The following is a 72,089-nucleotide window of genomic DNA, read 5'->3' on the forward strand; positions in this document are numbered from 1 at the left end:
ACTATGTGTATAAAGTTACCATAATAAGGAGATATAAGCCCCAATTCTGTGGCTTGAATACAGGTAACTTAATCATTTGAGAATTTTGAGGTTACCTAAAATATAACCAACAACTTGGCAGCTATCGAAACAGGATCTATGTGATACTCATATGCTTTCTGCTTTGCATATTTGTCACAGAGGAGTGATACACTTATAAGAGAGAAGCAGCACTACATTTTATTGAGATCAATGGTAAATAAGACAGTGGTTTAACAAGATTCGCTGGCAAGGTTCACTCATTTATTTACTTCTGCTGAGTCACAAGATTCAGAGTGGACCCCCTTCCTTTCCAAACTCCTTCTCAGGGGAGTCTAACTGTGGCTGGATCCAACCTTAGTCCCATATACGATCAACAGTTTATGTGTAAAGGATTATGTGCACAATCAGTCATAGAAGCAATTTAGCAAATTTTTCAGTATCAGCACATAGTCAGCACATTACCAAGCATCTGTTGCAGGTTGATTGATCTCTCAAGCTCAAGGAGTAACCTAGAGAGGAGTCCCTACTCAAGAGGAGGTCCTTGATGCAGCTCCCTGCTATGCAGGAGAGCTCGATGGGCTCAACAGGGCTTCTATTATGGGGCAAGATAATTGACTCATGGTCATATTTGCTTACCAGTCATATTTTAGTTGGCATATACTCAGTCAACTCCTGGCTCTTGCACTATTCCCTGTCTCTTACATTTTGATGCAATCATCATGACCACCATTGGTGCTTATCACCTCAGAAACTGTGAGGGACAGCAGGGTGGAGAACAGAGCGGAACAAGGGGAGGATAAGAAGGAAAGTTAAATCTTGAGCAAAGTTAAATGTGAAATGGTCAGGTTGGGGTGTGATGGGGAGTATCATCTAAAAAAGGCTGCCCAAATATTTAGGGCAGTCGCACAGAAAGCTATCAGTTCTGCCCTCTAATGAAAGACTCAAAGTCATAGTCTGTATCCTGGGACATATTTTCCTACCTGCAAGGCTATCTGTAAATGAATTTGCTCTTTACTTGAAATTATACTTCTAATCAAGGAAAATATTCAGTATTCATTGTGGGAGCATATCTAAGTAACGGAGGCTTCCCGATAGAAGACCGATACGATGAGCCAGACTAAGACCAAGGTGAAAAGATCGTGGGAAAGTCACCAGCTGGAAGAACACAGAAGTAGGAGAGGAAGAACCTGTAAAAAAGCTTATCAGTGCAGGATAGAGGACTGTGTGCGGGCCAATCATGTAAACGTGTGCCCCAATATCTACAGCCAACCTAGTACGGTAGAAGATGCATGGACAGTAGTATGCTACCAATCGCAATGTAAGCGTACGCGTGGCTAGATGACTTAACAGAAATGTGGTAGATAAATAGAGTGCTGTAACGTGAATAAAGTGATTTCTGTTAGACTGAAGCCTTCAGGAGTTGTGTCTGGCCTCCTGCAATTCATGGAGTCCAATGGAGAGAGAACCAAATCTCTAGCTTGGAATAAGGCTTAACTAATTTTTGTTTGCTTGATAAAACATTACTACAAAACTTTTAAATAACTAAATCCGACACCTGCTGTCAATTTCCACAAAGATATTTTCTATTCAGAGCAACTTTCTCTTTCATGTATATTTGAGCAAGTTCCCTTTGCTATATTGAACCATTACATGTGAGAATTGGAAGTTTTCAAGAGGACCCAATATAACAATGATGGCAATTCTGTAATTTGTGCAGGTATGACTTCACCAGATCATAAACATTATGCAGATTAGTTTACGTAATAGTTTGATTAAACATTGTCGCAGAAGATTCTGCAAAGGTGTTTTTTCATTAAAAGAAAAATGTTTTATACAAACACAAGCCCTGATGGAAATCCTGCAACAATCTGTTGATTTTAGTTCCTGAAACGGGCAGGTCATTCTTCTCAAGCAAGAGACAATTGCAGATGCTGAAGTCATGTCAGTGCTTTTTTAGACTGGGATTTGTAGATTAAAATATATCAAATGTAGTCAATCATAACCAGACTCAATACTTGACCATATTTTATTTCATGCTGTCATTTGTGTCTAAGGAAGGTGCTGCAGGTTCTCATTCGGTGATCTTTTACACCCATCCTTCATAGGTTGTAAAATAAAATGATACATGAAGAATATCAGAGATTTTTGCCCATAGCAACAATAATTTAAAATGATTTTCTATTCAGTTTTCACTTTGAAACAAATTTATTGAGTAAGAAAACAGAGTAATAACACAAGTGGCAGTTTCTACTCCTTCAACTTAGGGAAAATAACCGCATCAGCATGTCTTCCTGTTACTTTCTTTATTAGTTTTTCACAACCTTACTTAGCATAAACATCTTTAAGATTTAATTCATAGGAATAAATGCAAACATAAAACTGTTTCTAAACTGAAATACATTACCTATGGTTTGCACTGCTGTTCAGACTTATAAATGTTAAATATTATTTATCCTGAGAAATAATAAGCACTAGAGGAAATGGAAAATATTTGAATCAAGGTGAACTTGTCACATTCAGCCATAACGTAAATTTAAAGCACTTTCTTGTGACTTTAAATTTCTGTATTATGACCTGGTATTTCAAGATGACACAAACTATGAACACTCAGCAAGCTATTTTAATTTACTATCTTAAGTCCATTTGTTGTATACTACATCAGAAGGCTTTGTAAATGTGTTTCTCTGATAAAAATGTTTAATGCAATGAGAGTGTATTTCCAGCTTGCATAACAGACCTCATAATCCTTCTTAAGCCAAATTAGGCTAGAGTACCTAAAGTGCTGCCTCTGGATATGCCCCAAAACACTTCAATTGCTAAGCTGCCGGGGCAAAGCTATTAACAAGCTTTTACGTTTGAAGTGCAAATTAAGTGGAATCTTAGAGCCTCTGCCCAAAGTAGTGTCAACCTTCAGCCTCCTGCAAAAGATAAAATACTTGACAAACCTAACTTTTATTTAGAAATGTTAATTCATCCCAAAGTTCTGATGTTGGACAAGGCTAGACATACCCATTGGATGTGTTGTGTAAGTGGTCTACTATCTTACTTTAAAGGCTACTTATAGATTAAAAAAAAAAAAAAAACTATTACCATATAATTTAAGCTTCTTGTTCCTGAGATTCTTCATACATTTAATCACAGGATCATAAAAATAGGACTGGTTAGCATTACAGGAGGTCAGCAATTTTATGTAGCATCAACTCTAATTAAACCATTCTTGACGGAAATTTTCTAAAGCTGTATTTAAAAACCTTCAGTTATGTAAATTTAACAGCTATGCAGGCAATATGTCATTTGCTCTTAATCTTGCTCCAAAGTATGGGTCCTTGGATCGTCTTCACTACATACATGCCAGCAGAGCATCCTGGGATCCCTTCCTGGAACAGAATTCACTTAGGAGGATGACTAGATCTCCCCCTAACAAGGCCTGAGTTACAATGTTTCAGAAATCAGATTGATTCAGAAACCTTTCCATGAGTTACACTGGATCATGTTAAGACTCCCTGTCTTAGCCCAGGCTGGCCCTCCATCATGATGAGTGTTTTCAGGATATGCCTTTTTCTACACAACATTCAACTTTGGAACTTTGGCACCTTGCCATAAAAGCATAAATATTTTAAATGCAAGGCAACCTAAAGAAGATTATCTTGCACTCACTAGGAAGAATTATAACTAAGCATAACTAAGCATATATACTTATTATAAGTGTATATATACATATATATTGTAAGTATATATACTTTTAAATGTTTCAGGCCTAAGGGAAGCTCCAGAGGAGTGACAGACGTTTGTTTTAGTGTGCCTCATGCTACTGATGGAGAAAGGAGAGAATAGATTTATAACTACAAGGTCCTTCCTATTTCTATTCTACAAGGACGTTACATGACAGCTTGTCAGAAAGGGATTTCAGTGCTACCTTAAATAGTGCCACAATAACAATAAAAATAATAAATAATAAATAAAAATAAAAATGAATATTCAGAATGGCCTGCACTAAGGCCCTTGGTCGAATCTCTCATAGTCATACAATGAGCAAGGATGAGCAAGTATCCTGTATGTAGCATGCTTGGTGGACCTGTGGGTGAGTGAGTATAGAAACCTCAGAGGTACAGAGACAAGCTGTATTCCAAGCAGCAGGTCATGTGGAGAAAGATAGACTGCTCTAGAGTGTTGAGAGAAATGCATATACCATATAAGGTCTACTGGGCATGGAAACAGGGACTGTTCCCCGGAAGCATATAAATGTAATAGTATACATGTAGTCAATCCATTTCAAACCTTTATTATTCTATTTTTTTTTCATATCTAAGTCCAGCATTCATTCCCAACCAGTGTTTTGTCTTCTTTGTGGAAACTTACAATGTATATGAAAATTGTTAACATCTTTTTTCTTTGGACTTTTTTTCTTTTCTCTGAGCTCCAGTTCATCCCAATTCTATCTACTCAGTTAAGAGTTGTGACACAACCATTTTAACATTTGAGAGACAACACTGAAATACAGATTTTGAAAAAAGTGATTCAGAGTTAGCACAGGCTGCCCAGAGAGGCTGTAGAGTCTCCTTCTCTGGACATCTTCCAAACCCGCCTGGATGCCGCCCTGTGCCCTGTGCTCTGGGTGTCCCCACTGGAGCAGGGGGGTTGGACTAGATGATCTCTAGAGGTCCCTTCCAAACCTAAGCATTCTGTGATTCTGTGAAAGTTCAATATGGGGTCTTTGCAGCATGAATATTCACCCTGTTTAACTTTCAGTTTACTCCCAGGCTGTCTTCTCAGAGAAACTGCTAGTTCTCTCCATCCCTCCTGGATGCAATTCTGTTGGATAGTCCATATCAGAGGCTGTGTGCAAAGGGGATCTGAAACAACATTATACCATAGTGACCTCTCCCTACCCCAAATAATCCTATGTTCTTACCTTAGAAAACTGTGCACCCTCCAAATGTTCATACGCTCTCATGTCACATCACAAGAAACATTAACACATACCTTGAATTTCATGATGTAAACATTATTCGAGTTAACTGAAACACATCCTTCACACTGTTTGAGATGCTTTGTACTAGGAAGAGCCATCAAACCCGCATATGCAAAGCAATAATTATGTCCTAGAGATACTGAGACACTACACAGAACAAATACAGTACCAAAATACTTAATGCTGCACTTATGTAGTCCTTCTACTCTGGAGTGGCTCCCTGGAAACATGTGGACATGAGTTGTTCAACACTGGATTTGGGAGCAAGAGACTGCTCCCTAGACCATCAACAGCACAGATGAAGCTAGCAGAACTGGGATGTCTGCTTATACCACTCTACAGACTAATTGCTTTTCAGTCATAGGTCACAAACAATGCAAGTTTGCTCATAACAAAGCAATTGAATAATAGTGATGGTTTTATTTGTGTGTGCATGAAGTACTTTTTCCCATGATGGTTATCATGCAAAATGTCCCTGGAGATACAATTAAAGTCAGTTATAATTTTCAGTTCTAACCTTGAAGGAACACTCTTTGAAATGAATGGTGAGCTCTCCTATGTCCCCGGGCTTTGTTCGGGTCTATCTTACCCTGTTCCATCAGAAAATGGAAAGGGGAGTGGGGGTAGTGGGGGGAGGAACTCAATGGTTCTCTGCCTTTACATCAAAAAAGTGAAACAGTTACCAATTTAACTAAGCAACAGGTCAAAACAGGTTGCATGAGACCAGTACATGCCCCTCTTTAACAGAACTTCATGGATTTTGGAGGAGGAGAACACTGCTAATCCACCAGAAGTACGCATTGTAACAAAATTCATAATATTTAATGTTCATTCTCCAAAGCAATTTCATTGATCTACTAGGAAGGGAGATGGACAAAACGAGGTCACGCACCACAATAATTGACATCACACAAAGCCGTTCATATTAAAAAGGCTTTCTTCCGTGTTTAACTAATGGTTCATTCTGAAAATAAGAACAATTAAAAAAAAAGCCATCTCTGTAAGTAATAACTAGTAAACAGATGGTCAGAAAAGATAACAGTATCTTTCTGAAGAATCATGATGTCTTTAACAGTGATTTTTTTCTGTGTAAAAAGGTCACATACAGAATCACAGAATGATTAAGGTTGGAAGTGACCTCTAGAGGTCATCCAGTCCAACCCCCCTGTATAAGCAAAAGGTGTCCCTGCATAGGTGTGCATAAGCAGGGACACCTGGAGCATATATCAAGGTCAAGATCGACATACTTTTTAAGCAAAGTATAGAAAGAACTGTTTACAGTAGTTAAAATGTTTGTACTGTATTTGTTGCTTGTGCTCCGTATCATAAATCTGAAGACAATCTATTCAAACCATGTACTGCTCTGTATTTTTTTTCACAAGTATCACTCAGTACTGTACAAACATTCTGTGCTTTATGGTGGGCAAGCCTGTTTCATTTTTATACTGCCTACTGTATCATAATCCTGTTTCCATAATTTCATTTTCCAAGATTTTGACCTCTCTAGGTTTAGATAAAGAAATGTCACAATAAATTAAAAGTCACGGTCTGCTGTAGGTCAGCGAAAGAGATGAATGGACTTCTTGAAGGGAAACTAAGAGGTATAAAATGACAACAATAATCTATAAAGTTTTGCCCTAGGGAAAACTTTAGTTCTTTAGTATCAGAATGAATTTGTTCTACACAGCTGTGATTCTTAGAAATTTGCAAATAAAGTCTCATGATCAAAATTCTTACACCTGTCAAACCTTGTTTTCTGGTAGTCCATCAACCTCACTAGCAATAAGTAGATGCATAAGCATTATTCACTATGGAAAGGTTAGGAAGTGGATTTTATTAACATAAATGTAAATCAGAGAAAATTTCACTGCTTCAGGACCAGGGCTGCAAAATAAGCTGGACACTAAACTTCTTTGCACATGTAAATCAGAAGTGGCAGATAGCTCCAGACACATATTAGATGCCTGCATTGTAGGATCTTTGAATCTTGTAGTAGTGGGTGGATATAGTCAGAATGTATCTGGGCAGGCTAGAGGTATTCAGCTGAAGAGCTCTCTAGCCTCCATTTAATAGCAGTCAGAAACTGATTAAAATATTAAGCACACTATTGTTTTTTTAAAGAAAAGATGCAAAGGTGCATACAATATTCTCTTCAGTGATCACTGGATTATACAATATGTCCCATTTCTTCAGGAGTCTTATATTCTTCTATTGTTGCCAATACTCACATTACATATTCTTTAGGACAACTTAAACATTTTAGCAAACAAATCTTTCTTTCTTCTCCTGCTAACTATTTGGAAAATAACCAGACAGAAATAAACATATTTATCCCTTAGTCTATCTATCTCAGACATCCACTAGTAAGCTACTTATTTATCTTCAAAAAATAAAATAAGGCAAAACATCTACCAGTCTCTGCTCCAAGGGTGGATAGCCTGTAAGCACCATTCATCTTAATTGTCTAGCTTGTGCATGCTTTGTCTAACATTTTCCCATTTAACTAATGTGGTTTCATTACAGCTCTTGAATAGGTGCTGGAAGGGTTGGTGCTAAGCACTCTTTAGCCTCCGTGTGACGAATTAGCACAGGAGTCTAGGGAATTTCCTTTTCATGATGCATCACATCTATTATTACTCCTAGTATCTGTAACATGGGAGGGAAAAGTTGGAAAACATAAAAGAACATCTCAGAATATCTGAAACAAAGTTCCACTATTAAAAAGGTAGCTCTTGATTAGAATAAGACTGTAAGGAATGAATGCCATGAAAGGTGAGGATTTCAGTAACTGAACCTCTCTGACATTAAACTGCACTCACAAAATTTGGCCATCTGTGTTTTTCTAGTAAATAATAGCTACTTTAGGAAAAGATGCAACATATTATTGTACAAAATAAGAACAGTAAAGGTGTCAGATTCAAGATTTGGCTTTTTGTAACAGATGAGAGGAACAAAATGTGAGACTGTTACAGAAAAGGCAGATGGCCTCAAACAAATGTGCAGGATGCACATTTAGGATGCAATTTAGATTAACTGGATCTCTACATAGAGTCTTTTCCAGATGCCCAACAGCCTCCAGTAACAACCCACTGGGCCAAAAATAGGATCTGGGCCCTCTGACTAATCCACCTCTCACATTGTGCCTGTGTAAGCCTTTCACATATCCATTTGGCTTATGGCTCTGTGAAAAAAAAAATAGACTTTGCATCATTCCTTCTGTATTTCCAAAAATGGATTAGACAGCAAGTCTAAACCATTTCCAGGGAAGTTCCTAGATTTAGGTATGTAACAACAAGCTACACAGGAACCTGGCACAGGCACTAACATGACTTCACGGAGGAGCAGAGATGGGTGGTTGGGAGTTTAGAAAAATTAGGAATATGTTACACCCTTCACTTTATACTCTGAACTACATACAGCATTTCAGTACATTCCTTCCAAATGCATATTTATTGTTATTACTTGAAGCAAAACAGAGTTTGTTGGTCTGCTTACTGTGTCAAATACACACATGATTTATATTTGCATATATGTTCTTGATTTTTTTTTTGGCCTTTCATTCTGTTTCCAATGATCAGCCAACAGGCTGAATGCTCGGTATTTTTTCTGATAATTTCAAGGAAATAATTGTTTTCTGGTGGTTTTGTTTGTTTGTTTGTTTCAAACATTTTGGTAAACATAATTCAAATAATGTAATTATACTTGAAGTATTGTTAAATTTCTTTATAAAATGATATGAAGAAGCTCCTTTTCTCATTCTTCTTAAGGAAGTAGATCTACCTTGCTGGTACAGTAATTAATTACTTCTCATGGTAGATATAAGGATAAGATGCAAGTATGCTGCATGACTGTTGGTGCCAGACAAATAAGTAACTCTCATTTGCACCATCGGAAATAATAATTTAAAAAATCCTTGCATATACGGTGTAGAAGTCTGTCCATATCTAGCAATGCTAGCAGCTTTCTGTTCAAATGGTCATTTTAAAATCTGAGAAATCAAATGTTTTTTCGGAGTGATTTGTGATGAACTTTCCAACATCTCGAGAGGAACATCTCGAGACCTGTAAAAATTGGTTTGAGTTTGGCTAAAAGTTCTAAAATATCTGTTGTTTATAATGGCTATTTGCCTAGGCAACCAAGAGATAACAAAAGTAATGACTTATCAACATGTGATCTGCATCATATCTCCTTATGCATAAATTTAATGGAAATTTTTATTTAGAAAAATTTTAATTTTTCCTACTGCTACCAAAATGAACCTGAATATAAAATTATTGTTAAAATAGAGGAATATATGGAATATTTTCTGGGATGAGAAAAATAGAAAGAAGTGATAACAATTTCAAAAACATAGTGTCATTTTGGATGAATTGTCAAGATATTTATCACATATGTAATATATCCGTGTGGTAATGTTCACCTTCTCACTAGTTAAGTAAATAGTATGTAAAATAATTGAACTATCAATAGTCCTGAGCAAAAGAGAAGCATTCAGTCCCGAGCAAAAGACAAGTATCCAGGCATATTTATATGTGAATGATACAATAGGAGGAAAACATCTGTGCTGTTGTGTTGATGCCTGTCTCAAAGTTGTGATGGTGATGATGTATCATTGTATAAAAGCCACATTATATCATTTTTGTCTGTAGCCTACTACCTTTTATGAAAGGATATCAATGTCTTAAAAATTTAATGATATTCTTATAAATCAACAGGAAGTACTAGTCTCTAAATTAAACCTATTGTGTTCTGTGCAGAAGAGAGAGAAAAATTAAATATAGTGTGGACAAGTTCTTCAATCATAAGATTATTCTTTAGTGAACAGATGCATGTAATTCTGGGTGCATGCACAAATAAAACATTCTTGAAAACTGTTCTATTAAATATAAAATATCTTGAGCTTCTTGGGTTAAAATAAGTAGCCAAATGTATTGAAGAGCAACACCCAATGAGAATCGGTGTTAAGTGCTTTCATTTGCCATTGGTTTACCTCTCCCTCCCTAATTTTTATTATATATAATTCTTAATATAATGGAAATATTTTTGTATAATGGTAAGATTTGCAACTATTAAAGGCATCCGATTTAATGCAAAGTAATGGTTTGAATTGAAGATGCAATGCAATACAGTTTAAGCCCAAAGGTATTCATTTTTTGAAAAGAATGGATACTAGTTCTTTTTGCTTTCTTATTACAGAACTAGAATATATAATTGTGAACTCTAGATAGTTCATTATGACTCCATTTAATGCCTGTCAAAATGCACTGTCAGTTATGGATGAAATTTCAGTTGTAGGCTAGCACAAAGTTCCTATTAAAATCCATGCCAATTATTACTGCCTTGTGTTTCATTCTACTTCATATTTAAATGATTATGAGAGTGCTTGAATAGGGTCTGCATAGGTGATTTTTAATCCCTAACCATCATAATGTACTTTACAGTCCAATTCACTAGACATCCAATCACCTTTTTGTTCAGGAGGAAAGAGATTTTAATAATCCAAAACATTTCAGCCTCATACCCTCTACATTATTATTCAGTCAGGTACAGACAAAAGAAGAGAACATTCTGCTAACAAACCATATTCTTGTTCTCACTAGTGGTATGCTGCTATGGTAAAAAGAAAGCTTTCCCTGAGTGCATGAGAGTGCTATACATTTCTTTTAAGACTTATCAAGTTTTATGATATCCTAATCCTTATGTAGATGTCATTTAAGTATAGTTATTCTGTGTACAGATTTCTGTTCTTACTTGTCTATCACAGAAGTGCTTTCTGAAAATATTAGGGACCATTCATTAAACTCTAATTCAAAGCACTTCTAAAACACACCTATGCTAAATACTTTAATTAAGATTGTCCATTTTTATGAAGAACAAGTTAAAGCAGAAGATTAAGGCCTCTCCTTTAGCATCTTGATTCATTGTATATACAGTTCTTGAAGAACTAGAAAAAAAGAGCCAATACCAGATCCCATCTGAACATGAGGTTAACAGGTAGGAGAATTGCTGGAATAATATTGGAATTTAATGAAAGGTCCAAGAGAGCACAACTTTAGAAAGAATGTCTTGAGAGGTTGGTTGTTTATTATTAATTTCCCTTTCTATCAAGACAGATTTCAAATAACCACAATTGTCTCTGCATGCTAGGGACATACTGAGGAATTTGGAGGACAGGGAGTTTATTAAAGATCCTAATAGTAAATTGAACATTTCTAAGTAACTACATATGTTTATAAGGATACCTGAACTCCATTTGCTTGCACCAAGTTATGATGCTTGAGTTTTATTTAAAAGAATATTCCAAAATTTAGAAGGATGATCAGGGGCCTGGAACATCTGCCCTATGAGGAGAGGCTGAGGGAGCTGGGCCTGTTCAGCCTGGAGAAGAGAAGATTGAGAGGAGACCTGTTCAGTGTATATAAGTACCTCAAGGGAGGCAGTGAGGAGGATGGTGCTGGCCTCTCTTCACTGGTGGCTACCGACAGAACTAGAGGAAATGGCCACAAACTGAAGCACCAAAAGTTCCACAGGAACTTAAGGAAAAATTTTTTAACAGTGAAGGTGACAGAGCACTGGAACAGGCTGCCCAGAGAGGTTGTGGAGTCTCCTTCTCTGGAGATCTTCAAAACCCGCTTGGATGCAGTCCTGTGCCACGTGCTCTAGGTGACCCTGCGTGTGCAGGGGGGTTGGACTAGATGATCTCTAGAGGTCCCTTCCAACCTTAAGCATTCAGTGAAAATGGTTCCCTAAAATGGTTCCCTACAGTTTTAAAGGATTATGTTCTGGTTACCAGACCACTTTTCTGTACTTTGCTCACTGTGACTCAGACAATAAAGGAGAACATGCTGTCTTATGATTTAAGCAGCACTTAGCCTCCATGCCCAGCAACAGTGCATTCCTGTGTGTTAGAAGTCAGGCAGAGGGGGCAGGAAACCTGCGTGGATGAGCAGGGAGCTTGTGGCAATGCTCAGGCAGAAAAAGGCGGTATGCAGAGTGTGGAAAAAAGGACAGCCCCCCTGCTAGAAATAGAGGAACGTAGTCAGGGAATGCAGAGATGTGACAAGGAAAGCTAAGGCACGTTTGGAACGCAATCTGGCAAGAGATGTTAAATAAAACAAGAAAAACTTCTTCAATATATTAACAGCAAAAGGAAGATCAGGGAAAACGTGGGTCCGCTGGTGAATGGGGTGGGTACCCTGGTTGTGAATAACACAGGAAAAGCAGAGTTGCTGAAAGCCTTCTTTGCTTCGATGTTTACCAAGGGTAGCCCTTTAGAGTCCCAGGCCCTAGGGACAAGAGAAGAAGCCTGGAGAGAGGAAGACTTGCCCTGGGTAGAGGAAGATGGGGTCAGAGAGCACCTAAGTAAACTCGATACCCACAAATCCATGGGCCCTGATGGGATGCAATCCAGAGTGCTACATGAGCTGGTGGATGTCATAGCTAAGCCGCTCTCCATCATCTTTGAAAGATCCTGGAGAACGGGGGAGGTGCTGGAGTACTGGAAGAAAGCTAATGTCACGCCAGTCTTCAAAAAAGGCAAGAAGGAGGACCCAGGCAACTACAGGCCAGTCAGCCTCACCTCCGTCCCTGGAAAAGTGATGGAACAGCTCATACTGGTTGTTGTCTCCAGGCACATGGAGGACAAGAAGGTGCTCAAGAGTAGTTAGCATGGATTCACCAAGGGGAAATCTTGCTTGACTAACCTGATAGCCTTCTATGATGAAATGACCAACTGGATAGATAAGGGGAGAGCAGTGGATGTCATCTATCTGGATTTCACCAAGGCTTTTGACACCGTCCCTCACAACATCCTCCTGGGCAAGCTCCAGAAGTGTGGGATAGATGAGTGCACAGTGAGGTGGATTAGGAATTGGCTGGATGGCAGAGCTCAGAGAGTTGTAATCAGCAGTGCAGAGTCTAGTTGGAGGCCTGTGGTTAGCAGTGTCCCCCAGGAGTCTGTCTTTGGCCCAGTCCTGTTCAATTTATTCATCAGTGACCTGAATGAAGGCACAGAGTGCTCCCTCAACAAGTTTGCTGATGATGATACCAAACTGGGAGGAGTAACTGATACCCCAGAGGGCTGCGCTGCCATCCAGAGGGACCTGGACAGACTGCAAAACTGGGCAGTGAGAAATCGCATGAAATTCAACAAAGACAAGTGCAAGGTCCTGCACCTGGGCAGAAATAAACCCAGACACCAGTGCAGGCTGGGGACTGACCTTCTGGAGAGCAGCTCTGCATAGAAAGACCTGGGTGTCATGGTGGATGACAAGTTGACTGTGAGGCAGCAGTGTGTCCTCATGGCCAAGAAGGCCAATGGGATCCTGGGGTGCATTAAGAAGAGCATCTCCAGTAGGTCCTGTCCCTCTAGTCAGCCCTGCTGAGGCCACATCTGGAGTATTGTGTCCAGTTCTGGGCTCCCCAATACAAGAGGGATGTGGAGCTGCTGGAGAGAGTCCAGCACGGGGCTACAAGGATGATCAGGGGCCTGGAACATCTTCCCTATGAGGAGAGGCTGAGGGAGCTGGGTCTGTTCAGCCTGGAAAGAGAAGATTGAGAGGAGACCTGTTCAGTGTATATAAGTACCTCAAGGGAGGCAGTGAGGAGCTGACCTCTTTTCAGTGGTGGCCACTGAAAAAAATAGAGGAAACGGCCACAAACGAAAGTACCAAAATTTCCACAGGAAATTAAGGAAAAATTTCTTAACAGTGAGGGTGACAGAGCACTGGAACAGGTTGCCGACAGAGATTGTGGAGTCTCCTTCTCTGGAGATCTTCAAAACCTGCTTGGACACAGTCCTGTGCCACGTGCTCTAGGTGACCCTGCTGGAGTAGGGGGGTTGGACTAGATGACCTCTAGAGGTCCCTTCCAATCCTACGCATTCTATGATTCTGTGATCATTCATTATGAAAGCAAATTCTCTGTTTTTTCTCTTGCCCAAAGTACGATAGGATTGCAAAAATAGGCATCTTGTCTATAGGCAAATAGGGCATGGGAGGAGATAAGAATTGAGGACATTCATTTAGAGGACAATTTCCATTCACGCAGGAATTTGTGTTTTTTCACTGTATATGCTCCAAGGTTTTTGCCTGAAACTGGAGATGAAAATGTCTGATGAGCTGTAGCAAATTACATACAAGTTTTCTGACATGGGCAATTGCCCAGTAGGTTCTAAACAAAAAGCTCACTTCCAGATGGAGCTACGTGCTCATTTTCAGTTGTTAGCTAAGGTGTCTTTCACAATGAGGAAGGCACATGTAAGTCCAATTTTCTCTCATACATCCAAACTTTGACTTAGACAAAAGTTTCTAAAGTCTTCCAGTATCATTTCTGTATCATTAGATTACTGTACAGGCTGTCACATGTGGGTGGCTGTCAACAAGCCATACTTCATTACATTATGCCTCAGATTCACAGTGAAACATTATGAGTCATTAAGTGATCAGAGTCATTTGTGCAGAACTGCAGCTTCTACACTTTTTCATCTCACTATTTTTGTACACAGAATGTGTTTCCATATTTGTTGTGCATATATATAAATACTAATCACTCTAATCCAGTGTGAATATATTAATATAGATTAATACAGAATTTGTAATTATGAGAAGCTTCACTCTGTGAAAATGAGGTGATATAAATATTTCTACCTTGTTTTGAACGTATAGTAGAAGGTAGAGGGTTTTTTTTTTTCTTTTTGACATGATTACCCGAATATCTTGCTTTACAGCTTATGCTAATGAATATAGCATGAATCAGCCACTTACTTAATTTGAGGACTGCTTAGTCTTCAAAATGTCCTACCTTCTAGCAGGTACCTGATGCTTTCCAGTAAAAGTCAGTGAAGCCAATGAAAGTTCTGGAGCTCAACACTTCACACAGCTCTCTGCAGAACTGACTTAAGAGAGAACATGCCCTGGAGAATTCACACTAAAATTACTCTGGTTCAAATACTGTTAGTCACAGCACTCCACAGAAAAGTAACAGATCCTTTTCGTCAAAACAGTCTCCCCCCACACACACGTGTGCTCATATATGTGTATATGTTATTTATGAATCTTTAACAAAGCCGATGCTTATAGAACTGCTAAAATGTTGTTTTAGTAAGGTCGGTACTTGGAAAATAAATGTGTGTTCATATCATTTGTTGAAAAGGTGCCAATGAAAACAAATCTTGGTATCAGATCATGAAATGCATCGATACAGCGTGTAATCCATTTATCTAAATGAAAAGAACTAAAAATCACTATGCTGTTATCTTAATTGTTCAGTATCAAGCCTTTCAGCATTTGGAAGCTGGCCAGAAAATTATCCATCAAATAAAAACAAGAGCTAGTTTGCCCTCAAAGTACAAAGAGGATTCAACATTGCTATAACCTGACTTGAATATTTAAGTTCTCTATAAATAAAGTCTGTTCTATATCATTTGCTCTCTAGAAACAAAATGGTGAATTCCACAACCCTTTCAGCATCACTGTTTACTTCTTAAATTTCAAAACAGACTGAAAAACAGAGTCCTGGACCCCAAAATGGGTTTCTCTATGCTGTCTTTCTGGGAAGGTTAGAATCAAAACCAGAGTTGGACAAAGGCAAAAGGATTCTCAATCTGAATAGCAGTAGATGCTTTATCTGAGAGAGGGCAGCACTTAAGTGCAGGGTGCAGTATTGAAATCCTGCTTCAAAACACAGCCCACATAGCTATCTTTGAAGTCTAGACAAAATCCTTTTTATACATAAAGGTGATTGTTCTCATGAGACGGTTTTATGGTTGCATTATGGATGGAAATGGAAAGAGGATCTGTTCTCAGGATATTAGGACCCAACCTTCCAATAGTGTGCAAGGGGTTTGCAATGCAAGTGTGGGGTCTGAACATAAACAACTGAAATTTATATTGTCATACTAGGCTCTTAATATATTTTGCAGTATTTTATTTTTATCTGCCTCTATCATCACTTAGTGTAACACTGGCAAAAAGCCTTCATCAAAATTGAGGAAAACTGTTTTATGCACAAGAAACTTAATCCAAAACAATCTGTCCTTGCCACTTATTCTGCCATCCTTATTTCTGATCATAGAGAAGTAATATAATCCACAAAGAGAAGTAATATAAACCCACAATAGTAATGATTATGCTTAAGCTTTATAGGGACAATTCCATATTCTATAAATGTTCTTTATTTTGCAAACAGCCCCACTGATTTTCCTTTGCACTAGAAAAAGACATTTTCCACCACTTACATGCCCAATCTTAAGTTTATCTAAATCAATGTAGTTCCACCAAAATCTGTGGATTTACAGCAGCTTGAGACCTGTGATCTCTTCTTTAGAAAAAAAAAATGCTAATCATTGTACTTATTTGAAATCAATGAGACTATTTGCAGAGCAAACTACTTTTCAAGGTGAGCTGTGTGGTATTAACATCTGATCCATACTCCTAAAACACTCTTTAATAATAAAGGTAATATTTGTATTCCAAGCATCCTATAGATCTTCATCTCAAATATCCACGCTATCGCTTTCCTGTGATAGATGGATTGTAGTAGAATCTGTGTAGTGTCACTTGAGGATGCAATTTAAAAAAATATATAGCTTAGAGGAAAAAAAAGTCTAATTTTGTGTTCATTTGCACAGAATTCCAGGGCAGCAATCAGTCAGTGAACCTATCACTTGCTTAGCTTCAGGCAGAAATACAATAAGTTGAATAATGTTTCATACAAAAACAAAACCTAAACCTCCTTACTAGACAGTCCTCTGACATAGAGATATTAAAATAGTGCTATAACATATTATTAAGACATTACATGGTTTATTTAATACTTTCTCTTTTTTATGAGCTTTTAAGATGCAGGGACAAACACATATGCAACTAAATTATTTTTGTAATACATTTTTAAAATCCTATTGTTTTATTCCATTGTCCATTTTGATGTGGTTCATGGTAGGCAGCACATTAACCTTGGTAACCAAATACAGTTATGCAACCATTTGGTCTGTCTCTAAGCCAGAGTGTTTTCTGAGGCTACTGTTTATTATTCAGTTCTCTTCTTTATCTGGAGGATTCTGCAGTTCAGATGCAATAGAAGACCATCTAAACACTTCCAGTCCATTTTGATGCAAACCAGGAAACAGATTAAATTAATTCACATTCAGCAATGGCTTTTTAAATTGATACAGCTGATTCTGTGAGAACATGCCTGATATCTATTAAAGTGAAAAGTTTGTTGAATTAAGCACCAGTCATGGAGGAAGGGATGGAAGGCACACTATCCTGAAGCCTGAAAACCTATGATATATTGCCTTCTAGTATCAATTAATACAGTTTATTATCCCTCAAGGTCAATACTTCAATTTAAACTTCATTAATTATAATTTCACCTTAGCAAAAGTCATTATCTAATTATTATTTAATTGTGTATGGCTGTTATTAAGCTTAATAACACTATTGAGGACAGAGTTAATGTAGAAGGTGCTGAGCAAAGTTGAATTTAATTGTTTCTTTTAATGCACATTGTTTTAAGAAATTATGATAACAATAACTAGCAAATGGATGGTAAAATGGTGAGGTAGGATAGGCCTGGAGGAAATTAAGAAAGGCTCTACAGCAGATCCATTTGGGACAAGCCATGCATTAAAACATTTGTATTTTGTACTGCAGCACATAGGTACCAATTCAAAATATGATGTAGGAAAAATCTTGAATATCCGCATAAGAGTCAGTAAAGAGTGACTCAATAGAAGGCTGAATGACAAATGAAGACAGCTGCCATCTCATCTGTACTCCATCTTACATATTTTGTCTAACAATAGAGTATCTCCACCATTTGTGGTGAATACTGGAGTCTTCAGGTTGCACTGCAGACTGCTTACTTCTCTGAATTCAGCTGAAGGAGCATTTAAGTACAATTCACTAGAAGAGAGAAGGCAAATAATATTAGCTGATTTGAGTGTGGTGCAATGTGTTCAGAGCTAAAAGACTCTCCCACTAGGTAGTGTTCCTTGCACTGGATTGGTTCGTGTCCTTCCATGTCATCTCTGTTCCATGACTGCCACTGCCTCGTCCAAACTGAATAGCTGCTACTTCTTCTGCTAGACGGAGAGCTAATCAACTTACAGAATATGATATTATGTTTATATCACTGTGATTAGAGAGATAGAAAATGCCCATTCAGCGATATTACCAGCTTTCCATATATGGTCTTTTATGTAGATTTTTTTTTTCTACACCTGGCTGTATCTGCCAAGGTTAAACTGGAGTAAAAAAGCCAAGGAGAAAGAGACTCTTTTCAGAGGGCTGGACGGTCAGAGTTCTAATTTGTAATTCTCTTTTTCAGACTGTCAAAGACTCTTACTGCAACTGGAAAGTTTAATTACTACAGTTTCAAGTCATCACACTGCACAGAGGATGAATAGTGCAGGGCTATTAAATAAGGGATAGTTGCTAGAACTATATTTAAAGTAGTACAACAACAGAACTACTGTTCTTTGGGTTGATAACTTCATGTTTCGACTGAATTTTTGCCATCATTCAGAATAAAATGCCCTTCTATCTGTTCCTTGTATTTAGTAGTTCTTAAAATAGTTCTATAGTTCACAGATTTTGCTAGTGGCAATTTTGCTGATGTCTGTAGTTTTATAATTCATAAATGAAATTGGATATTTCTCTGTTACTTTGATTATATAGAGCTGGCAAATAATAGCAAAAACTTTAAATTTATTCGTATATAGAGAAGAATTTCAGAAGGCTAGGAGAAACGTCTTCCTGAAATGTCTGTATGAACATTTTGAGTGCTCAAGTAAAACAAACACATGTACTCATAAAAAGAAATGTATTTCACTTGAAATATGCATCAGAAAGGCTGGTGCTTTGTAGGAATCATCAAGTCAGAACAACAACAACGCAGAAAAGTTATGTACTATTTAAACCAAACACAGGAAATTCTAACAACTATGAACTTAATGAATATGATCTAGGAACTTATAAAGAAATTTTCTATTTATAAATCAGTTACAGAAATCAAATAATATTTATTTCCCTGTCACTTGACTCCCATAAATGGCACAGTAAATATTTAAACTCTTTTCTGTAATATTTCCTTGTTCCATGTCCTTTATTCAAGGGACTCACTTGGGATTATCTATCCATAGGATACAGCACTCTCCGCTCTCTTTTTATTTTATTCCCCAGAAATCTAGTGCTTAAATTAGACACTGGTCATCTGTTTGTAGGAGAACCCCTATTCAATAAGACTGTTGCCAGATACCGTATAAGATAGGCACTTTTTCCACAGAGCAGATATGCATATATATATGTATATATAAACACATTCAGTTCAGTGAAGCAGAATTTCATGATTAAGTTTAATATAATGCTCTTTACATAACATTCTTTCAAGCATTTTCCTAATTCTTGACCTTTTTTTTTTAACATAGTATTCCCACTGTAATTGAGTGTCACTGGATGATGAAATAACTAGGGAATAGTGCTATAGCTGTATAAGCTATATAATATAAGTGTATAAGCTGTATAATATAAGGGAAATAGTACTAATAATGCCTAGAGATTGTGAAATCTATCAACATTTATTGCCAAAATTATTTTTCCTAGCACCTTATATATGAAGAAAATGTTTAAAAATGTACTAAATCAAAGTCAGCTGAAACTGTACTTTTTAAAAAGTTCTCAAACATCATTTATGATACTGGGCATTTCTTCAAATAGATTTTATTTTAGAAAATGCTTAATTCTTTTTCTGGGAATCTCTAGGATCTCTATCTTCTAGGAACTCTATGGGAAACACAAATTTTATTCTCATGTCTCTCTTCACTGCTTCTTAATACCATTATATTCCTCAGTCTTCATAGACTGCTGTTGAATAATGACATGATCTGTATTTAATGAATATCACTATGAACTCTACTTAGCATAGGACTGCATTTCTAGAATTAATGCAGCACTAACATGGTGGAGGAAGTATTTTCAGAAAAAAAGTACTTAATCATATCACAAATTCAATACTCAGTTCAGTGATGGAAAGAAAGTTAAGTTCTTCCTAAATGTAATAACTGTGTCTCAATGTCTCCTAATTGTGATTTCGTGATTCATGGTGCTAATTATACTCTAACATAGCTTTTCCTTAAATGCTGATACCTAAAGTGGCTGCTAAGGGCTTTTTTTTTTTTTTCCTGTTCTGATTTTTTTTCCCTACAAATAACATTTTGAAGATTTATGATTAGGTTTATTTAGCTCTGTCCAAAAATTATTATAATTCAATGGCTAACTTTATTTCTAATGTAATAACTCAAAGCATAATCTCCCATATAAACCTGAACATAGCATAAATATATGGAAATCTGATTATTTACTTCACTACTTACACCATAGTATTTTGCCAAGTGAATGTCTCAAGTAGTCAACTAAATTTTGTTTAGGGCTAGCTGCACAAGGAGATTACTATATTGGAACTATAATCAGGAACGTGTATATAGGTTTTGTTCCAGTTTAAAGAAACCCATGACCAGTAGGAATCCATAATCCTCTTGTTAATGACTCAAGGCATAAGACAAGTCAAGGGACAGACTGAGAGTTTATTGGGCATTTAATTAAATTCAGTATTCTGAATCAATGGGGAGTATACATCATGGAAAAAATAAATTTCTGCCTGGTCATGTAGCTAGTTTGGCACTTCCATAGAAGTCTAATAGGATGGAGTTACCTTAAATAGAGACCAAAAGTTTTGAAGGGTTTTAAAGAGTCTGTTTGTTTACTTATTTTAGACTCAGATGGATGATATTTGCATTATGCTTACTATCTCATGTTGTCTAACTGCTACTAAATTTTATTCTTCCCATGGTGAGAGCATGGGAATCATTTAATGGTTTGTCACGAGTAGCAAGCAAAAAAGAAGGCACAAGAGAGTAAGCTGCCTTCCAAAAGCATGGTATCAGCTTTAGAAGGATTCAAAATAAAACTAAGTAACTGAAATAAAATTGCTGCACCTGCTTTTATTTAGTTTTGAGAAATACCAGGAGAAGCTGGACCATTTAAGGTTCTTCTGTAATTTATCACATTTTCTTAGCAGCATAATAAGGCATTAACTGAAACGATAAACTTGTAAAATCTGCTGTTTATTTTTAAAAACTGTCAAGTAAATAACTAAAAATGGGAAAAGTTTTCAGAGGCAGAGTTAACTATAGAGTAGGGAATTTTCCAGAATGCTTTGCATTTTCAGATGTTCTCAGACTATCATCCCTTGCAAGGCATCTCTTGTCCCAGTAATACATACTCTCCTGAAGTCAGTAGTACTTTGTGATCTAATTTTTGTGATCAGACTGGAAAGGGGGCTTTAGAATTCAGTTTTCATGGCATTCTACAACATTCACATTGTCCACAAAGTATACGGACAAAATAGATTCAGCTGACTTTTACAAAGTTCCTGCAGTATCACTGAAGGCTAACAGTTTCTGATCCTCATTCAGTTAAAAACAGGAGAAAGTTAAAACAATTGATTGAGACCAGGTAGCAGAAGAACCATAGAGACTGTAGAATGAATTGTCCAAAATGAAGAGTAGTTCTAATAGTAAGTCTGGTTTTCTCTGAGCAAAATTGATCTCTGGTATGCTGAAAGAGTTATCTGAGTTTAAAAAAGTATCTAACATAGTCTGTCTTAGAAGGCAGTGGAGGAGAAAAGATACTGAAGATGACCTCAGCCACCCTTTTAAATTGTTACAATATAGGGAGCCATGAGTCAGTACATCCCTCTTTTAGATACTTCAGTTAAATGCCAAAAGAGAATGAGGCGTGGTCAATGTTCACTGGTCAGAAAAGGCCAATGTTTTCATCTCTCAGGAGTCTTCATCTCTCAGGAGCATGATGTCACTGAAGGATAAGTAAGATTTGAAACTATTAGACTTGAACTCAAAGGATCCACACAGCTAAATAAGAGTTAGGAAATTGCAGCTGATTTTGGTCATCCGCATTGCATACCTGCAAACTTACTCCCTGGTGTGGTAGGTGCACTGTTACTCCCCGCTCTTCTCTCCCTCCCCCTTTCTCTCTCTTTCTCTGTCTCTGAGGGTCATGGGATGAGCAGAGTAGTTGGTGCTTCCTAACCTCCTAATTTGTTGGAAAATGTCTCAAGAACTTTAAGAGATCAATGGACAGCTTTGTAGTTGTACAATAGTTCTGATTGTAATTTGTGTAAGCACTTTGACTGTGTTGTGTGAACATAAAAATAGTGTGCCAATAAATTATACTGTGGATTAGAACCAAATCTGCTTGCCTAATTCACACCCATAAACATGTAGAGATAAAGGAGACATAAATTGTTGACCAGGGCTAGGATTAGGATCAGATCTATACACAGAGTCCTCTCAGGAGATTATAATTATATATTAAAGAGATTATAATCAGGAGATTAAAACCAGGAGATTATAATATATATTAAAGAGATTATAATCTCCTCAGGAGGAGTGCTTAAAAGCAAGTGGCTCTGATCTGAACCTTGTGATTCAACAGGGCATTCCTAGAATACCTTCATCCCCTAGTAGCAAGTTCCCATGTAGAACAAGTAGATAGTTCCCATGACACCTGATTCTGTTTTTGTCTGTTCCAAATAGCTTTCTACAAGACAGTATTTAAGCATGTTTAGGGGATGTTTATGCATGTTAGGCATGTTGACTCCTGAACCTGCTTCAAAAGACAGTATGCACAAGACTGTACCAAAAACATACACAAATACATATACAAGTAAAAATGCTATATATCCTCCAAAATCATTTTAAAATGTGACCTGAAGCAATCCACGCATCCCCTACACCGTTCTTGAGAGCAACATATAAATGAAGTATCATGTTATGAAAACAAAACTCTGATCGACTGAAATAAAGTCCTCTGATTATTTCATCAACTATGAACAGAAGAAAACAAGAACAATGATAATGTCCTAAGGCCAGAGCATGAAAATCAGAGGAGATCCAGATCCAAGTGCTATGTAATTTACATATGTTAGTATGCATTAGTATGTCTTGAAGGCAGTGCCACTTGTCTTGGTCCTGAGGACAAATGCCTAACACTGTTTTAATTAATTGCATTGATATAGCAAAAACAGCACACAAAAGTTGTCACAATGGTGTTGGAGTTGTTAAAGTATTTTATGATTCCTCACTAGTAATATAGCTTAATCTCCCTCTCTTCTAACCACATACCTGCCTCTGAAAATACATTAGGGTGCCTGATAGAGGAGGCAATCTTAAAGGCAGCTTAATAATAAAAGCACTTACAAAATGGTTATATTTCATTCAGAGAATTAACAGAGAAATACGCATTCAGAGAATTAACAGAGAAATACGCATTGGACAACACTTTATGTCAGCTGTATTCACTAAGGCAGAAGATTTAAGATGCCTACAATGTGAATGCCTACTTCTCAGTTAACTATTTAGGCTTGCTTTTATTTTCAGTAAAGATTAAGTAATAGATATTTATAAGGAACAATTCACCTGCCCTGTTTTAGACATGTTGTTTAGGATAAGACGAAATACTTAATACTGTCTATGTGTTATTTGTTAAAAAGGAAACGTAAGATGACTAATTTGAACATTATAAATTCAGCAACTGATCATCTGAACTCCAGTATGAATAGTGGATAATGAGACAAACAAACTGCTCAGTTCAGTTTCCTAACTATAAGCATTTGAGACTTGGCACCCAGCATTTCTCCAGGTAGAGATCTCCATTTAAGAAACACAAAAGTTTTTGACAAATTACAGCAGGCTCTTGAAGCAAAGACATCCACTTATAAATTAACAGCAATAAAGTCAAACACTACAATGATTTTTCTCCAAAAAGGGAGTCTAAAAGTGCTCAACATATTTTCTTCAGCATGCAGACTCTTCTGGTATGTCATCTGGTGTGGCAGTTCCACACCAGGCAAGTGGTATAATGGCAGCCGTCCTCCCCAGGAATTGTGCAGCCAAAGCAGGGACATCTAGAAATTTTGAGTGAATTAATTAGAACATAATTAATATTAGTTTGTATTGAATCCAAATATAAGCACACTGAAATAATGTAAACAACAGTATGTATGTGTTTTTTAACACAGTGATGGCGTAGTCAGGCACAGTGTGTAGGCATATCACATAAGAGAGTAACGTGACCACCAAAGAGGCAAAGGATGCATGTAGTTACACTTAGGAAGCATCCAGATACCAAAAGTTGCAAGATAAATATAGCCAGAGAGGGCTGCAAATACACAGGACATACTGCTGAATACATAGGTGTATTGGAGATAAAAAATTCTGTGATCTGTAGAGTCATAAAAATCTCCTGTGGGAAGCAGAGGCCAGACCTTTAGAAAGAAGATGTTTGCCTGCCTAGGCTGAGCGATAAGGAGCAGGGATGCAGCTGCTCAACCTGGTTCACAGGCAGCGCCCCAGAAACCTGTTAAGCCAGCCACTCGGCCAGGCTTGTAGCCAACTTAGTGGCAGAAGTCCTCCAAACTAGCTTTGGAGGTCAAACACCCGGAAATGAGGAAGAAGAGGAGGAAGGCAGGACCCTGGAATTGAGGGCTGGGACACCTGACTGGTGTGTGCGCCTGAGCACGCGGAGAGGAGAGTAGTGCAACTGAAGGCGGAGTTTGTCCAACCCCGCCCCCCTCCCCCCCCCCCCCAGCCTGCCTACTGTGTCGTGCTGACCCTACGTGACAGAACGCACCATGCATAAAAGTGGACAATGAGGAAAGGGCTGGGGACGGGCAAGGAGAAACTCCTAACTCTGAGGCCTACGCTGTCTCTGCGGGAGCCGGTCAGCAACTCTCTCTCTCTGATCTGACAGCTCGAGAGGAAGTTTGGGTCCAGTATCCCGCCAGCAGGTATCACCTCGTGAGTAGTTATCCAAACTTCGCTGCTTTTATGTGCTTTCAACTGAATAAATACTCGATGTCGTCACCTCGTTCTGGCGTGATTATTGCCGAATCCTGAGCCCAGCCGGAACATACTGGTGATGAGGATGGGATTCGGCAATTAAACAGTGGAACTCACTAGTGGAGTGCATAGCTAGGTGAGGTCGTGCCACTGGATAGAAATTGTGCTATCAAAACAGTGGAACTCACTAGTAGGGTGCATAGCTAGGTGAGGTTGTACTACTTGATAGAAATCGTGTTTGTGCTATTTGTGTTTGTGGTCTTTATTGTGTGTGTGACATGCGGTGGTTCTTTTTAGATCATCATAAGCTCGGAAAGTAAAGACATAAGGACCAAAAAGGCCTGTAGCCATCAGTGAAATTAGCTCTAATATTGTATTAACCACACACAGGTAATATAGACTATAAAAGTGAAGAGGTTGTTTATGCAATAATTCTGATTAATAATGTATAAGAACTAACATTGCCATGAAGTGTGTTGCTAATGAATGAATTTAGTGAAGTTTTATTTTAAAGTTTAAAACTGGCCTGGTTTGTTAGTCCGGTAAAAACTCCCATCAAGGGATCTCTTAATTTCCTAACACACACTCAATCAGTTGCAACAGCTGGAACGCAGACAAAAGTTTCATACTTCAAATGTATTCTGGAAGAGGTTCTGGGCCATTGATTTCTATGGCGTGCGCTTCCTGCTGGACAAGAACAACAAATCTCTCCTTTCTTCTCTTCAAACCCTCACACACATGGGCACTTCTCAGCATCCTCAAGCAGAACTCTAGCCATGTACAGATCCACACCCATGACTGTTGCAGAAGTTTGCTCATGGGGTTGTTTTGACCATAATGCATTTATACAAACCATGCACAAAGATGAACCTTAGTGAGCACCTCAGACCACTCCAGAAGGACCATAGTAGCAGCACCATGGGAGAAAAAACATCTGCTAGACACCCTTATGGTGCAGGCTGAGAATATATCCCACAGTCCTGTGAGACCTGCATCCTTCTTAATTGGCGTATGAAGGTCAAGGAAGATGCTGTTTACATAATAACAAACAACACTATACCCCTGCATATGGGCAACTGAATATGGGCCCCATGAATTATCATCAGTCAATGTGTTGTGGATGTGATGTGAAATTTATGCTTTCTTCACCCTCAAGAAGAAAGCTCCAGAAGTGTGGAGGTAGACTGAGAATTGGCTGGATGGCAGAGCTCAGAGGGTTGTGATAAATGGAGCTGAATCTAGTTGGAGGCCTGTGGCCAGTGGTATCCCTCAGGGGTCAATACCGGGCCCATTGCTGTTCAACTTGTTCATCGATTAGTTGGATGAGGGGACAAGTTTGCAGGTGATACCAAACTGGGTGGAGTGGCTGACACTCCAGGGGGCTGTGCTGCCATTCAGAGGGACCTAGACAGATTGAAGAGTTGGACAGAGAGGAACCTCATGAGGTTCCACAAGGAAAAGTGCAGGGTTCTGCAACTGGGGAGGAATAACCCCAAGCACTAGTACAGATAAAGGGGTTGATCTACTGGAAAGCAGCTCCATGGAGAGGGATTTGGGAGTCCTGGTTGACAAGTTAACCATGAGACCTCAGTGTGCCCCTGTGGCCAAGGTGGTCAATGGATCCTGGCCTGTATCAGGAGGAGTGTTGCCAGCAGGTTGAGGGAGGTAATCCTGCCCCTCTACTCAGCTCTGGTGAGGCCACACCTGGAGTACCGTATGCAGTTCTGGGCTCCCCAGTGCAAGAGGGACATGGAGCCTCTAGAGAGGGTTCCAGTTTAGAGCAATGAAGATGATTAAGAGACTGGAGCATCTGTCTTATGAGGAAAGACAGAGCAAGCTGGGCCTGTTTAGGCTAGAGAGGAGGAGACTGGGAGATCTGATTTATATGTACACATACGAGAAGGGGAAATGTAAGGAGGATGGGACCATACTTTTCTCAGTGGTGGCCAGTGATAGGACACGGGGCAATGGGTACAAGTTGAAACACAGGAAGTTCCATGTCCATGTGAGGAAGAATTTCTTTACTGTGAGAGTGACAGAGCCCTGGAGCAGGCTGCCCAGAGAGGTTGTGGAGTCTCCTTGTCTGGAGATCTTCCAAACCTGCCTGGATGCCACCCTGTGCCATGTGCTCTAGGTTTCAGCAGGGACACCTAGGGTGGGACTCGGGTTGGACTAGATGATCTCTAGAGGTCTCTAGAGGTTCCTTCCAACTTTAACCATTCTGTGTGATTCTGTGGTTTCTGATGTACAGTTTGTAAATGAATCTATCACTTGATAATCACTGTATGTGACCATAATTTGATCCTATATACCAAACTGTTAAATATCTAGTCTTGATAAGCTTATTAACAGCTGCAAGACTGTGTCCTAACCCTTTTTTTCTTTCACATTACAAAAAGATACTTTATATAAAACAGCAGTTCTGCATTGTACTACATACTGTAGAATCACATCCTAAATGTTGAGCATGTCTTGCAATCAAGTCAGAAAGTTTAATCCTGCAGAATATCCTGTGACAAAGCTAAGATGTTTAAATCATCATAAGTTTGAAAACATCCAAACTAGACTGTACAGGGTCAGCAAAACCACAGTCAATTTCTCTGAAACATTTTTAATAAAGCTTTGCTGTATATTTACCTTTGCCAGGCAGGAAAAAATCATGCAGTAATCAGATAAGATCATTTTCCTGTTATTTTTTTTAGCACCATGATAATATTTTCTCTCTTATCAGGCCAAACAATATTAAAAAATAAATGGCTAAATTTATTAGAACCCCCATAAATCCAGGAAATCTGATCCATCAGCATCTACTGCATGAATACAAATGAAACCTATTTACTGTACATCAGAAGAATAATCTTTCATTAGGAAAAAGAAAGGAAAATACTGAAGAGAAGAAGAAAAATATCATACAAGGTTCACTTATTCTTTTATTCTTTTAGTGAAAATTTTAATGTAACATGATGAAATTGTAATTAATCTAATTTGCCATTTCTACACCATTTTTCTAGAAAGAAAACTAACCAGAGATTGTAGAGTTTTGTAGAGTTCATTTAGTTCATGAATGTGTATGCTCCTAATTGTTTTATTTAAATTTTTTTTTGAGAATCACAAAGTCCAAAAAGTCACAGAGATGTATTGTGCATGGCATGAAACAAACTGAATTACTCTTTAGGAATTTACAACCTGACAAATGGGCTATATGGGCTATTTTTCTATCTGCTTATGTATCATACAAGTAAAAAGATGAGTGTGGTTAACTCTGTTAAGGTTTTGAACACCTTAAATGAAAATACCTAGCATATAATTGCACTTGTTTATGTATACAGGGAAAGGTTATTATGCATGTAGCATAGGTAATACTTTATATGTGATTTATTTTTTGTGATCTTTTTTGCTTTTATTGTGATCTTTTTTGTATAGGATTTTAAAACTTTTCTTAAGTTTCAGAGCTCACCAGACCATTCAGAAGAATGTCTTCTTTGATAAAAGGAGACAACATTCCAAAGTAATTTATGAATACGAACTTTTTCATTGCTTGTTTGCATAGTAAATTTAACATGAAGTGTCACTGAATTTAATGAGGGCACCTGCATGAGAAAGTACTACCTAGCATATTTGTAGCCTGAAAAGTTGGTTACACAATTTGTATCTCTTCACCTTATGTATGTATGGATAATATATATATGTATGGATAAAGATGATAGACAAACATGGAACTTTCCAGCGGATTAGTGCTGAGCATGTTTTGTTAAGTGATTCATTTCAGGTATCTTGTTCGCCTTGGTCTCTATCAAGTGCATCAAGTATCATTCAGTCCTGAGATACACAAAATGAATTGTCTTTCTTTTCAAGACTGCTCTCTATAAAATGGCAAGAATTTGACTAACTAGTATCGTCCTCACTTTTATCACACTTGTTTCATGACAGGGCAGAATATGGATGCCAAAGCATGGTGAAGAGGAGGTCCTTATGTGATTTGTAAAATTACCTCTCTCCTCAGACTAATGCCTTGTTGAAACCCAATAAACTCTTAAGTGCAGCAGCAACTATGTTAGCTGTAACTATCATCCTACATGTTCCAGAGCAAGAAAAACATTTTTTGCTTGGAGATTTCACACATATAAGAAAAGCATATAATAAATAGGTAAATAAAATCTGCCAATCTTCAGCTGTCCTAAAACTTAAAAAATACATTAGAAGAAAAACATGTAAATTACTGTGAAAGTAATTTTCTGACAAAACCAACTGTTTCACTATAACAAGCTTCTGAGAAATATGCTAATTAAAAAATTAAGCAAAACCACTCTTTTATTCATTAAGTGACAATCATATAATTCTGACGGCTAGCTATAAAAGCTTGTAACAGATTGCTTGCCATATTGCTGTCCTTCTACTTTAAGAGCAATTGCATGAAAGATTGCTACTTCAGATAGTGCTACGTGGTTAGTCCCAAGTTGGGTAGTAAATTGGCATGCTGTCATACCAGATCAGAGTACCTGATTCACAATCCTATCCCTGACAGTTGCAAGTTCATAGACTTTATATCCAAAAAGCACCTGAAGACAACTGCTGAACTGATTCTCTAAAGAGAAATGTTTCCTTCATGGTCCTTACTTAGTGTTTGGCTGACAACATGAAACTGGAAGGTCATATTTTCTTTTGTGTGTGTGTGTGTTTGTGTGCAGGAGCAATATGATGGAAGAGTGCATACTTTATTAACCTCATATACAGAAGAATGGAATAAAATGATTCTACACATAAAAACTTCAAGCAAAAAAAGACTGTAAATTTTACACTGGATATAATTTACTGAAAACCAAACAAAAGAATTTTCAGAGGAGCTGAGTTTATCTAAATTCTCTTCAATATACTAGTTAAGTGTGCCTGTTTCAAAACACATTTTCTTGCTATGAAAGTATGTAAATTCTGTAGATGACTCCCTATTCTACTCCATCACTTTTTAACCCGTTATCTCAAATGCCTCGCCTTGGGAAATAACTCACTATTGTGAATCAAGTTTCATTGAACAGGCACCTAAATTTTCCTTATGTTGCCAGAAAAACTGAAAAAGCTATCTGCTGTCAAACCTACAGTTAACTTCTTTGAGAATATAGAAGAAAGCTGAAAAAAAAAAAAAAAAAAAAGCAATCTATACAAACACATATTGGAAAGGTGTTCCAGAATCTCTTATAATTACCTTCTTCTATTAGTTGGCTACTTTATATAATTTCTCTTATAATGGTTATTTCAGAAGATTTCATTTTTCTTTTACAGGTGTGTATTCTCCAAATATATTCATTGTCATCATCCATCACCTCCTTCAGCTTTTGCTTTGTTAGGATATGGATTTTTTTTGTTGTTTTGTTTTCTTTATAAAGATCTATATTCATGTAATCTTCCATCTCTATTTATTTTCACATAATCTTTGCTGCACGTACATGACCAGTTTGGTTTACAGAAATAATCAAAGACTTACTATGCTTCAGAAATTACTATTTCATTTTCTTTTTCTGGAAATACCTCAGCTGAAAATTTCACTATCATTTTTATCATTTTCAAATTTGATTTCAGATGGTAGCTTATGGTGCTATTATAATATCCTCTGCTAATTGTCTTTTCTTCAAAACATTTTCTTCTAGTGATAAGTTACCATCTTACAGAAAAAAATAATTTGTATTTGATAATGTCATTTGTGTTCCTGAATGTTGCCCTACTTCAAAATCGTCAAGGTCATTTGTCCTTGATATCACATTCTTCCCATGTAATATTCCCGTTCTCCTCTGTGTTAACATTATTTCTCATTTTTTTTCACAGTGCTTCTTTACATGGACTTCACTATTTCTAATAGTACAAGAGATTTGAAAACCCCTTCCCACACCCTTGAATGTCCTTAGACCTGCTTAAAAATCAAAGCTGTCTGTACTTTGGGCATAAAAAAATTACCAGCTTTCTCATTATAAGCCAGAATATTTATTATTTCTGGAATGAACAAGATCTAGCACATGTAATTAAAATTATTAAACACTTCAAAGCAATCTTGATATATTGACTAGTCAAAGTACTCAGAAGTCTAGTAAATTATTTTTTCACTCTGATCGTCTATGTTTATTTGAAGATATTTCATTTTTAATTCCAGCAACAAGTCCCAAATATAATATACTTCAGATTATCTTTGTTGCAGGCTTTTCAAATATAATAGCATCAAGATACATCTTAATGAACATCTTAAAGTCCTTGATTAAGACTTTACTTGGTAAGTTCAAAGAGCTGAAGCGTATGAAAAAAAGAAATCCATGTAAATATTATTCTGTCATCCATGTTATTCACTCCCTGGTGAGAGCTATGAAATGAAATTCCTATTATATTTTTTCGCTAAGATCTGGGTTATATTTTGAGGAATCCCAACAGACTGAAGCAAACACATATTTTACAGTGCATGCATGATAAGCATTTTGCCTCCAGGAGAGCTGTCATTTGACTGCATAATGTAGTGGATTTGCATTCTGAATATATAATTGTTATTATAATGTCCTATATCAATAAATTAAAATATAACAGTTATTATAGGAAAGAATCAAAATAATTCTGAGGAAAACTCTAAGGACAAATAAATCTGTAGACATTTTTCTTCCATAAAATAAATATTTATTTAGAGATATGCTTCCCCATCATGTGCTAGTTTGTCCCATTAGTTGTGGTTAAAATGTAAAATTGATGTTTGAGTTATTGTGTGCTTTATTGATATTATCCCTGTTTCCAGAAGATGATGCATGTCTTCACTAAGTTCCTGTCTAGACAACTACATTTCTGACTTTTCTTGGCAGTTTTATTTCGAATATTCATTTCCTTTACTTTTGCCTGGAGACTAACTACCTGGCATAAACAACAAGTAATGCAAGGTACTGAACAGATCATGCACACTCATTTAGGGGCTGCTGAGATTCTACAATCCCCGGGACAGATTTTGACTAATCTTCTCATTGATTTTTATTAGTATGCATAAAAGTATTTTGCCCTTTTTAAACTTGTCTAACAATTACTCAGTATCTAAAAATTACTTGAAGAGGATTTGAATTTAAAACTTAGAAAGAAGTTCCAGAAGAATGTGTAATTCACATACACAGAATATATTAAGAGTTCCTTTGAAGTTCACACTATTTGTGTTGTTATTCTCTATGATTTTTTCATTAAACAATACCAGAAAATTATTTTTTAATTTTGTGCATAGCAGATGTATTTGCCCTGGTTGTCTACTACTCCAGTGTTGTATAAATTAGTCTCATGTATGTGTGGTGTAAAGCTATTTTGCCTCTGTAAGCATAAGTATGTATGATATCTTGCATTAAATGGTAAGTATCTCCTACAAAGCCTACAAACTTTACTAAAACGCTAAAAGCTGATTCGGATCATGTTGTCCAGAATCCTCAATTAACAGATTTATATTTTGCTTGTTTATATCATCAGGAAATAAAACTCATACTCCCTATCTGAAAACAACAGCAACAAAAAAATGTTAAGCATAACACTGAAGAAGGAACTGCTGGATGAGAGTGCATTGCTTAGAAGCTGGTCCCCTTCTTTTAATCAATAAAGTTTTGCCATTTCACATGAATTATGGTTCTAAATCCACATATTTATCTGCACCATGCACTTATCAGAATGTTTGGTTAAAGGGAAAAGCATGAAATTAGACATATATCATCCTGAATATTGAGTGATGCAATTTTTTTCATGAATCTAAAACACTGGCCAGGTTTCTTTTGTTGTTGTTGTCATTTTGTTTTTCATTGTTTGCTTGTCTTGTTTTTTAACAAGGTAATGTGAATAGCCACAAGCTGTTTATCAAAATTCTATGAAATATAGCTTAGAAAAAAAAGCTTATTGTCATTAGATTTAAGTTAATTAACCCACATTTACAACACTAAGGGAAAATCTTTTGGAATTCACAGTACATTATAGAAAAAATAACCAAGGAAAATTACCTGGGGAAACCTCAATAGCAAGATGGCAGTGAATGTACTTGCATAAAGCACAGATGGTGAAGACACACTCTAGTGTTTTCCCTGCCTACTCATTCACAGAATCATAGAATCCTTAAGATTGGAAAGGACCTCTAGAGATCATCTAGTCCAACCCTACTGCACATGCAGGGTTATCTAGCGCATGTGGCATGGGATTTCGTCCAAGCGGGTTTTGAAGATCTCCAGAGAAGGAGACTCCACAACCTCTCTTGGCAGCCTGTTCCAGTGCTCCATCACCCTCTTTGTTAAGAAATTTTTAATTAAGTTTCTGTGGAACTTTTGATGCTTCAGTTTGTGGCTGTTCCCTCTAGTCCTATTGGTGGCCACTACCAAAAAGAGGCTGGCCCTCCTCACTCCCTGCCTTAAGGTGTTTATAGACACTGATCAGGTCTCCTCTCTGCCTTCTCTTCTTCAGGCTAAACAGGCCCAGCTCTCTCAGCCTTAAATTAAGCCTTAAATTCAAGCTTAAATAAAATTTAGGCTTAAATTGAATTCAGGCTTAAATTAAGGCTCCCTCAACCTTAAATTAAAAGTCTCTCTTAGCCTTAAATTAATTTTCTTTGTTTCATTGTAATCAGAGGCATATGGAGGCATAGTGTGGCACCTCAGCTTGAAGTATAGTTTAACTAACTAATTATTTCCCACTGCAGACTTTGTGTGGATCCTCACTTAGATATACTCTAAGTGAGTATATAGATATACTCGTCTGAAAAAAGCCCACTACCTTAAACTCAAATCACCAAATTATACCCTCTGAGCTTAAAGCTCCACAAAAACATTCTGAAAAGTTGCTGCAAACCATTCAAAAATTAAAGGATATAAGGAAGCTAGTAACTAAACACAGGGAAAGGTTTTATTCTAGCAAACAGGAAGCCTATACAAGGTATCTAGCACAACTCTCATTGCAGAGATGAGATATAAAATTGATTAATTTTATATATTTTTTTTGGAAAATAAATAGTTACATATGACAAGGTTCTTAGTATTTTTCCTTGACAAATGTACTGAAAGCTCAAGGAAAATCCTTGGCAAAATTTGGATGAATGTGCAATTAAAATACTGCATGAATATCAGAGGAAAATATGTCAAAATACCAGCAATACCTTTTAAAACAAAAATAAGAATGGAAATTAAGAGAATACTTCTGTAAGATACATCTTTAAAGTAATGGAAAGGACCAAAAGTGGACAATATAGGAAACTGTTTTGTTTCTTCAAATTTTCATTTTCTATGTTAATATTTTCTCTAATGCTTAATTCACAACTGTAATATAAATCACAAAAGTATAGATTTACAGTTTTCTTACCCAGCAGAAAACATTTTATTTTTTATAGGGGATAGGTGAAGAATTTAGAAGAAAATATCTGGGTTAGACAGTTACCAACTGAAATCATATACAGATAATATATAGTCCATATATTAAAATACTATATTCATAGACAGCAAGTGATTATTTTCTGTCATATTCTATGATCCTACTCAAAAATATTTACTGAACATTAATTTTAGTGAATTATAAAAGTTATTTATTCAAAATGACTTGAAATATGAGGCATAACAGTGGGAATAACTCTCAAAAGTACAGCTTGTGTGGTCTCTCCAGCCAGATGTGATGTTACTTCCTGCTCATTTCATGTTTTATCTATTATTCATTAATTCATGAGGGTCAGAAGTCCTTTCACTAAGATGAGCAACCCAACGGCTTAAAATCCCATAGCAGAACAAAGCCAAAGAGTTTTTAAAGATATTTAACTTTTCACTCCTTTTGCCCTTTAAGAGGTGGATGTGTGACAGTTATATTAATAAGGATCTATTGAAAAGTGAATATCCTCAATTATTCAGTGTAAATTGAAGGATAAAAAAAAAAAAAAGTATATTAGCATGCATCTATACATTTCTTTGTCCCTCCAAAGTTCCCCGCCCCTGCGGTCTTAAGATATTTTCTCTTCTATTATTGAAAAGATCTATTCCCTTAACACCTCCAAAGACTTTGTAGGAGTAATGCATTAAGCTCAAAACCACGTGGGTTCCCTTAGCTTTTGAATAGCTAAGGGAATATTTTATTTCCCTTTATTTTTTTCTGACTTAAACAAAAGAGGAATATTAAATAACTGAATGTCACAAGTACTGAAAAAATATTCAGAAGTGTCACCTGTAGAAAAGCAAAAGTTATTCTCTGTATGCAGTTTGAAAAATAGGGTTTTTTTGCCATAATGTATTTCTCAACCTACTTCATTATAGATAATGAAAATAATAAAGCCGACCAATGAGTTTTCTTACATTTCTTAACACATCCATACAGAGATCTCATCCATACCTTTTGTTCACTGATGCTTCTTTGTAAAGCGTGCAAAACCAACATGACATGATGATTTGGGTGCTGTGGGCATAGAAGCAGAACCTCCATCACAGATCCAGGGGATTCCCATCAATAAAGACCACTAGTATTTGTTACCTAGGTCAGCGTTACAGTCCCCATTTGCTACTTGAGTATGAAGTTGTTAAAAGTTACATGATGACTCAGATCATCTATGCTTCCTGCTTTTTCCTGGAGACATACTAGGTCAATTCCTCTAATATTTCACACTCATCTACGAGGCCCTAAAAAAACTACAGTGGGCTCACAGGGCTTTGGTTTGGTCTGCTCTGCCTCATACCTTCGGATTTGTCCATTTGCAGTAGCCCAATTTCAAAAAGGGAAATGGAGAGTGCCTCCTTTGAAGTGCCAAAATAATCACTATTCCTAAAGTCTTTTTTGACCATGTATAACATAATTATAGGTGCTTTGAGAACTTACTGATTGGCCACATGCACACACACCTAGGAAAAGATATTTCTTGCCTTAACTATAGACATTTGAGACATAGATAACCAAGTTTGGGTTAGCCACATAGCCTCATTTCACAGTGAGTGAGCAGAGGCACCTACTTCTTGAGAGTTGGAATTTCAGAAACTCTGGGTAATATATTAAAATAGCATTTGTGATCTAACTTTGCAAACAAGCTACAAATTACTGTCTTGTATTGCATTTTCATTGTGTTAATTAAAGATTCTGATTCCACACCAAAGGGCTATATTTCCACAAAAGTGGAATTCAGACTAAATATCGTTGTCTGTACCACCCTGACAGCTTGTTTATAATTCTGCCTGTTTTATTTCAATATAATCTGAAATACCACTACAGCTGGCTGAAAAATTCAGGGCATGATTCAGCCAATTCATGATTATACAGACATCTTCACTGGTTTTAAAGTATAAGGGTTACTAAAAATATTTAGTATGAGTAATGGTTTCAGGATAAGTCTTTGAATAGGGATAGTATATAGCCAACTTTCTAGTTAACTTGCAGCTAGCATTTAAAGTAATTAGTAATATTCCTTATTATGTTTACTATGTAGTAGTAAATCAATTAAGGCAGGTTGATCAGATATCCTTGGCTAGGCCTTCCTATCATTCTATCTGATATATAATCATTGCTGAAAGAAATAAAACTTTTTGAAGGGTACCTATGATAAAATCTGTTCAAGTATAATGTTTTTTCTATCAGGATTTTTTTAGGGGGAACAAAATAAAAAAGAGTATCTGCAGCATCTTTTAAAAGAGCATCTGCACCTCTTTTAAAATAGAGCTTTAAAAAAAAAAGAAAAGAAAAAAAAAGAACAGTGTTAGAATGATTGAATCTGTAAACAATGTAAAATTATTTTGTTCTTTAACACTTTTGTTAAATATGAAGCTAAATTAGTTGGGATTGACATACTGACATATTGACAAGACTTGAATCAGCCATCCACATAAACACCCCAGTCCAACATCCCAAAAGATACAGCACTTCCGAATTAATCATATATATTAATCATATATAATTATTCCGTGGCATTAAATCAAAAGTTTAAAGTTAAGCAGTTACCTGCTTCAAAACTATGAAAGAAAATCCCATATATTAGGGAAAGTGTTGTCTACAATTAGCCAATTGAAAATGCCATTTCTGTATTCATATACAGATATTATAGATGTAGATCATTGCCAGATGTTGGCATGCTCATTCAGAAAGTGGATTTTATGCCTTCTTCAAACTGAGGATTCACATATTTCTGCTATCTCACATAGCATGAGAACCTTCACCAGCTGCAACATTTGGAATATAGTCCAGTGTTTTTTGACTACAATATGGATCAGCAAACTACGGAAAAGAGCAAGAATTATAAATTTTGTTTATCTTGTGAGATTCCTTACTATCTATATGCAGAGTCTTTTTCTTTTTTTTTTTTTTTTTTTTTCTTTTATGAGTCTTTCATCCTTTGCTACTCAGCAAGCTTGATTCAATACAAATTCTAAAGGGTGATAAAATGACTTAGTTTTTAAACATCCACCTAAACCTACCACAATGAACCAAACATTTATAATAGGAGACTGGGAAGACAGAATAAAACAAGAACAATGAAGAGATCACAAAAAGTTCATTTGGAGACTTAGTGTCTAGCATGGTCAGATAAATAATGGTCAGACTCAACATCAAACAACAAGTGAGAGTAGGGTACAGAGCATTGCTTCTTTGCTTTCCCAGCTTCTTAGCAACTCCACTTCTCCATTTCTTAACCTGTATCTCGTCATTATCAGAGGTACACCACCAAAAGGACAAAAATTTAAGAACATTCAGTGTCTTCAGCAGAGAGTGCATACATCCTAAACAATGTGTAAATAAGACCTGGTTCATTACAGCACCTTTGTTATTTTACCTCACTGACTTTTAAAGGAATTAGCAAGCAATAGGAATGTGCTCTATTAAAAAATATATATATATTATGATGCTTTATTGTATCTTATCTTTATCTTTTACTGAAATAGCTCATGTTTCAGAAGATTTCACCAGTTATGAGAACAGCTGCAGAAGGGCCACCTTTTCCTATACTGTAGTTTGTCTAAGGATTTTCCTTGCCCTTCTCCCCTCTTTTTACCACTTTCATGAAAATTCAGAATAAACAGTTTCATTCTCAATTGCTAAATGTTCCCATTTGAAATTTAATTGCAGTCCATCTGGCCTTAGTTAGAGCAACTGCTAAACAGAAGATATTAAGTAGAACATAATTACATATTGCATTTCAAAATTTGAAGATTGAGAAAGTAACTTGATTGAACGAAGAGTGGTGAAACAATATGTATCAATAGCGTATGCATTCATTCCAGAGCTAAGTGCTAACCAGGATAATTTATATAATCATTATCATGTACCTTCTCTTTCTGAATTTCTCCCTTTGACATTTTTGCATTAGGAAATCATTAGGTTTTATATTGAATGCATTTTTCCATTTGTATTATCAAGCTTTTACTCATTATGTTTGTGAGTATGTATGGCTTTTGGCACTGATATATTTCTAAAATCATTGTTTATAGTTTCAAATAATCAATTTTACTATATAAAATTTAAACTGCTAAACTCTAACTCTGAAGCCGTAATAGAACTGACCCTATTTTTTAAGCAAAGCTGTGCCAGTTTATAGGAAGTAGAGAATTTGCTGGGATTTTTTGTTGTTGTTGTTTGTTTGTTTGTTTTATAGTGTCTTTGTTTCTGGTTTAGGCTTAAATTAAATAAAATAGAATTAAATATGTTCCTAAATTGAGAATGCTCACTTTCACTTCCAGCTGTGGGTATATATGGAATATTCTTTAATGCAACATGTAGAAATGTTGCTATTGCTACTGTATTCCTTGAGAGCGTTCAGAATACTACATTTTCCCAAAATAATTATTTTAGAGCATTAAAAAGAAATACCAGTAAACTATATATCACAAGTTTAATAATAATAATGGCTAGCAAAACTTCTTAGCTTTCCCATATTTCTTTTTCTGTCCTACCTTTTTGCTGTTCTTCTCTTCATTTTCGCTATTTCTAACATGAAAGTTTCCCTTCTGCTCCCCTTCAGTTCATATTGCCTCTTGTCATGCCTAAGATCCTCATTAGCTTCCTCTTCTCCTTCCTTGTCACAGAATGTTGTCCTCTCTGTTTCTGCAGTCCATTCTGATGCTGGCCTCATACTGACTCCTTCCTTACTGTTTTACTAGCCATTTGGTTGCCAAAGTTTTAAATAGACACTGGAGGAGGACATGGGTGCTTTTCTGAGCTTCTTGCAGGAACAAGGTCACAACCACTTCAGATGATAGATACTAATGACAAGACCAGTAAAAACAGATTAAGTTTGCACTTGACAAACCGTGCTACTTGCATATTTCATAAAAAAGGTACCAGGGAAGTGAACACTAGAAGTTGGACTGGTTTTAGCATGATTTAATCCTAGCACATAGATCTATAGTCTAGAACTGAGTGTAATGATCAATTGATGTGTCTGTATAGATCTAGCATATCAGTTAAATGACAAAGGAAAGGAAATAAGAACATAGGGGGAATGTTCCGGATGAGCTCGGGGTTCGGCAATAATCAGCCAGAACGAGGTGACTACATCGAGCATTTATTCAGGTGAAAGCATATTAAAGCAGCAAAGTATGGATAACTACTCACGAGGTGATACCTGCCGATCTGGAACCAAACATCCTCTCGAGCTGGCAGGACAGAGAGAGAGAGAGTTGCTGACTGGCTCCCACGGAGGCAGCGTAGGCCTCAGAGTTAGGAGTTTCTTCTCCCCACCCCCGCTCTCTCCGCACTGTCCACTTTTTATGCCCGGTGCATCCTGGCATGTGGGGTCAATACGACCCAGGAGGCAGCCCAGGGGGTGGACAAACTCTGCCTTCAGTTGCGCAACTCTTCCCCCCGGGTGCGCAGGCGTGCACACCAGTCAGGGGTGCCAGCCCTCAATTCCAGGGTCCTGCCTTCCTCCTCTTCTTCCTCATTTCCGGGTGTTTGACCTCCAAAGCTAGTTTGGAGGACGTCTGCAGTTAAGTCGGCTACAAGCCCAGCCGAGCGGCCGGCTTCAACAGGTTTCCAGGGGGGACTGCCTGTGAACCGGGCTGAGCAGCTGCATCCCTGCTCCTTATCGCTCAGCCTAGGCAAGCAAACATCTTCTTTCCCAAGGTCTGGCCTCTGTTTCCCACAGGAGATTTTTATGACTCTACCGATCACAGAAATTTCTATCTCCAAAACAGGGAAAAAAATCTGTTTTTTACTTATTATTTTATAGTCCTGAAGCAAAGGCATCTGACAAATAGCATCGTTCCCTGAAATGTGTTGCAATGCTATAAAATAATAATTAAAAAATAATCATAAAAAAGGGAATTCCTTGTCCTGTGTCAATATGTCAAGTTTAATAAATTGTGTATTTACTTAAGAAAGATCTGGAGACCTGACAACTAACAAAGACATATTTGATCTAAGCTAGTAAATAAATAAATCACTCATTAGTAGGTGCCCTTCATTTTCTTTTCTCTATCAGAGAAGATAAAAACTAAAGGAAGTATATGTAATGTTTCAACATTCAAGGAATGTTAAGGATTTCTGTTTTTTTTTTTTTCATTTAAAATGGTTGTATTTATTTTCTTGAAAATAATAAAAATAATAAAAAAGATTAGGCTCACCATTTAATTTAGCACAAAGCATTAATTTCTAATCTGATAATGTACTAAAAAGTCAGGGTTGGTTTAAACATCTGTGACGGATATGCTCCTTCCCCAGCTCATCCTAACTTCTCACAGGTAGCCCTGTTCAGGTGTTAACTACCACATTATCTGATCCTGGTAGTTGCCTCCTTGATTTCTTCCTCCACCCAGACATTAACCATCAATAACAGTCCTGATGACCCTGTCCTGATGGGGAGATAAGGCTAACTGTGAGTACACCAGCCAACAGTCATTTCTGAATTAAAAGAATGACTATCAGTCAATCCTCTTATCCCATAAATACGGGGACAGCCCAAGAGCCCACCGAGCTCTCCTTGCATGGCAGTGGGCTGCACGCCAGGATCTCCCCTTGAGCAGGGACACTTCTCAAGGATACTCCTCGAAGTTAAGAGGTCCTTACCACTACAGATTCGTGGTAAGTGACTATAGTGCGCCTTTGTCTTTTTGAACTTGTAAACCTTACTTTGTAACTGTGCACGAATCCCTTAGACATAAACTGTTGACCAGGTCTGGGACTAGGACTGGATCCAGCCTCACCCAGACTCCTCTCAGAAGGAGTTTGGAAAGCAAGGGGGTCCAATCTGAACCTCGTGACCCAACAGGAGGGTGTCCTTGGTAATTCTGTGTGTATCTTGAACCTCCATGCAGTAAATAATAAGTGACCTTGCCATAGAATCTCGTGAAACAATTGTCATTACCAATAAAACCTATTCCTATTTCTTTCCCGCGAGTGAAGTGCATTGTGTCACTCACCCCCAGCACCACTAGTTCCGTGCCAACATCTCATAAACCAAGCTTATAAATCAATTTGATCACAATTAATGAAGTATATTTAATGTAATGTTTTCCTCAGAATTAGTAAGAGCACTAAAAATGAAGAGACTCATGACCTGTAATAACAGCTTTTAGGGTATCAGTAGTATAAACGCTTGGTCTTGGTGGACAGTTGGTTAGTTTAATGTTATGCTTCTGCTGTGTAAAAAGACAAAAAGCCCTAGGGCATGTTCTCATCTATATAATGATCTGCTTTTGACTCCAATTTTTTGCTGTCGCTGAAGAAACCTATAGCAACAGAGTCACATTTAAATTATGGGATTTTTCTTTTTTGGCTATTGCTAAAGAAGCAATAAAGAGAGCACACAACAAACATTTAAAAAAAAAAAAAAGAAGAAGAAGAAAATGAAAAAGGGGACTGACACTGAAAAGGAATAAGAACATTCAAATAAAGTCGTCCATACAAAAGATTTGTTCCAATATATTTTTGTTGTTGTTTGTTGTTGGGTTTTGTTTTGTTTTTCCAATCAAGATAGCAATGAGGTAACTACCTTTACTCAAATTTAGGAATACTTTCTGACACAAAATTATTCCATTTGTTTCTACAGAATGGCATGCATCGTCTAATCACATTTGGAAAATTCCTAAGTATGTGCTTAGCTCTAGGCATGTATTTTTTGAGTGGAATAAATGCTTTGTTAAGCAATGTTGAATTTAGATGTATGTCTCAATGTTTTTCTGAACAAGGAAACTAATATATTACTTCACTGGAGTAAGAAAATAAGATTCAATTCAATTTTAAGACTCCTTAAAATATCTCCAGAGGTCAGAGGATTTTATACAGGTGTACGGCATTGAAGTTCCAGTTATAATCAATAGATATCAGCAGCTCAATTTATTTGCCTATACATGGGCCTCTCTTGTTCTCGGGGATGTCAGAGGCTACTAAAGACATCAACATCAGTTTGTCAAATATGCCTTCCATAGATCTCTTTGAAGTGGCAATTAGGAGCCCAACAGTACTCCAGCTGTCATGTATTATATTAAACACCAAAGTCTAGCCAATTGATTCAAATGCAGAGTGTCAAACTGGACAAGGTGACTTCTTCTATGTTCAAAAGTGAACTACATAGCTCCCAACATATCCCTTTCTCAAGCTCACTCAGGATTATATAGTTATAAGTTTATATTATTATAAGTTTAATCTACTCTTAGTTCTCTCACCTCAATAGGAAAAAAAAAACTTGCAGGTTCAGAGATATCAAATAAAAAGATGAAGCAGGACAAAACAATGACTTCTCAGCAGGTGATTAATATGTACCTCTTTCTTTTCCACAGAGATTTTATTTTTCTTGATTTTTTTCAAAGGCTAAAAAAGCAACCATGGAGAAAGAAGCAGTAGACCTTTTCTGTTGTTTAATTCAAAGGTGGTGGTAGGCAAGAGACAAATAGATTTGCCTGAGTAGACTTGTGAATACCATGGTAAAATCTAAATGGCATCTAGGCAGCGCTGAATGGTACACTATGACAAGAATAAGCTTGTGTGAAGGATTCGACATTTCCCAAAGCTCTGAAATTAGAAAATACATATATCAGGGATGGAGAAGCCAATGCTGCAATGATATTTAAAAAACTGAGATCAAATAGAGAATGCTCAAATATTTTGTCTTTTTTTTTTTTTTTTTTACTACTTGTCTGCCCTTCTTGCTAAAGCAAAAAGTCACAGTCAGAGTTAAACTTACATCAGAGAAAGGAATTTAGCCTGTATTAACATCTCATCAGATCAGTTAGAATGAAAACAAACATGATACTGTTTTTCTCCTGTATAAATATGAATGTGTCTGTTTAAAATCTACGATGCCTAAAGCATTCAGATCAACATTAGAGACAAGTTCTGGTAAAATTACTTAATTCAATTTCAAAATGAAAGATAGAAAACACAGAGGCAAAAAAAAAAAAAAAAGTGAAAAAATTTATTCATGAAGCATATTAAAAAGAGATTATTGAAATCAGGGAACGTACAACAGAAGGAAAATAATGACATGACAGATGAACTGGCCAAATTTTCTCAATAGAGCAGTTAGCCTTTGTCCTGAAGTATTATAGGATTTTTTTTTTCTAGTGCTCATGCTTGACAAGATGATTTAAATTTACTGGCTAACATTCACCACTGGACTGCAACCCTAATACCAAGGCCAAGCTCCCTAACGTCTGCATGTACAGCTGTGGAAAAAGCTCTTGAGAGAAGTCTTCCAGTAGCACAGAGTTGACATAAAGAGTGTTCAGGGGGAGAATTTGTGTTTGCTGATGCATTTTCTCTTTGCTCACCTTGAAAATCTGTGAGTGCTGCATGAATATGTCAGTGTTTATCTAAACAGTTATTATCTAAAATGACACAAAAATAAGCTTTATTTTAACTGGAAAGTTACGAAAGTACTTGTGTGTGCCAATTCTAGTCTGAGCTTATATATTGCTAAGGCAACCAATAGTTAATGCTCTCTTCCCAATTACTGCTCTAGTTCAGGAATGTTAACTTCAGACTTATGTGGCTGGCTTTGGAGATCTCCCTAAGAAGGCACATTATTGTCTGTGCAAATGACAATAGCTAAAAAAGATATGCAATGGGGCCAACTTCAACATACAAAAGAGGTTTTCGTCTGACTATGAAAATACATATTTTCTTGAATATCCATATCCTCCTTAGTTTGACAACATATCCTTGCAGTTGGCAGAAGCCTGTATAAGGGCGTTACTCTGGTGTGGATGTCAGTGACAGAAAATGATCAGTGAACTGAGAATGACCAGAATGGTAGAGGCATACAAGGAATCTGTTATCTGTTTAAGTAGAAGCCAAATAAAAGCAAGAATAAAAATAAATTAAAAAAAAAAAGAGAGAGAGAGAAGAAAAATAAACTCCCTTGAGAAAGGAGAGCTGTCACTAGAAAACAAATATTCTGAGGGGAATCGAGAGAATAATGTATTGGCATAAAAGAGTACACAGACAACAACTGGAATTTCAGAATTTCTGGATTCAGAAAAGGAAAAATCCTTCCTAACTAAATATTCTATGGATTTTGGGGAGCTTGTAATAAGAATTTACATGGAGTTGCAGGCACACTGTCAGCCATTTCTACATGATTCATTTAAGACACAATCGGGGGTCTCAGATATAACAGGTACAGGATAAAAAATTGTATATAATTAGAAGGAAAATAAATAAAATGTAGAGGACATTCATAAAAATAAATATGTAAAACTGCAAGGAAAATATTAGTAAAATCTTTTTGCTACTTAATATTATTCAAGTTTAATCCCAGACATCACAGCTACAGTGTAAAATAATCTTTCTACATTGTTGTTTAGGGAGTGAAAATCTAGTAAGATGATGTTGAAGCGCAGGATTTTCATTCTCAGTGAACCAGCAATCCTGGTATTTCTTTTTATTTGACACCAGGTAATATGAAACTGGAATCCAATTAGAAATAAAAGCAAATTTCAGCCAAACAATTTAATGCACATTAATTAAATTGCTTTAGTTGATGTTAATTTTTAAAATAAAAACAGAGAGTTCTACCAGTCTGCAGTGCATTAAAGAGTAAGAGAAGGGAGATAGGTATTACTAAGACTTTAACACTAAGTTATTTATGATAAAGTTTTTAAGGTCTGACAAATTTTGGGAGCAACATTTTCTTGTCTAGTGCTATTTGAGCTCCATATTGTATCTTCCGTGGCATACAGTTGCTGACCCAGAAGCCCTAGGTCTAAAGCCTTAAGCTTTATCTCTTACTCTGTTTAAATATTTCAGCCAGCGTGCAACAGCAACGCTAGACACCTATGTTAAAGCAACTGAATCAACCACTGAATGTTTTCTGTATCAATTAATGATAGAAAAATGTGGGAAACCAAGAACATTATGTCTGACATGCATAATCATTACCAAGATATAACACTTTATTTGCTTCAGAAAGTGGAAAACTGACCTTTTCACAAAGGTTAAGTGTCATGTCAGAAGTGCCTCCCTCTATCATAGCATAGAGTGCTACTGTAAGTCAGCATTTTAATTATCTGACTGATACGAACTTCCAGTTTATTTACCTCTTCTCAAAAGGCAACTCATCTTTCATCTTCTGTGTGCAATCATAAACTGTATGAAATGTTACGAAAAAGCTCAACCATAATTGATAAAGAGGCTACTTTCCAGAGTTTTAAAATGATTTTCAGTGGGACTTTTCTTAAGCATTTTTAATCCAAATAATTCAAGAATTTTACAAAGCCTAGTATACAAATTCAAGACATTTGTGGTTCATTATAGAAGACAATGTTTAATGATGTGGATTCACAGCATTGAAAAGAAATTATTGCATGAAAAAAACTCAGGACATAGGTGGAAAAGGCAATACAAAAGAAGGACCAGGAGGGCAGAAAGAGTCTGAAACCCTTGCATAATAGGGAAAAGCCACAGAATCATGCTCTTACTTTGTATTATCTTTAATCACTTGCATTCCAGAAAAAGGAAAAAAAAATGCCTCCCTAATAGCTACTCCAGAAAAGCAACCTTGTTTTGCCCTTTGCATGGATATTCCTTCTCAGTCAAATGTGGCCACTTGCATCTTTTGGTTATCTGAGGGTGAAAACAAAACAAAAAAAGAAAACCACTGTGATTTTCGTTTTGCTAATCTAATCATTTTCCCCCTATATTCATAAATTTGATGTTGCCTTCCTGGGTGATTCTTACTTTAGAGACTTATCACTAAGGGGGTTTGTCTGTATGACTTGTTCTGAGCAGTATTTTTTTCTTTTATGCAACACTGAGGTCCTCTCTAAACAACTTACTGTCTAATTACAATGCACTCCATAAGAGATTCTTTTGTTCTTATCAGTGTAGTTTTATTAAAAGGGAATTTACAGTCTTCAGCAGACAAGAAACCTTATCTGAACTCTGCCTTCATCACCTAATCAAAGCAGATTTATAGAAAATTGTGCATGTCTAAGAGCCTGAGTATTTTGCTGAAAAGACAGTATTGCAAGGGAATGACATCTACATCATCAAGGACAGAACGTTATTGCATTTATAAGCTGCCAGACATCATAAAAGAAATTGTTGGTTGAGGCTATGTACTCTTTGCCATATGATGTCAGGCTGGATATAATGTAACAGGACTTGCCATAACAGTGATATGATAAAGGATAATATTAGTCCTGTGCCTTTTTAACTAAGCAATAATTCAGTTCTTAGGTGCATAAATGATGAGACTGAAGAGCTAGTAACTTATCCCCTGAGGTTGCTGCAAGCAAAAATAGTCCAGGACAACCTCTCCTACTCTTGCACTGTGAATGTGCATCAGAAGTTGTTTGGATAACTGATATTTGCGCCTACACCCAAGCTTGAATTATGTGCTCAGATCTTGCTTTGTAATTAGGTGCAACTAAGAAAATAATTTCATTAAACTTTGAGACATTAATTTTAGGAGAATCTGTGTTAAAATGTCTCTTGAGAAGATGGCATTTCAGTCTCTAATCACTGAAAAAGTCAGTTATAGATGAATGATCTGATTATCCACCTGTGTTTCACCTCTCCAAGTCGACACTTCTCAAATGTTACCAAAAGCCACAGTCATCTTAAAATAAGTCATACTATCACAGTAATGCTTCTCACAGGTATGTTATTACTTCATTTGAGAAGGCAGAAAATCTTATAGGAATTCCAAAAAGTCATCAACTTTGTGGGAAAAAGGTAGACCACTATGCTAACTTACCTGAGTTGTGTCGCAATTCTTATTATTTGCACTACTGATATTTTCTGATAGTTTAGAGATCTGCAGAGAGATTCAAGTCATACTTCTTGCTGCCTGCTGCCTGTAGACTTTCCTAAGCACATCCTGAACTACAGACCCTATAGCAAGGGTCTGGCTACTACTTTGTTAGAGGTCATTACCTTCAGAAATATGTTTTAACCTTAACTCACCAGCTTTGCCTAGATGGATGTCTGACCAGAAACAAGCTTAAGTTTAGTCTGTTTGCAGTAGAAAAGCAAGATTTCAAAAAGTACTTCAAACAAAATTTAGTTCTAGTTACTGTTTAAAATAAAGGTTTCTTCTTAGCTGAGAGCTCTAGGGACTGGGAATGCTGCTCATACTTCTTTCCCCTTTAAATAAGAAGTGTCTCTAATCTCTTTCTTTGGTCTCTACATGCATTTTACTAAATACAGAGTCTCTAGCACCTGCTTCATATTCTTTAGATACTGTGCATGATGCACTAATAAGAAAGATAATAGACTTGAAGCACTTTATCCTGAATGTCCTTTTAATACTGCTAACAGTAAAGAAAATCTTCTTTGCAAGTTCTATGCCAGTATCTCTCATTCTAGAATTGATTCAGTTAGTTACAGAAAATCAAGTTGAAATTGTAATAAACACAATGATAAAACTGTAATTAACTTCAGTGAATCTAAGAATCCACTTTTGGTCTTTTCATTTTGCAAATAGCTTCCTGGAACAATCAGACCACTGTTCCCAAGAGCTAACTGCATGCAGAATTCAAATTAAGTTCCTCTTAGAAATATTTTTTACCTTCTACTATTATAAAAACAACTATCTAATGATATGAATATACATATATATATATGTATGTATGTATATATCCTACATATATATACATAGGAATGGGTAATTACAGGCCAGCCTGCCAGTGGTGGGCAAAGGACTCATAGAATTTCTGCTGCTTCAGTCAAGGCCAGTGCCTCATACTCTTCAGTGTACACCCATAATCAAGCCATGAAAAGACGGTAGCTGCCAGCAAGAAGCAGCAGAAGCGAGGAGACAACAGCAACCCTCAAAAGACAGGTGGGAGACGAGCTGAGCCTGGCCTTTTCATAAGTGACTTAGCTGTCAAATAACTGGGAGTGACTGGCACTTGCACCTGGGAGATACAGCTCTCTGCTGAGGTTTGGGGGACGATCACATGGGTTCTTCTCCAGATGCTATTGCTGGTCGTAGAAGTTGTGCCTACAATAAAAAGCGAAACAGTGACTCACACACATGCACCTCTCCTTTCACATTAACTGGCATGACTTGGCCCAGAGTGCCCTCAGACAATCCAAGGACACAGTTAAAGCAATCATGTGTGCGAGGGTCTGTTGCTTATAAAAAATCTGAGCAGCCTGGTCCTGGGGAAAATAAATAAATAAATAAAAGTCTTAGATGAGAGGTGTGCAATGTTGTTTGAGAGAAAATTCTTGGTTAAAACTAATTTTTCCACTATTATGTTTTTTCCTTTAACTTTGTGTTAAGGAAATTCTCACTTTTTTCATTATATTAAATTCTTATTCTCATTTTCATTACCTTTCATGAGTTATATTCCTCAATACTTAACTCTTATCACATTGCCATCAATTCAGTCCCTGCATTCTGCAGAGAATGACAGCCTTGGCTATATTTTCCTTATATCGCCCAAAATATCTCTGTGCTTCCTACTGAGACTAGATGTGCTTCCTACTTCAACTAGATGAATAGTTCACTACATTCCTGCTTTCAATCTATTCTAAAACACCACTTTTCTGTAGCTTTTACAGTCAATCTATATATGAGTTAGAAGTGGGCAGGCTGGGAGAACTAATATATATCAGGAAATCACTAAATAAAAATGAACAAGCACATGAGATATATGAGATGTATGTGATCTTTTCCCCATTTACTTTCTCTTCTTTTTTTTTTTTTTTTTGTGTGTGTGTGATTTTTTTTCCTACAAAAAAAATCTCAGAGACGGGAACCGTATCAATCTTTAGGCCATAAGAACAATATCTATTTGATCTTTTATAAGGTTATAGGCACCAAACAGAGTGGTACCTTTGGACAAGAAAAAGAATCCTAATTTTCTACATGATTATTTACTGTGTCTAAATTATTAGCACCCTACCACACCTATGTGATTCATTTCTAGATAGAATATATATCCTAGTTTTCTATGTATAGAATATATACCCTGTCACTTCTGCTAACAAATGTAACTGCAAATCAACAATTATGCAAATATTGTCATTTTGCCTTTATTCCAACTTTTTCCTACAAGAGCTTGAGCATGTTTATAGCAAACTCATGATGACTAATGCCTTTAACCACTTGAGAAAAGCAACAAGTGTATTTTTGTCTTCTTTTTCCAAGCATTTGCCTGTGCTTTGTTTTTAAAGTTGCATGAGATGCTATTACTGTTTATGCTCGCAATTTGTTTCTAAGTACTTCTTAAATTGTCTTTTAACCTCCCTATTTCATTGCTGCAAAAGGTCTTCCTCAATACAAATGCAATACAAATACAATTTTCTTCCCCTCTCAAATGTATTAGATCTCTATAATCTCCATTTCGCTTTCTTCTAACAGATTTTCTTCCCAACTTTCTGCTTTCTAATCTACAGTAGTGCTCTGCTTTGAAGGGTCTCTCACATTAAGCAAAAAACAGAAAGTTTCATTTCCTGAGCTAGATATTTTCCTACAGCTGAATTGATAATCCAGTAGTGCCTCTATTAAAGAGATTTTCCTCAATTTGACCATTCTTTAACACTGGAAGCCATATCTTGTTTGTATTATGACAAAACCCTGGAGTTCACCAGCATTTCCCTTCACTGTCTCTTTATTTCTGCAAAAAATGAAATGTAAGTTCACATACTGGATTGAAGTGTTTTGTCCCCCTCCCAAATTTGGACATCAATGGCATGTATCTGAATATTAAAACAGATGCAGCCTGTGTGCTGCTATACCTTCCTCTAGTTTACAGACTACTGAATAGTCTGTAAACTGAATAGTCTCAGGCCCCTCTCCCTGAGTCTCAATCCACCCTCCCCCAGAGCTGAGAATAATACTTGATGCCTCTCTTTCCAGGGGTTGCTGTGGTATTATAATTATTACAATAAAGGTAGGCAATAGACATTGTTGTGAGAGAAACCTGGGGTCCGTTGGAAGAACATTTCTGTCCACATCAATCAATAAACATCTGAAGCTATGAGAAAAGATGAAGCTGCAAGAATATTCAACATTCAGTAGTTCTACTGTCTAGCATTAAGACAGCATCCTAATCAGGATGTGGATACTTGTCTAATTGTTTTCCTAGTTTTGTAGTCTGAATGAAGAATATATTCCTTTTTGACGTTTTAAAGCTAATTCTTCTTTTTATATAGGACTGCGTTTCTCTTGCAATGGGATTAATTGCACAGCCTCCTAACATTAGAGCTCCTGTTTAAAGCAAATGATTTGTCTTTGCCATACGCAGAGAACAATCCAGGTCATTTATGGAAATTATATATTCAGAGTGTTAAAGCAATCACAACAGAAAGCAAAGATTTTTAGCTCCTGTACAAGTATTGTTTAAAACAATATTTAACCTTCTTGCCTAAGACCCACAGTTCAGGTAGACAAAGGAACTTTTTCTTCACCAATTTCATATAGTTATGGGCCAGAATATAATTAAAGAACTTTTACATAGCTCTGTTTAGGGTAGAGATTATGTAGTGCACAAATCTACTTTAAATTAACACATTTTTGAAGGATTTTCATTCTCTTGACACTAATATAAAGGTTTGAGACATTAGGGAAATAAACAAAAGTTATGCAGATAATTTATTTCAATCATCTACCTTTCTATGTAAATAACTTTTCATTTAGTACTGGAAAAATATGAAATGCTGCATAGTATTAAACCTCACAGAAAATAAGAATGCAGACTGGTAGTTACTTCCAACATAGTTTGATACCCTAATCACACTGAATAGCATGCTCTTTTGAGGATAACATCTTTGGAAGGAATAGAACTAATTATTTGAGTTAATTGCTGCTCAGCATGTATAAAACTTCCACAATGTGGTCCCAACTATTCAAAGAATATATTGATTCTATAAAGATTTAATTGCATTTGCCACATTAGAAATATAAAATATTTTGAGTACTAAAAAGTTATCTTTAGGAATTGAACTTCTGAAATTAATGTAATTCTCTTTGATTTTCTACATACTGTTTATTATCTTCATCTTCCAGGATAAAAAGAAAAGCAGAGAAGGAAAAAAAATTAAGAACAATGAGACACTTCCAGTTAGTTTAGATCACCTATTGATGTAAGTCATATGCACACATCTTTGTGAAGGGGTAAGTTCACAGTTATGACAATTTGTTTAGGGCAAAAAAAAAATTACCAGTTTGGTATCTAAGTTAATGCAGTCTTTGAAGCATTTCCTGAATGTTTTGGCAGTTTCTGAGGAGGAAAGAAAATCTTTTTTGCATAACTCAAACCTAGTTTTGTATAAATCATTTGAGTTGCAATGTCTGCCTCATCTAGAGTGTTCTGTCCTTTAGTGCTCCACTTTCCATCCTCCTTGCCTTCAGCCTGTGTTAGAAGCAGAACACCTTTTGGCTACTCCAAGAACAGAGAAGAAGAAGCATTTTGGTGTATACATATGAACTACAAATGTGTGGCAGTAAGGACTTAATACCTCTACTACTGCCAGTCTTTGGAATGGAATTTAGACAAAAGACCTTCAATACAATTATCCATCTGTTGCAGTTCAAACGGCGCGGCGACCTGGTTCAGGGACGGCACAGTGACCACCCCCAAGCCGCTCTGACCATCAGCTCGCTGACACCAATGTGGTGGATGGCAAATGGCGTTTATTGATGGGTAACAAGGTGTTATATAGCTAGGTTTACAACGTCACATCCGTCTGCTTACATCATAAACTAAACGCTATTGGCTATTAGCTATTAGGGGCCCTATCTTTCCGTACAGCACGATATCTTCCGGTCGCCAGACCCTAACTATCTGCAACATCCATCACACATTATTTCCATGGCTGCATCCATGCTATGAAATTTAAAATATATATATATAAAGAAAAGAATTATTCTTTGTCCCTGAAAGACAGTGGCTTGCGTCCATATCTTCTAAATGCTCTGCCCCATCTCTCACCCAAACAGAGGGATTGCATCTCTGCCTTATTGGAAGAGCCTTTGGTGTGTCTCCTGGGAACAACACCTGATCCCATGGCATTTAATTAACTAGCACAGTATATAGTCTTTGTACCCAAAGACCGTACCCATCTATACTACTAGATATGAGAGGAAAAAATGAGTGAATGGACCCAGGATTTTCTCATTTTTTGACTACTATCTTGTTCTCCAGCTAATGCTTGGACTGCTCTTCCCAACACTCAGGCTATGCTGGGGCTCCCTCCAAGCCTGCTGCCTCTCTGTCATTGCAGAGAGGACTGGGCTGAGCCTGACTCCTTTCTCCTTATGCAACCTATAGCTGTACCAGGATCACCAACATCCGCAAACACTCATCATGGTTCATGATGTACTCCAGAGCATGCAACTTATGTCCTCAGTTTCACTCTGGAATGCCTTTGCTCTGGTAAACTGCAGCATGCCATCACAGTATTTCAGATATTTGACGACAAAAAAAAAAAAAAAAAAAAAAAAAGAATAATTATGCACTAGGGCAACTGATCCCCAAAGTTAGAAAGAAGAAACAGGCTCAAATGTACACAACCATCATGCTGTAAAATAGCCCAAGCCTATTTAGTCTAAGTGCTATGTGCACACACAAGTTTCTCCTTCTTCATCTCAGTGCCAGAGAGTCAGTGTACATCCCAGGATTTTTTTATTTAGTATTATATACAATGCTACTAGATCATATTCCATATACATGACAAATTTATATTTAACATTAAAAAAATCACCAATATGTGCAAGTCATAAGTGCTACTATTTGAAACAAAAATGTGGAGGATAATTGTTAATCTATGTCATATGTCCCGTTTATAAAAAAAAGTGACAGGAATGGTAAAACATACACCATCTTATGCAGCCACTGGCAAATTCATGAGCACTTATTCTGCAGGCAGTGTGTTGAGCTCTGTCAATTTTCAAGGATTGTCTTGACGTCCAGATGATGAAATAAATTGCAAATTTGCTTATGTTCCTAGCAGATGTTATTTTGTTTTGTTTTGTTTTAAATATATTAGTGTACTAAAAGATGTTATGGGTGGGAATCAACTCTCCTAACTTTAAGCCTACAAGTGAGCTACAATCAATAGGAATCAGGACACCCATTACTTGCAGACACTTGGATGGGTGTTTGATATTCCCCAGAGTGCCCTATTTGGCCTCCAGTTGTAATGCCCTTCCTAATTCTAGTATCATATCTGCCAGCCTTACATGAAAGGGTCTCATACACTCCAGCACATCTATAGTGATAGCTCACAGAGGGCTACGTTACAGAGAGCAATGTACTCTATATCTACACACAAAAACCATCTGTGACAATGCAGAACATCACAATATTCATAAAAGCTTCCCTCCATATGTAGTACAGAGGAAAATGAATGTTTCTGAGGTCTGAAGAAATCAATGGTGAACAGAAAAGATATAATCTTTGCAAGATTTTGTTTCTCTCATTTTTTTCAGCTGCCTCTGCATGTGATAAAATGCTAACCCTTCTCTATGTTCTAACTTAACATGCAAAAATGGGGAAAATGACATAGCACTGATAAGCTTCTCTTACCATGCAAAGCAGTTTTCTATTTCAGAAAGATTTTTATAGAAGCTCACCACATAGAATCACAATCTCAAAGCCCACAGAGCTTTTGTGAACAGTGGGTCATCTTCAGAGCTTCTCAGATACCCCAATGCTCTGTGACTCATACAAGCAGGTTGCATGTTCTGATGCGTCTGTCAAGAGACAGTTGAAGGGAATTTTCCCGATCCCTACCTGCCATACTTCTGATATTACCCTTGCTTGGGAGAAGACTGTAGACAGAATATAGCCAGATATCATAAAGCCCTGCACCCAAGGAACTCTATACTTTCATGTAGAAAAGAATAGTGTCACAAGCTTTCCTCACTATTTTGCAAATTATACTCCTTAATTGCATTATTCAGTAATAATACATTATTGCTAATACATTCAGTAATTATATTCAGTGTTATTCAGTAATAATACATTTTTTTCACTTCCAGAATAAAATTTTAACTCAAGACCTCTAGTATTCTACCTAAAGAAGTTTATGCCAAGCGCTAAGTTTTCATACAGTAAACAAGAGGGTAAAGCCACTGAGTCCTTTCTTTCATATTAAAAATGCAAATTTCTGAGATACTATTATTTTTTGGGAGAATTGGAAGGAAATAAAGAGTGAAGGTGCAAAATACTCTGGTACTAAAACACCTACAATAAAACATTTTTTTTAAAAAATATTTTACACACTTATGCATGTTATGGACAAGCTTATTTATGCTAATCTGTAAGTATCATATCACAGTCTGATCAGTTAAAAATAAACTTTTTTGATGGAAGCCATAATTTTAGTAAGAGATGCATTCTTTCTAATCAGTTTGGTATAAGCATAATGAGATTTCTCCTTAAACCACGGATATTGTCTAATGGGAAAAAAATCTACAGCACGTTTCTGTTCTTCAAAATTTCTGCTTTTAAAAAGACGTTCCCTTTGGTAAGGCACATTGTAGCAGTAGAGGTATGTGTACATTTCATAGATGCAAGTTAACTTAGAACACTAGGTAAAAAATAACATTTTTCTGCCTTATGCATGCTCTTGGGATTCTGAATTGAACCTTCTGATATTTAACTAACTTGCAGAGCACCCAGCTTGGAAAACAGTCTATGAATTCAGAAACAAGGTGATCCAATATTTGAGTTTTATTGCCAGTGCTATATCAGCTAACATTTACAAGGATTTAACTTCTAGGAATTACTGAGCATGCTATTTAAAATAAATGTTTTTGTTATCACTGTTAAAAAATGATGCAGTGCATGTTTGAAAATCCAGGCCTTGACTCCACAAGATATTTGTTTAACAATAAAGAACACTAATTTTCTTAGACACCTCTCATGCTTAAATATAAGCATCCTACTAAATAATTACTGAAGTAACATTTCAGCATTAAGCAACATTCAAAAATCATAATCCCATTTCTTTCTTTTTTTTTTCTTTTTTTTATTCTTTGAAGTACAGGATATAGTATGTTTATTACTAGTATGTTTATTACTAACTATTTTAAATGCTTAATAGCCAGTCTGAGACATTTTAAGATCTCAATTTGGGGGATTTGTTTGTTTGTTTGTTTTCTACATACAACATGGAAGAGAGCTATACACTATACAGCTCTTTTAAATCAGCAAACACCCTTTTTCTTCCTCATGGTGATTACCATTATTCTTTTGATATCCTACTTGGGTCAGAGTCCTCAATCTGTCCTACTTGTGTAAACCTCCTTAAATACCTCTGTGGTATTTTCTGAATTGTATTGCTCTAAAGAATGTTCAGAAACAAACTTCTATGTGAAATCATTCCCTCTTTCTTCAGCTGTTCTAGGAATAATTAATTTTAAAATGATTATATTGAACTTGGAACAAATTAAATGTCTTTTATTATTAAATGCATTATCCAGTGCTTTCAAGCTATTTGTACTCTATTGTTGTTAAAGCAGCTGAGAACATTAATTTAAATAACAAGGCATTTATTCACATTACAAAACAAAATACAAAAGGATTTGTATAATTCCCAAACCAATAAATTGAGTTAGTTTACAGTTAAGATTGCCACAATAAATGGCATAGCATTTAGGGAAAACACAAATAAAGACATATTCAATACTTTTCAGTATTTCAGCTATCCTAGCAATGCATTCAGATATTTTCGTAATATCTGAATGGTAATGACTGTAATGGTAATGGTAATGAATGGTAATGACTTCAACTACATATAGAAAGCCAGATGCTTTTTCAAAACAAAGCTGTAAAGGTATGAAATGATAAAACGTTATTTGTGTGAGTATGCAGGAACAGTGACAATCCATATAATGATTGCATTGGCATTAAGATATAGCCAAGAATATTGCATATTTGGTAAAATCAGACTCTCTAGTTTTAAACTTAATGTAGCCACAGTCAATGATGAGGTTATAAACCAGATTTGGATGCACACATTAAAAACTTATATTTGTACTATGGTTAATTAAAAAAAAAAATACCCTGGAGGTCTGAATCTTCATTATATTAGCAAGTCCAAGCACCATAACTGATTACTTTAAGAGTTTGCTATTTATTGCAGTCTCACATAAAGACTCAGAAGTCAAGGAAAGGACACTTGACATCATGAACATAAGTAAGAGACAGTGCTTTCTGAAGAAATATCAATAGAAATAGATTATCTGAATATTTAGTAAGGTTTTGCTATAGAAATAGCTACAGAAATAGCTTGTCTGAATATTTAGCAAGGTTTTGTTTAAAACACACAGTTTTTAATAGGAATTCCTTGGCTTAAAATAAAATATATGCCATAATTGTAGTCATGGAAGCTTCTAGACACTGTACTGTGACACAACACAATACCACAGAGCTCTGAGATTATAACTGTAGGTAAATAGAGGAAAATAGAGAAATGCAAATTCAGGAGGAAGAAGGAGGGAAAATGAGGATAATGGTGATAGATGAGATAGCACTGGTGACTGCTATAATGGTCTCAAGATTACTGGGAACAGTCAATGGCATAACAGGGAAGCTACTCAAAAGCTGAAAATTAATTAAGGAAAAGAAAAAAATATGTGTGAGATGTCTAACAGTTCTGCACAGCTGCTGCAAGATCCTCACTGCTGATTAGAAGAAAACCACAAATAGTGGGTAGGTCTTTTTGCTTTCAGATACAGTCACTGAGGAAAGGGAACATGCTTTTCTTTCTCGGCTTGTATCACTTAGTTTTGCTCCCCAGCTGGTGGTTGAGACATATTACTATATCATTCTTCCAAGCTTCCCTCTGACCTTTGATGATTAATATTCTGTTAATTATCTTTCTCTCTCAGTTTCAGAGTCAAGAAATTAACTAAATTGCTTGACTGAAATAAGAATGGATAAAATTCACATTAGTGAGATGAGTGCTAATACTTGTTCACCAGGAGCTTGCAGTCATTCTGCTTGCACACACTCCTACTTGGCTTTGCTGCAGTTTTTAACCTGATATAATGAGAATTTTTTTTCAGAGGAAAGAATGTCTCATGGAGCCCCAGGTAACCCTGCTGCCTTTCAGCTCCATACGAGAAAGTTGGCCTAGTAAAGCTGCCTGATAATCGCTAGTAAACTAAAGATTCAAGCACTCAACACTTTGCTTGGTAATCACACAGAATCACAAAATGGTTGAGGTGGGAAGGGACCTCTAGAGATCATCTAGTTCAATCGCTCTGCTCCAGCCGGGACACCTAGAGCATGTGGCACAGGGTCGCATCGAGGCAGGTTTGGAAGATGTCCAGAGAAGGAGATTCCACATCTCTCTTGGCAGCCTGTTCCAGAGCTCTATCACCCTCACAGGAAAGAGGTTCTTCATATGGAGATGGAAACAAATCAATTCATTTTCTTTTAAACAGTCTAACAAGATGTCTAAGAATACTTAGTAAAACTTTGCTGTTGCTCAACATCAGACTTTCATTCATTCTAGAGTGATGCTTTTCTTGTTATACCCACCTCATTTATAGTGAGTAGCATGTTAGCATCTGCCAGGGTTGGAATTTTTATCATCTGCCTCAGGGAAATATCCTGGTATTAAGTCACATAATCAGAACAAATTAACTACATGTACCATTTAGTGGAAAGGCATGTGAGAAGTTATAGAAATTAAATATGCAAAGTCATATAATGCTACTTGTCTTGTAGCCTATTGTAATCAACCAATAGCTGAACAAGACGGTACAAAATGAAGGAGTGTAGAACTCTGACTTGCTGGATTCTTACACCTAATTGTACAGGCATAAGTAGCAACACAACCTGAAAAGACAGGCTCATCTGGAATAGAGAGCAACTTGATCTGGATATTTTGATGATGATTATACACAGAAATCTATATGTTTGTACATGTAGCTCAGTAACTTGCTAAGTTCAATATATGCACTTGCTAAAAGCCAGAGTAAAGCCATGGACTTGGTCTTTTCTCTATAAATATGGAATAGTAATAAAGGTGCTTTGATGATACTGCCTCATCAAGGCATTAAAAAGCAGCTATAATTCTGCATTTCCAAACATTTGTAACGTTCAATTGCATCTGTGGCTGTTTGCTGATTTTCTTTAGTGATGAAAACTGCATAGAAGGATTGTTTATTGCCTCCGAATTCTGTGCTCTTATCCCTTTCGCTCTTCAAACCTTGCCAGGCCAATTAATATTCCTTATCTCTAAGAAGGGTAATTCTTCTTATCCCTAAGTAAATGTGATTTTACAGAAGCCCTCAATACACCAATTATTCCAGAATACTAGTATGATTCCATTATATTACAGACAAAATTGACTTTGCAGCACTTATCAGACTCAAAAACTTCAGAACGTGTTATATAAAGCTGCAATAATACTTCACCATTTTGCTTTTTGCTTTCTGCTTCAGTTTTTCTAATCTTATCTTTTTAAGAAAAATGTCTATTCAACACAGCTGAAAGCAAAAAGGAAAAAAAAAATCTATATTCAGTTATATTTCTACTACACCAGCAAGACTGAAATCTAAAAGTCTAGTCAAACTTTAATGAATATATGTATTTTTCAGAAGAGAGATTGGCATTTTCTGTTCACACTTAACGCCAAAATGATGAGACTTTATTTAGGGAATTAACTGGTGGAGGAAGCTGAGGGGAGAAGGGGACATGTAAAGTTTAGAACATGAGTAAGAGCAGATACTTACCTTCACACAGTTGTGGCTCAACCCAATGACTGGGATTTTCAGCAGATGTCACATGGGTCTTCTCTAAAATGGGTCTATATTGATAGTTCATTACAGCTTTTCTTATCCTCTAAACACTACAGTTGTTTATGTAATATTAAGAAACTCCAAAGTAATGCTCCTTACACCATCTTCTTACACAGAGGAAAAGACAAAGTGTACATCTGCCCCAGCCCCTATCTCCTCTCCAGGTCCTACAAATGTGAATGCTTTCCATAATGCTGAATGACATTTTCTACTGTCAGTCCCAATGATAACTGAGCTTATGTAGCATCAATGGGCAACAGGAGTGCTGAAGATGGAATAAAACCAAAAATAGATTACATTAAGATAACATAAACAATTTCATAAGTCAAAGTTTGTAAACTGTGCACAGCAGGAGAAAAATGTAAAAAAAAATTCCTACATGATCATACCTTAACATTTTGCATAACATTTTTTTTTAGGATCTATTTTGACAGTTCCTTGTTTGTACTCTGTTCCAAAGGCTATGTGGATTCGTTCACACTCTATGCAAACCACATGACAGTAAAAAACATGAAGTGCTGAACTAAGCCCAGAAAACATACCAATTTACATATAAATGCCATCTGAATGGCAATTTTACAGGTATGGCTATATATTAAAATTCATATTGGATCAAAAACTCTCAGAAGCAGTTTTATAATCACCAAGCTATAACTATACTTAGGAACTGTTTTTAATAGCACTAATCTTCAAAAAAGGTCAGAACATAACATTCATTGCCCAGTTTTTTAGCCCTCAAATGTTTCAAAGTAATTTATAGTTGTGACCTTTTGCATAACTTCAAGTTTTAGGTGTGCATAACCAAATAAATTTTAAAAAATCCTTGTAAATTACTTAAGCTTTGCAACTAATAATGACCAGGTAGGAGGATGGCAGTCCTGACTCTGCAATAAAATGATTTTAGTTTTGAGAATCAATGATATTGTCACTGTATTTTATTATAAGCTACAGTCATGTTCTTTTAATACATAAGTAAATTCCTTAATCAATTTTTAAAAAGAAGTGCTTACTCTCTTTTGCTTTCTCTCTTTTTTTTTTCCATCACTATAACTTCATCAATATATTATTCTGTCTTGATAGAAATTGTCCCAAGAATATTTCTTCATAAGAATCATATAAGGTAGGATCAATCTCACTTAATTTTTGCATATAAATTTAAGCCATTAAATTTACTGATTTCATCAGCTTCCATCAGTAGAGGAAACTAAGTACTGCTATAGAATAAGAGATGACTATTCCCTCGTTTCTCTGTTGCTCCACTGATTCAGCTGGGTCTGGTAAATATGTCCTCTTAAGGACATAATGTCTACATTTTTTTTTAATAAAACTTTACATCTTTAATCTAAAAATGGATCTTTGCCATTGGGGCTTTTTTACAGGAATTTCCATTTATTCCAAAACTATTTTTTCCTTTTGAAAGAAACAATTTGACAAACTTTCTGTATATATACATACATATATATTTTGTAATCAGATCTGAAAGTATTTTCAAAAATATGAAGACATACCCCTCTTTATCCAGAAGAACAAATTTCTAAAGTAAAATAAAATGGTTTTACATATTCCCTGTACCTTGAGTTAATGTAATAGATGATTACAGAAAAAAAATATATCTTTATGAGGGGGATGTGAATATCTCAAAAAGATATGCATCATTCCCTTTCTCTTCACTATCTCAAGTGACTTATATCACATTTCTCTCAAGTCATGCCAGTATTTCAAAATATCACAGCTAAATTAAATAAAAACTTCTGTGAAATGGAGCTTCTGTATTGGCAGCTTAGTAGATCTCTGTCTACCTTTTTCTCATTCCTAGGCACACATCTTCCATTATTTATCTATAATATTGTAATTTTATTTTGAATCTTTCAATTCGGACCTTGCTTGGGCCAGTACATGTGATATATCTCGTGGCCCACACTGCTTAGTCTAGTGCCACCAGCACATTCTGTATGTCAAACAAAGTCACTTAATGTGGCTGGTAAATTGAGGAAGCTTCCCTTTATAGTCAAAGACTGGGGCATTCGTTAAAGGACTCTCTCTATCCTAGTAGCCATAATGTTGTTGGGTCCCATGTTTAGGAAATGAGGTTCGTGGGAATGGTGCTTAAGCTGATACCTAACCAAAATAAAATAAATTTAAATTTTAAATTCCCTATGAAGACTGGTTCTTCAAGCTGGAGCTGAGAAGACTGACATAAGTAAAGAAAAGAGAGATTTGATTACTACAGGATTAGATTTTGGGTTTTTTGGATTTTGAAGGGGAGGACTCTGGTGGCCGTGTAGTTCTAAGATTATTTTGGAAGGAGGGAAGGAGAGGTAACAGTAGTCATCTAAGAGAACAAAACTTTTCCAGTACTTTCTAGTAAAGAAGCAGAGCCCCAAAATAGTTTTATTACAGTGCTATCAGCTGCTTTAAGTTGCCAGGTTTATTTTACGGTTTTCTGAATTTTCCAAACTTTCAGCAGGGTTAGGTTGGATAGCTGGGACAGCTACTTTTCACTAATTGTCAAAATATCATGGATCTGGTGGCAAGCGAAGAGCTTGGGAGTGGCTGAGTGAGCAAATGTAGGAGGGTACCTGCTGGAAAGAGGACTTTAACAGCAGTAAGTACAACAGCCTGGGAATTGGTCTATGACACCTTATTCTAGAAATATAACAAATTTTTGTCAAAAAACATTAGACTATGACATCCAACTCTAACAAAGAGGTCTTAGAAGTGTTAGAAAGATAATTTTTTGATATAAATCTACCAGCTGACTTCCTGAAACTATGTTAAAAACAGAAAGAATAAAGAAAAAAGAGAAAATTATAATTTATTTCATTACAGCCTTTTGCTACAAAAGAAGGGAGAAGTCTCAGAGGGGGTTACATTTTTATTTTAATTACTTTTTTAAGAATAAAAATGAAAAATATTTTCACTTGCGTGACTAGCTGATGTTTTCCAGTAGGAAAAAAAAAAAAAAAAAAAAAAAAAAAAAGTCAGTATGACCCACTGAGCAAATTACAGGCTTATCATGTCCTGGTTTGTGTTTTATGGCAGCCGGCAATGCTTCCATCAGTGATAAAGCCTATTTTGGGAGTTTTAGTACTGACTTTTCAGAAAGAATATTATTTATTTGACAGGGTTGCGGAAGATCCTTTCAAATTCTTGTTCTTCTTTGAAGATAAAAGGTCATGATAGAAAGAAGGATTTTTAAGTAACTTGATTGTTCATAGAGGAAAAAAAAAAGTACTTTCACTCTGACTTATGCCTTGTTTCTAAGGGAAACAACATGACATAAATTAACTTTCTGAGAAGGCATTACATAGGGAGACCATTTTATGTAATCCACTCCAGACCATCACCTCTCCTAGCTAGTTATGCTGTTGCCTAAAACGTTGCAGACAAATCACATCTTTATTCTGGGCAGCCCTTCCGTTATTTTGACTTCTACCTCCACATGCAGAGCCCAAGATTAATGACAGCTTTCAGGTATCCTGCTGGTACCCACATAGAAATGACCATAGAAATGACCTTATAAAGAGAAGCTCTTTGGGCAATATGCCATCTTTGGGTGGTGCCCGTGAACATCTAATTGTCCTGAAGTGCAATGGTTCAGCATAAGATGTAAATTTATGATATCATGTGAACAGTGCTTGCTTTTGCATGTATATAAAGTATTTTTCAATGCTAAGTATATTTTTCTTCACTGTTTCTTGAAGAGTGATGTAGAGCAATAGCTTCTGAGTGCAAATTTGTAATCCACAGGGAGATATATATATATGCAAACTATATATATACATACATATATACATACATAAACTAAGTATATATGGCATAGACTGCAGTTATCAATTAGGATTGTGTCTTGAAACTGAGTTAGATATGTGTTATTGAACAAGTTTTTCCTATCAGGGTACATTTCCAAAATAAAAATGAAAATATTCTAACTGTCTTTTAAAGGCAGTTTTCATCAACAATGATAACTTGCATGACTAAGAGCAGCAGAATGACAGCCATGCTAATGTCAGAAAATGATAGAATTAAGATTGTTTTGAAGTTAGACTCTCAATGCTTTTCCTTTCCAGATAAAGAATTCACTATCCATACATTTCATAAATCACAAAATACAAATTCATATTCTATATTATTTATGATATTTTATCTTATTCTGTTAACAGTGGCAATACCATTACTCTCACTGTATTTTGTGCTAGTTTTTATAAGATAGATTAAATAGAATTTTCTTACCAGTGTTGAAGGAAGGGTATTTCAGAATTTTTTTGGACAAAAGAAAGGAAACAAAATGAACACACAACAAAAGTGTTTGAGTCAAAAACATTGCTAGATGATCTGGATAGATTAATCAATTTTTATTCATTTACAATAATTAGACACAACAATAGAGAGAATTATTTATCCAAAACTGAATTTATTTGTTAATTATGAACCATTGAAACATTTTATATTTCAGCATACATTTTTACATTATCTTCAGTTTGCAAGGCTAAAGCTCTTTACTGTACAGATTAATAGCTGTCAAGTACATCCTACATTCAATATAAATGAATATAAATTGGTCATATTTAGGAAATAAATGAACTACATTGTTTATAGAGTGCTTTTAATTCCTACATATGTACACAGTCATGGCACTCAGAGCAGCCATTATGATGTCTTTCTTATTTATAAGGAGATACATATCACGTAATGTCATATGCAAAGCCAAAGTAAAGTACATTTGGCTCAAAGAAGAAAAAAAAGGTACAAAAAAAAAAAAAAGAAAAAGAAAAAGCCCTATTAGCAGTGTAGCAGTGGACAGACTCTTGGTAGTTTAACTGACAGGTGCTTGTATACGGTTTGTACTGTCAGTGTTTTGACAAGCGCTACTGCCATCCTTAGGAGGGCAGATAGAATGCTAACTTCAGTAGTAAGCAAACTTATTTATATGTGATAAACTCAGATACTATCCTTGTTAATTCTCCCTTGTCTTCTCTCTTTCACTGTGAATTATGACCTTTTTTTTTTAATCTTTGCATCTACAATTAAATATATATGTTAAAATGACAACTGCTGACTGGCAGCAATTTCCCTGCCCTACACTGCATTCAAAACTTTATCAAGCTGAGTTGGATTTTAGTCGCTATTGAACATGAAGAGTGGAAGGAGCAAGAAAACTGGTTTCACAAGTAGAGTGATTCCGCAGGTTCAATCAGGATCACAAATAAAAGAAATAATTATATGGTTATTGCATGAACATGGCCTCTGATCAAGGTTAAGTTGCAGGGATAATTTTACTGTGTTTTTGCATACCTTCACATTTTTGAAATCTTTAAGTGGTCTTTTAAATTGCTTAGTCTGGGAATAATTCAACCTTATAATAATAATTATGGACGGATAACTTTTCTAAAAAATATATATTTTTGGTAGTCTATTGAATTATTTACAATAAAGATTATTTTCTCTGTGCTTTTTTCCTCAGTCTGTTCTTTCTCTAAAAACACAGAAGACGGGATTATTCTTTCTCCAGAGCTTATTTTTTGTTTCTCTTTTCCCATTTTTGCCTGACTTGAAGATGTTTTTGCTCCTCTGGGCTTTTGTAACAACAAACCTACAGGCTTGCTGTAGAGCACTTAGCCTCTGAATCTGACCTTTCATACATGAGATGAATTTCTTATAAGAACTATCACTTCTAACAGAGCTGGGTAGAGAGGTGGAACTTCTGTTGAAAAAAAAAAAAAAATTTTTAATCTACCTTTTTTTTTTTTGGCTGACTAAAAGCAGGCTTCTGTATTTATCTCAACAGTGTTTAACACCAGTGAGGAGAATGCAAGTCTTAACATTTGTGCATCACATGCAAATAGACTAGTTGATTAAAAAGAAAAGAAAAATCATATCAGGAGTGCAATCACAGGATGGTTCTAGTTTAAGAAGAATGATAATACTTTATTCCTACGGGGTATGACTATTACAAAACATCAGCTGTATGCAATCACATAAATACCTACCTGCCCACTGCAACAATAATATGTGTCTTTAGTAACTCTGTATTGCTTGTTTTATTAGTTCAGTAAGTAAAATACGGTGGGGAGGCTGGTTGTGGGAAGAAAATATTTCTTTCCTCTGAGCCCTAGAGAATGGAATCCATATAAATAAAACAGACTAGGTTTTATTCTTTGGCCAGGAAGCAAAGTGGTAAGGCACAGACTATGTCACTAAGGCACTTTTTCCCAAATCAAAGTGCGCTCACGTAAAATGCATACAGGGAATAATTCCTGAACACTGAAGCTTATGTATGTACTGCAGTACTGCTAGCTGTCAGGGGCCCAGACTATGCCAGGGCGCTCACTGGTGGTTAAAGAATACATACAATAGCAGGACTGCGCTTGATCCTTATGTCTTCGATTTTGCTACGTTTTCCAGGATGAGTATCATTCACGAGGCTATGAACAGGCATAAACAAGGTGTGAACCACATAAACAAAGGCACACCTAATATTGGAGCATGGTCTCATGTTAGATTTTCTCAACTGAGTTGTTGTAAGATGGTTCACACCAACAAGTAGGAGGCTTTGGGTAATGTTACTGTGAATCCCATGGAGTAGGAAGGTTTCTCTTCTCCTGAAAAGAAACATAGTTGTACAGCACAGACAGCTAGAAGACAGTACTTTTATGTAAGTCTATTTGTTAATTTTGTCATGATCTTCTTCATATGACTGTGTTTGTACCAGACTGTTAAGGCAATCTGTAGCACTGTGCTCTTCTTCAGCATCTAGCATACATGAATGGCAGCTGCTGCCCAAAAATCAAGGGCATTGTTAAGAAATCTGTCATCTCTTCAGGGAATGTCTGGGGCCTTGACATTGGCTGAAGAGCAAAATCCTTGTGGTTTTAAACCAAGACAGAGAGTAATATCTGAACATTTTATAGGAAGTAAAGAGTATTATATTTTTCTTTTGTAGTGATCAGATCCTTCAGAAAAAGTTATGGTTTTTTTTATTGTTTGTTTGCTTGTTTAAATAACATAAGGAGAAAGAATCACAGTGACACTGTAACAACTCAGGATCAAAATTAAGGGCTGGAGCCTAAGGGGTAAAGTCAAGAAGGAGTTTGACTCCATGGTGTAATGCAAGTACCATTAGCTGGTCCTACGAATTCCAGTTCTGCTTCCCTGCAATGTCATTAAACAATTACTGAAGAAAATAGAGAAATACATAAAGATCAGAGAATATATGCCATTTCATGCCCATATGCAAATCTATAATTTAGCTGCAGTCAGTGGATTAATGCAAATTACAACTAAAGATGGGAAGACTAGAAGCAGATCTCATGGTTTTGTCAAGTGCCTTTTTTGTTCCCTTCCCTAGATTATATATTTTCAAAGTATCTTAACAAACTTCTGTTGAAAAAATCAATACACTTGACTGATTCTGCTTATAGTTCAAACTATTATAGTCTTTTTCATTTTTCATTTTTTTTTTTTCAGAAAATGTAGTTTCATTGGCTTGGGAAATATTTGCTACAAAAATTTTCTCATTGTAAAAGGATAAAATAACTTGGCATTGTTTAAAACAGAAAAAACAAACTGCAAAAAAAGCAATGTGACTTTAACTCACCTAGAAAATGCAAGGTGTGTTATCATATCTGATAACATGAGTTGTATGATAGAGATATAGAAATAAAAATTTTACCACTAATTATTATCTATATTTTAAAATCACAAGCTGTCAGTTCCCATAGACAAAATTTAAGCAATAGTGGACAGTTCACTAGACAATTTGAGACTTAAAAAACCAACCAGCACTTTCATTATTAAAATAGGAATTGAGTGAGATTATGAAAATCAAGATTTTGAATGTTGTATCTACAATGACAATTAGATGCATATCTCCTTTGGGATCTTTCTACTTTAAAAAGTATAAAAGAATATTTTTGATTTCTCAGGCAGCACACTATGAATGGAATAACTGTATAAATATGTAACTTGGTATAGTTCTGCAAGAGACACTGGTACATATTAATATTCTTTTTCCAAATGTAATATAAAGTACACTACATATCTCTGGTTCATCAGGTGAGTTCAGTAAAAAAAAAAAAAAAATCAGGTTTTTATGCCATATGTTGATGGAAGGAATCATTGTCATTGTACCTCACCGCTGTACTTCCACTTTCTTTCATTCTTTATCTGAGTCCGTTTCTCAGAGATATAATCTTCACTTTTCAACAGTTTCATGACATTTTGTGATCCCTACATGGCAATATATTAATCTTCATTGCAGATTCTGATTTATTTAAATAAATTCAAGATCATAACACTGATTTTCCATTTTTTCTCTATGGTCAAATGAAATACTTCAGTATATCATTGAGTGGACTATTTCAGATTCTGATTCCCAAAGTCTTCACTATTATTATTCACTATCTCCTTTTCTAAACTGCTTAGTGAAATTGTTTCTGCCAGACACTTTCAGCTCTAGGGAATGATACATTTCTCTACTGGGTAAGATATACTGCTATACATAGTTTTATAGTTTTTTTCTTGTAAGAAATATGTAGCACTTGGGGTTGATTGTACACAAAATCCAGAAAATACATACAAATATGTGCTTTTTCTGTTTTTGTAGTCAGAGGACTAAGGACCTTAACTATGAAATTAGTTTCATACCTTGTAGGGCTACTAATATTACTTGTTGCCAAAATTTATTCTTCTGTTTCCTTTTTAGATTACAGGATTTTTTTTTTTCTGCAATAGCAGGAATGTTAAAGAATTTTATTATCGGAATTAAAAAGAAGATATAATATCTGCATTATATTAAACTTACTTTATAATAGATTCAGTTTTCAGTAATTTCACCATAATCATAAATAAAATATTTGAAAATAATTCTGGAATGTTCAAGGAAAAAAAAAACAGGGAAGAATAAATATAAAATGAGAACATCCAAAGAAGACTTGAGCAATTTCTTTGGCAGCCACCTGGATCTGCCACCTAGATCCAACTCTAGATTCTAGACCTAGCGGTGGTGTAACATTTTACATCAGTTAAGTATAGGTGGGCAATAGCAAAATTGAATGTGGTAGTCTTATTAGCAGCACTGATTATTATTATTTTCCCTCAAAGATAAATCTAAAAGTAATATTTTCTACTTGAAATAAGAAAATGAAGAAATCACATAAGCTTCAAGGGTGACAAAAATTATAACATAAACAATTCATATTCCTATTTAAATATAGGCTGTAATCTCTCATAAGAACACAAGATATATCACTTATACTGTGCCAAAAATATGATTTAAGCAGTTCAGGAGTTATTTGCGTAATAATACTTTCTTATCTTTATGTAAAGATCTTCAAAGAAAATATACAAAATATAGAATGAACACATATTTATGTTTTTGCATTTGCAATACATCCTAGTCAGCAGATATCAGCAGCCATCAAAATGCATTATCTGTAAAAATTTTGTTTGAAGTTGTTAGACAAATTTGTAATTGGCTTCTACATTTTCAAAGAAAACTAATAAATAATAATAAAAAAAAACCCTTTTGCTTGACATACATAGAGAACTTTGATATGACTTTACTTCCTGAGTTTGATAGTATGTTCTTAAATACTGTTATTTTCCAGATGAGGCAGGAATCATATCAAAGATGCAGGATGCAAAGCTGGTCAGAGAATTCTTTATTATTTTCTCCCAGAGAAAATGGGAGAGAAGGCAGCTGACATTTCCACTTCCTTGATAACCTCTGGTATTTTCCACGTTGTCATTTGGCTGGGCTTTCATTTTTTACTCCACTATTACTAGTTCTCCATTTTTAAAAAAGAAGCATCTGTGATGCACATCTCCTGATCAGATTTTCTGAGGTTATTCTTGGTTTCATCAGTAATTTATCCACTTATCCCTGCCATTTATTAACCTCTTGTTAGTGATGCATTTGTTTAGTTTCTATTCTTTCAGAAAATAATTTCCTTTTCTTTCAATCCTCTACATGAATAGCAATAGCCTTTTTGTTCTTTAAGCTGTTTCAAGTTTCTGTTCTTTAAATTGTTTTTTTACTTGTAAGTCTTCAGTGTTTTTGAGCAAAGGGCAGTACAGTCAGACCTTTCGTTTCTGCAGAGTGCCAAGGAATGGAACAAAAAGTGCTACATTTCAAAGCCCTATCCATCTTTCCCATTTTCTGTGCATTTTTTTTTTTTTTTTTTTTTTACCATCTCTGTATCTAGTTTCGGACCAGCTGATAAAATTCCCCTGAGTTTTCTGCTTGTAACTTAGCACCTTGAAAATGATAGTTGAGGATCCATCTCACCCGGTTTTGGGCACCTAGGTAGTCTGGAGCACAGCTTGGGCTGTGCTGATTACTCTATGCCTTACATTTAATCTGTGGAGGGAATCTACTCTACTGAGCTATCAGGCTGGACACGTATTTGGAGACGAGAAAAATCTTTTCTAAATAAACAACTTTATTCCTTAACTAAAAAAAGAATCTGGTAATTCTAGCACAAAAACAAATGTCTAACTCAAGATCATCCCTACAAGAAAGAAGTCAAGCAAGGGGAGTAGGAGACCTGTGTGGATGGGTCAAAAGCTCTTAGAAAAACAGAAAAAGAAAGCATACATAAGGTAGAAGAAGAAGGGACAGATCTCTTGGGAGCAATATAGGAACACTGTCAGAGAATGCAGGGATGCAATGAGGAAGGCCAAAGCCTATTTAGAATTAAATATAGCAAGAGACATCAGGGACAACAAAAAGGGCTTCAACAAATGCATCAGCAGCAAAAGGATGGCTAGGGAAAGTGCCCGCTGCTGAGTGGAGTGAGTGCCTTGGTGATGGAGGATACAGAAAAGATGCAACTACTAAATGCCTTTTTTTGCTTCAGTCTTTACTGCTATGGCTAGTTCATGCAAACTACAGTTCCTGGAAACAAAAGAGAAAATCTGGAGAGATGAAGGCTTTCCCCTCATTTAAGAGGATTAGGTTAGAGGTTATTTAGGCGAACTACACACCAGAGATCTATGGGCCCAAATACGATGCTGTAGGTGCTGGGGGAACTAGTGGGTACATTTGCCAAGCCGTCATCTCTGGAAGGTCATAGAGAACATAACAGGTGCTGGTGGGCTGGAAGAAAGCCAATATCATTCCAGTTTCAAAAAAGGCAATAGAGAGAAACCAGGAAACTATAGGCCAGTCAACCTCATCTCCTTCTCTGGAAAGGTAATGGAGCAACTCATCCTGGAGGCCATCTCTAGTCATGTGAAGGAAAAGAAAGTGATTAGGAATAGTCAGCATTAATTCACCAAGCAGAAGTCATATTTAGCCAATCTAATAACCTTCTACAATGGGATGACTGACTGGCTAGATGAGGCTAGAGCAGTGGATATTTTCAACCTTGACTTCAGCAAGGCTTTTGACACAGTCTCCCATAATATTCTCATGGGGAAGCTCAGGAAGGACAATTAGGTAGACTGGCTCAGAGAATTGGCTGGATGGCAGAGCTCAGAGGGTCGTAATAAATGGAGCTGAATCTAGCTGGAGGCCTGTGGCTGGTGGTGTCCCCCAGGAGTCAATACTGGGCCCAGTGCTGTTTAACTTGTTCATCAGTGACTTGGATGAGGGGATGAATGCCCCCTTAGAAAGTTTGCTGATGATACCAAACTGGGTGGAGTGGCTGACACGCCAGAGGGCTGTGCTGCCATTCAGAAGGACCTAGACAAGTTGGAGAGTTGGGCAGAGAGGAACCTCCTGAGGTTCAACGTGGACAAGTGTAGGATCCTTCACCTGGCCCCAGTACAGATTAGGGGTTGACCTGCTGGAAAGCAGCTCCATGGAGAGGCATTTGGGAGTCCTGACTGTCAACATGTTAACCATGAGTCGACAATGTGCCCCGATGGCCAAGAAGGCCAATGGGATCCTGACCTGTATCGGGAAGAGTTTTGCCAGCAGGTCGAGGGAGGTGATCCTTTCCCTCTCCTCAGCTCTGGAGAGGACACATCTGCAGTATTGTGTGCAGTTCTGTACCAGAGGGATGTGGAGCTTCTAGAGAGGGCCCAGCATAGAGTGCCAAAGACGATTAAGGGACTGGAGCACCTATTGTATGAAGAAAGACTAAGCTTGTTAGGCCTGTTTAGCTTGGAAAAGATTAAGAGGGGATCTTATCAACATGTACAAATATGTGAGGAGAGAATGTAAATAGGATGGGGCCAAACTCTTATTGGTGGTGGCCTGTGATGGGACAAGGGGTAATGGGTACAAATTGAAACACAGAAAATTCCACCTCCATATGAGGAATAACTTCTTTACTGTGAGGGTGACAGAGCACTGGAACAGGCTGCCCAGAGAGGTTGTGGAGTCTCCTTCTCTGGAAATCTTCCACACTGCCTGGATGCCACCCTGTGCCACATGCTCTAGGTGTCCCTGCTTGAGCAGGGGGTTGGACTAGATGACCTTTGGAGGTCCTTTCCAACCTCAGCCATTCTGTCATTCTGTGATGTCTAAGTAGATGGCTTCTTCCTCTTCTTAATTTAGTTTTATGATTCTGTCTTTCAATTCTTTGGCTTATTTTTTTGAAGTTTTATTTTAATTTCTAATAAGAAGTTCAGAATTGAACCTGCTACATGTTATGCATAGTCCAGGCTTCCATACACATCTCTTAAGAGCCAAATCATTAAACATGTGAGCATACCTTTGCTTTCAATCTAATTATAAATATATATACATATATATATATATGTATTCAAGGAACATTTATGAATATTTGCTATATCTCTGTATTTCCATATGTCAATTATTTCCATATGTCAATTATTTCTAATTTTCTAATTTTCAGATTTCTCAGTCTATGTCCTGCTTTTTTTTTGTTGTTATTATTTTGGTTTGTTTGTTTTTAGTTTTTATTCTATCATAAATGCATTATCAAAGTTAACAATGAATGAAGTTGTAGTCTTAATCTTATGGATATCCAAAAGTAACTTTTTGCTATATTCAACACTTTCTAGTGGCCACAAATTAAACTGAGAAAAGGAAAAGAATTATATATTATTTTGCAACAAAATATATGAGCATA

Source organism: Tinamus guttatus, unplaced genomic scaffold (genome assembly GCF_059628265.1).
Source record: "Tinamus guttatus ecotype Peru unplaced genomic scaffold, ASM5962826v1 Tinamus_guttatus_pri_ptg000335l, whole genome shotgun sequence".
NCBI lineage: Eukaryota > Metazoa > Chordata > Aves > Tinamiformes > Tinamidae > Tinamus > Tinamus guttatus.